This window comes from Lissotriton vulgaris, chromosome 1_2 (assembly GCF_964263255.1).
Source record: "Lissotriton vulgaris chromosome 1_2, aLisVul1.2, whole genome shotgun sequence".
Lineage (NCBI taxonomy): Eukaryota > Metazoa > Chordata > Amphibia > Caudata > Salamandridae > Lissotriton > Lissotriton vulgaris.
The window spans coordinates 344357323-344429411 of NC_141686.1; the positions used below are offsets into that span (position 1 = coordinate 344357323).

The 72089-nt window shown below is 47.9% G+C and overlaps 1 protein-coding gene across 1 annotated transcript; it reads right to left on the reverse strand.

Annotated features, from left to right (window-relative positions):
* Nucleotides 1-17708: 17708 nt before the first annotated feature.
* On the reverse strand, nucleotides 17709-32321 carry LOC147736735 (uncharacterized). The gene is made up of 2 exons (XM_086953449.1): nucleotides 32224-32321; nucleotides 17709-21809 (listed from the first exon to the last, which is right to left on the reverse strand). Exon 2 carries the CDS (start codon nucleotides 21181-21183, stop codon nucleotides 18520-18522), a length of 2664 nt encoding a protein of 887 aa, XP_086809575.1. The 5' UTR covers nucleotides 21184-21809; nucleotides 32224-32321; the 3' UTR covers nucleotides 17709-18519.
* Between the last annotated feature and the right edge of the window lie 39768 nt (nucleotides 32322-72089).

A 72089-nucleotide genomic window follows, 5' to 3' on the forward strand; every position in this document is an offset into this window, starting at 1 on the left:
TGTAAGATTGGGAAGAGGGAAATGGGGCAAGAAATATAGCAAGCGACATGAAAGGTTAGTCTCGTGGCAGAGTTTCCTTTAAGAAAGGTATAGGGAGGGAATTTGGTGTATTCCCGTTGGACAAGGGCAGATTTGTATGTTTTTACAAATAATTTTCAGAAATTGAGAGAAGATTCAGCAAAGTGCTATGGTGAAATCCATAAACTGCCATACCATTCTCCGATTTTGCGGACTGATTTAAACACATTATTTGAGACTGATGTTCCCGGAGATTTGTGGTTGGAGTATAAGGTGTGTGTTGGATGGCCAGTACAGGAACCAGTTAAACTTAGTCCTAATAGTACACCATGTACAGATGTGGCAAAAAATACAAAGCAGTGATTGAGCATTTGAAAAAATGTATTCCAGAGAGGAATATAAATTGGGAAAGGTTTATGAGAACACCACAAGAACTTAAAGAGTTAGAGCATTCTAAAGTGTTTGAGAACCATATTGGAGTCAAAAATCCAGACAAAAATGCTGTTCGGGGTTTCATGTCTGCTTTTGTGAATGGACCAAAGTCAGAAATAAGTAATCATAATCAACAGAATAAGTTGCATTAGTCGACAAAGGGTAATTATGAGATTTTGAGTTAGCAAAAATACAGTAGTTATTAGCCTGAGAAAAGAATACAAAAGTAATTGAAGGAAAAACTGATGGTTGCTCAAGCTAAACCATTTGAAAGGGAATTAATTAATCAAATGGTATGAATCCATCATCGAGAGACATAAAATGAATGAAAATGTTGAGATGTTAAAGAAGAGCATGGCATGCCATATTTGACAATTCAGAGAGAAATCATGTGGTAAAGGGGAATATGATGTTGAATATGCAGAGTAAGAAAACATTTCAATGCCAAGCGATCCAGTTATGCAACAAAAATAAGCTGCAAAATACCATATAATGCAGGCTTGAATGTTATGATTCTTACTGATGAAATAGCAGGAAGCAGTTCACAATGACGGTGCCTGAGGGGGAGGTCTATTTACTTAGAGCAGTTCTGGTGGTAGATCAAAGGGGCCCATGTATTGATAGAGAAATCAATGGCCATCCCATTTCATTTCTGATTGATATGGGGCCTACCCGTTCTACAGTTTGTTCTGTGGAAGTTCCAAACCTACCCCTCTCGGGATGAGAAGTCCAAGTTGTAGGGATCAGTAATAGGAAATTGTTAATCACTTTAGGTTTCAGCAAATTTCCAGTTAAAATGGGGCCAATGGAAAATTTTTAAAAAACTGTTTACTTTGTTTGATACAAGCCCAGTGAACTTGCCTGAAAGGGATCCTTTTTACAAGGTGACTGTTTTTATTGCACACCAGATAATGTTGCATTAGAAACACAGGATGAGGATTCAGTTTTTAAATTAGACTCTGAGGACACCAGAGTAGAAATTAACCAAGTTTTGACGAGAGAAAACTTACCTCCAGATTTCATACATTCAGTTGTAATGGTGTCCTGTAAAGCGCATGTATCACCCCGCCATGGGGTATCTCAGCGCTGTAGACCGCTGGGGAACCCGTCCTGGCTTTCCCTGTGAGATGGTCCCTGCTGGGTATCTCCAAGGTGAAACCAGGCATCCCCGGCGTATGTGGGGGGCCGTTGTGGAGATAAGGCAAGCTAATGCCCAGAGTTGCCGAGTGTGTTCCCTGGTTAGAGTAGGCACCGAGGCGAGAATTATCGAGTCCGCTGACCCTGGTCCACGACCCTGCCGCTTCGGGAATTGAACCCTGGTCCCAGGCCGTCCTCTGCTTCCTGGTCTGCCGCCTCTAACCAGTGAGCCACACCACTCCACTCCAGTTAGAGTTGAGGTATGGGATTTCACTGGAAAATAAATTGGGTTGATCAAAACAGCAGAGCCAGTCAAAATTAAAGTTAAAGCAGATGCCATTTTCCCCGGCACTAGACAATTCAGACTAACAAAAGAGGCTGAAGAGGGAATTAAAATTGTATTTGAGAAAATTACTGAACAGGGAATCCTTCTAGGAGTGCTTGGTAGTCCTTGGAATTCTCCGGAGAGGAAAATTAAAATGCTGAAGGGCAAATGGAGGATCGTACAAGACCTCTGGAAAAGAAGTAAAATTGTGGTACCAAATCCAGCAGTAATATTGTTCCAGATTTCAACAGAGGCAGAATGGGACACAGTCAATGACTTGTGCCAAGCATTCTTTTCAATACCATTACCTGAGGATTCTCAGCTCCTTTTTGTATCTACATTTTTTAATACAGTTCTTGTGTGGTGCAGGATCCCACAAGGGTATCCAGAAAGTCCATTGATTTTCTCACAAATACTCAAAAAGGAAATGGAAAATTCTAAATTGGCATGTAACTCAACTCTAATGCAGTATATCAACAATCTCTTAATAGTTTCTAAGACAAAATAATATTGTAAGCTTGATACCATTGCATTGTTTGAATCATTTGGACGAGAATGGAAATTAAGTCTCCCCAGCAAAAATGTAATTTTGTGAAATAGAGGTTATTTATCTCAGACATAATATTGAAGAAGGTGTGCGAAAGGTTTCCAAAGAACATGATTGTGTAGAGTATATATCTATCCGAAGATGCAATGGTTTGAATCTGGCAACACTGCTTCTGATTTCAGACAAATGCGAGTATAGGGATAGCGGATTTGATAATGAAATGGAGCTCAATTGTAGCGATGTGACCAAATTATGCACAAAACCAAGACCAGACATAAAAGAAGTCCCATAAGAGTTGTCAAATTTGACATGCTTTTTGATGGTTCTTGTTTGAGAGACCAATATGTAGGATTGGCAGCTGCTTATGCAGTATGATGTATTACAGAGACAATAGAAGAATCCTCTTTACCGGATGGGACCTCAGCTAAGGAGCAGAGTTGATTTCTTTAACTAGAGCTTGCTGCTTGTCAGAAAATGTGGATGTAACGATCTATACAGATAGCCCATATGGTTTTGGTGTTGTGAGAGGATTCAGGATGTCCTTGGGTGCTTAAGAACAGTGTGAATATTGGTTCTGTTAAATGCAATTCAAAAACCAAAGGCAGTTGTAAAGTGTCAGGCCCATAAGGCTGGCAACGATTTGGTCACCTAAGGAAACACACATACTGACCGAATGGTGAGGTATTGTGCGCTGCTGGAAGAGTGAGTTGCTCAAGAAAGTGGAAATGTAAAACTTTCAAGTGTAAAAGGCTCTAGTAAAGTAAACTGTTTCTAACTGGATTGAAATCAGACTTCTTTGAGTGAGTTAAGAAATTTACAGGAAGATGCTTGTGAAAAAGAAATGGGAAAGATTTGGTTATAAAAAGAATTATCAAGATCTGTATGTAAATGTGAAGCACAATATATATTTGCCACACTTGGTGTTGTACCCTGGGAGTCAATCATTTATGAGACTGCAGGCAGACTCTCTTGAGATGCCACAATGCAGGAGCTTGAAGTACATCATGGCAGTGGTCTACTGATTCTTAAAATGGGTTTAGGCATTTCTGACTGGGAGAGCAAATAACCTTACAGTTGCCAAATTGTTGTTAATGGAATTAATACCAAGATTTGATCTCCCAGCTTCTATTGAGATGGAGCGTGGTACTCGCTTCGGAAAGGAAGTGCAATAATTTGTACAGTTTTTAAGATCAAGTGGGGGTGGTGGAGTGAACCAATGGCACTCTCAAGAATAAACTGGCAAACGTATGTGTTTCAACAGGTTTAAAATGGACAGATGCATTCCCCCTTGTGCTAATGAATATGAGAAGTACTCCGAGAAAGACAGGACTGTTGCCTCATAAAGCAGAGTAATGAGACTTGCACAGCTGCATTTGTTTTAATAACTCATTACATTTTACAGTATTATTGTAATGGTTGGCTGATGTGGTGAAACCTGTCTCTTATCGGGTGAATGCAGTTACAGAAGACTACAAAAACGCACCCTGCCATGGTCTAAACGGCAGTGGTTGGGTGTTCATTCGCACGCATGTCAGAAGTTGTCTCGGTGAACGTTGGACCTTTCCAGGTGATCCTGACCATCAGTTAAATATGCGGGGTGCCTCAGTGGATCAATGCTGGTCACACAAAGAGAGTGATAGTAGCTGAAACAGTGGATGAGGCAAGATCAGATGATGAAAATGCACAGTCTGCTAAACAAAAACACAGTCACACTTTAATTAGCAGCGAGTATCCACAGGGAAGGGGGTGAAGATTTGTCTGTAACTGTAAGATCAAACAAAAGTCATGAAGATCAAGCAGAAAGTCAAAGAAAACAGTTTCAGGCGAAAGTTGAAATGAAGACCCTGAAACTTCTGAAGTCCAGTTACAGAGTGGTCAGAGTGAAGGGCTGATGTGATGCAAATGCATGAGTGGCAGCAAGAAGAGAAAGTCACTGACCAAAGCAGAATCAAGTTGGAATTGGGAATCAGAGTTGAAAAAACCTCTTCCCAGAAAAGAAAGTTTACTGTGAGTAAAAAACGAGAGAAGCCGAGTCAAGTTCAAATTTTATCAATGTCTTGAGGAAGAAAGAGACCGAAAGACTACTGCTGCAGAATTACCCAGAAAAAAGCTTGTAAAAGAAAACATTGTGAATCAGAAAAAGATCTAAAGAAACATTTGAGCTGGGAAAACGAGGGGTGAATAGCCTGCCGCCAAACAACCACTTAGAGAGTTCCTAATCCGAACTATTCTTCAGCTGAATGGGTGTACCTAGTAACAGTGTAGGAGGAAGATGACTTTTCAAAGGAATAAGTGCCACCATGTTTTAGAAAAAGGTTTAACTCTAGAGCATGGCGGTGAAGAAGAGTCACCATAAGCAATAACGTAGCTTGACCATTTGCCACTCGGGGCGGTCCCTGTGTTTCTCGGCCATTGACGGCCGGAGGAAGTAAGAGCAGAGGGGGGTTTGCTGGTGACAGATTATGACAAGCAGGGGATGAGGGAGTGCTGGTGACAGATGACAATGAGCAGTGGAGTGCTGAGGACAGGCAATGAGGGAGAATAATACATATAACAGTTTTAAAAACAGGAAATCTTACCTTGTGCCCATCGCCCTTAAAACCAGTGACACCACTGACCAAGAGGGGGAAATAGACACTTTTGAAACACTGAATTTTGTTGAAAATCAAGATTTTGAGACAGGAGAATGGTACCTAAAGACTGAAATAACTAGAGAAAGAAAAAACACAGATAATGATAATACAGAGACTGATGAGGTTGATTTTTAATCTTTATGTGTCCTCTTTACAAGGACTGGGAAGTGAAAACTAATTTTTATTATAGTCTGAAAGACGGAATTAATAAAGAAATTAATTGTAGGAATGATGTTATTGATAAAGATATTATTCGTAGTAGTTGGCCTGTGGGAATGCTTACCGATACCTGTGGATAATTTTTCAGATCAAATAACAAGTGAAATTGAAAGTAGTCAAGTCATAAAGAGATTAAGCAAGTAGTATCTTTAAATGAAAAACATTTAGATATTTCTTTTTTAAAAATGTATTAGTTTATACACAGTTGAAATAAAACAACCTAGGCAGTTAAATATAACGCTTGTCAAAAACAATAATATCCACAAAGAGGTTATAAAAGGTCCATATTCAATATTTATTAACACTGTTATTAAAATCACATATATCAGAATTCATTTAAAAAGAAAATTACAATTCATATTCCAAATACCAAAGACACAATAGTTGGAAATACAATAAAAGAAAAGAAAATAGTTCTTAAACACAATTAATAATTGAAAAAAACAGTAAAAATTGGCAAAGGGAAATAAATTATAATCAATAATATCCCTATAATGGCATAGGAATCATATCCATATTCAGTTGTAGCCCATGCAGTCACATTAAGCAAGGCTACTTCCCCGGACTCCTAGAAAGCACAACGAGTTCTCTAAACAAACCAAACCTCCAGCAACCTGGGAAATCCCCATTTGCTTTTGTTTTGATTTCGTCCTAGAACTCCTGTGAAACACTGTAAGAACGGCCAGTTCTTAGTGACATCTTTATTGACGTCTTATGTCCAACCTTACGTCAAACCCAGCACCTTTCAGGTATAAATGTACCAACGTTGCCTTAAGCAAACACACAGTGGTAGTTTTGGAGCAGAGCAGCTATCTACTTGCCCAAGAGCCCAGCTGATGCGAGAGCCCACGGACGCTGCCCCTCCTCTTTGACGCGCTGAGAAAGACGCTGTCTTTTTCTCCAGCCGAGAAAATCCAGCTCCGGCGTTTCCAGCCTACCCTTGCGGGTTGCTGGAATATAGAGTCCTGAGGAAAGAGATACCAGACCTCCCACATTCTATTACCAAGGTACGGAGCTGACTAAACCCTTAAAGAGAATTCTTGAGTCAGATTCTTGGCAAAACCAACTTAACTTAAACTGCTACTTACTTACTCCTTCCCACGTATTAGGCTTAGGTCAGGTACACCGGGGTAGGCGTATTTAGAAGCACCAGTTGAGTACGCTAGTCAATGTATATATGTATGTATATATTTTATCCATTTTAAAGTATCTTATGGCTAAGAAACCATATCAATGCTTTTACAGTATTATTTCATAATACTCCTTTTACTGTACGCACTTTACTTTACATTAAGTATTGCAATTATGGCAATTCATTTCTCTTGCATGAGAAAGAAGACTGCTCAATAAATTACACCTTTTATTGAAAACGCCCGTCTCTCTTTCCTCTGCACTCTGGTGAAACTAAGTACGCACGATTGACTGAGTGAAATAGCTGTCTATTGTTTTCACACAACTCTAGAGATACACTCTTATTCAGAGGGAGCAAAGTTGTCATGGTTGTCAGAAGCTAATCCCTTCTTGCCTATCCAGGGAGGTTAAGCTCCTCCTCGTTTATTCGAGAAAGTTTCTAGTGACCTCTGAGCTAGCTGGCAAACCTTAAGTCTAATATAGTCAGTAGAGACCTAGTCGACCTCAGTCCTACGTCTACACTGCTGAATATATTATTCCAATGCGCAGAGCCTATTGGGAATATAGGAACTACCCTACATGGCCCCCAACGTTTGGTAAGGCGATAAAACTCACGCAAAACGTTAGAGTAACTCAGTCGTGCTTTTTCACACAGACCCTTTTTCCCGTAAATACTCCAAAAGATGTCTGGAGTGGGTAAAAGGTTAAAATCCGCCGGAACTTAGTAGGAAGAGATTCCTATGTATAGTTGTTGGTTTCGTCAACGTTGAAGGATACAGTGTTCCAAAATATTGTGCACCTAATCTTTGTTTCCTTGAAACTTGATCTGCAACAAAAACCTTTCTGCCAGTACAATGGGGGAAAGTGAAGACAAAAGAGAGCGAGCTAGAATAGCAGCTCAGCTAATAAAGGATGACACAAGCCTCCTACAAAATGACCCGAATGTTATACTCATTCCGGCAAATATGAGAAGAACTATAACTATAAAACTTATAGAAAACGGACTGACATCACGAGGTGGTACAGTCATATTCGTGGTAGAGGCCCATGAATATCGGCAGACAGAGGTATTCTACTCATGGATAAACTTTCCAGCAAACGCTGGAAACACACGAGTTCCACTATTACAAAATAAAGGAACCTCCGGAGGAATACACTCCTTTCGAGGAGGTTGAAATTCCATTAAAATACCAAGAGCATCTGCTCTGGTTTAAAGGCGCCCTAAAACATAATAATCACATCACCAGGCTCGGTCCACTAGGTAGACCAGGAGCAACGTGGCCGGTTCTAGCCAGCTACACACCACATCCAGACATCGAAAAAATGTCAGTTCCTGAACTTTTAGCCCAGCTAAAAGTACTAATTAAAATACATAGACAATTAGTCCAATATGTAATGCGGACTTCAACAGTACAACCAGCTATTAACATTCCACAGCTGACCCCTCACCAGGGGAACACAAACAAAATTACACCACAGAACATACAATCATGTCTTGGTAAAACACCAGCAAAACGGAAACTAATTCCATTCTTGCTAGCACAAAAAATAACTCAAATAGAGGCAGTGTTTCCGGATACTACTCCTACTGAGAAACACAGAATTCTGACTATCTGTCTCCCAATGGGGATCGCACCACATGTGGAAGACTGTGACAATTGGGGCACAGTCTTTGCTTCCATTTACACAAAAACATATGGTGTTCCGTCCATGGCGGTAATACCAGATGTACTAAGACAGATTCAAAATGAATACAGTCCAGAACCTACTTTAACTCTGGGTATGAAATTACTGAAAGACTTCAAGCAGGTCTCGGCTATATTATTAGCCAACATAAAAGGAGAAGCAGCATCTGTGGCGATCCGCCAGAAATTGAAAGAAACAGATATAGCAGACCAAACAATTGAACTTGCCAGAATCATAGAAAAATCCTATGAAGAACTAGGTAGAGATAGTTTGGGTGGGAAACCGGTAAAACCCCAACTAACTGAAAATCCTGAAAAGATATTTATTAAAAATATTCTAAACACTCCAAAAAAGAGCTGGGATGGAAATAAACAATCCATTCCCAAAGAAAAAAGATTCCAGTCCAGAGGAAGGTCTCCTTGGCGGAGAGAAAGATCTCCGGACCAAGGACACAAGTCTCCCCGGAGGGAGCCCTCTGAGAAAAGATACAACCTTAGAAATAGTGATAATGTGAAAAAACCTGATAGACATCAAGATATTGATACACGTCCTTCTCAATCTTTTCAGACTTCCTCGGAGAAATCGGAAAGAAGAGGACGGTCCGAACACAGGGAAGAGCACGTCAAGTCCAAAGACAAGGAACCTGCTCAAAGTAAGAAATTACAATTTCCAAGAAAGAAGGTAGCCAGTATTAAAATAATCAAACATGCCGAGGATACTGAGGACACAGCTGAAAAACGGAGAGTGGGCCCAGACAATGCTAGACAGCGCAGCAGAAGTGACAATAGCTCGCAAGATCCTGATGAATCATCTGGAGGCATTGGACACGAATGAATACATTCAGGTGGAAACTGCAGATACCAGAGTTAGCAAACCTCATAAAATATACGAAATAACATTGCGTATAGAGGGAGATAAGACTAGGAAAGTAAGGGGTCTGTTTTGGGATAACCTTTCAAAAGGCTATGACATCCTTCTAGCTGAGAAAGACTGGCCACCAGAGTTTGTCAGGGAGTGCCCTCATGGCGAAGAAATGATTATGCCGGCCTTCTCAAATCATATTCCAATTCATAGAAAATACACATATGCAAGAAAATGGGCAGTAGCTCAAGCTCCTGCGTTATATAAGAATCATGTAGGATGGGATGAGGACTCTCCTCCTCACAAAATCCAGTTAAAATGTCAACCCACTGCACAAAGGCAGTACCCAATTAAGCAAGAAGCTAAAAAACAAGTCAGGGAGATCTTAGATCAACTTGAATACCAAGGGGTGATTGAAACATGCACATCTCAAATGAACAATCCTTTGTTTCCTGTCTCCAAGCCAGACGATTCATATCGTCTAGTCTTGGACTACAGACACCTTAACTCATGTTGCAAGACATTTGCAGTACAAAACTCAAACAGTGCGGCACTAATGAATAACATTGTGCGCAAAAAATACAAAACAACATTAGACATCTCTAATGGATTCTTTTGTCAAAAGATTGCACCTGAAAGCAGGTATTTAACCGCTTTATCAAAAATGGGGTCGCAGAAAAATTTCTGTCGACTCCCACAGGGATTCAAGAATAGCCCAGGATTATTCTCAGCAAGGGTAACAGAGTTACTACAAATATATGATGATGAAGCATTATCTTATGTCGATGACATCTATCTCACAGATGATGACCTGGATACTCACTTGAAAAGAGTGAACACCATAATACTTGGGTTCGCAGCAGAGGGTTACAAATTCAACTTTAAAAAGTCACGAATTGCCCACCTAACTGTCCTGTTTTTAGGATATGAATTATCAAGTGAAGGCAAAAGCCTAGCAGACAACTTCTTAGAGAAGTGCGCTGTACTCCAAGCACCAAAAACGATGAAGAACTTACAATCAATACTAGGTTTCCTGAATTTCAGAAGAACTTACATTCTAAATTATGCAGGGAGGGTTAAACCTCTCTATGAATTAATAAAACCTGATTTTAAACCAATCAATTGGACTCAGAAACACACAGAAATTTTGAGATCATTGCAAACAGACATGTTAGCTAAAACAAAATTAGATACTCGCGACAATACACGAAACCTTGTAATCCGAGTCATCCCAGGAAGATGCGGATTCACGTACCTGACCTCTAATGAGGGAGAAACGGTACCAATAGCTTACAAACCACATTTGTACACACAAGCTGAAAAAACATTCAGTCTTACAGAAAATATTGTAAATGCGGTTCAAACTTCTGTAGCAAAAGAAAGAGCCCAAGGCAAGAGAATAACTGTTTACACAGCAGAATCAGCCTTTGAGGCGTTAACAAGCCCAGTAAATCTAAAAACGGTGGCATTAGATCCAAAATGGATACAGTGAGAAAATTATCTTGCTGCAGAAGACGTGAAATACTATTTTGACCCGAACATGAAAAAACTGAAAGATCTAAAATATGAAGAAGAATATCCTCTGCCAATCGAAATTCTGCCTCTCCAACAGTACTCTTGTGTAATCTATATGAACAGATTTGCACAACACTACGATGTGGATAATAAATCCTACAATGCAGCATGCGCGATTGTTAAAGGTCGCTGGCGCTGTGGTAAATTCAGACCAAAAATAACAAAAACTTAATCAGTGAAATATTGTTCGGCTCAGCGAGCGGAAATCAGATCTTTAAAGATGGCGCTTGAAAATGCCGATCGTGAATTCCCGACACTAATAGTGTGCGATTCACATTTCTGCGTCAAATCTTACAATAATGACTTGCAGAACTGGGTTCAAAACGATTACAAAGATGACACAGGTGCCACAATAAAGCATAAGAACTTTGGGAGCAGGTAGTTCTTTTGCAGAAAGAACTACGAAAGACTCACGTGATACATACACGGAGTCATCAACGTGATGGCGTTCACGTTGCAGGGAATTCATTGGCTAATACAGCCACAGCGGAAGCAGCTCAACCGGCTTCCGTAGCCAGAAAAAAGCGTTCAGAAAAATACATAGACGGAGAAACCATGCTGGCGGTAAAAGCGTCTTCAAAAGGCGACTACGCAGCATTACCTCTGAACTATCCACTCAAAATCCTGTGTCTCATTAATTTCTTTTTAAGACTGGATTCACTTAAAAATAGAGACCCCAGCGCTCGGCTGACGCCAGAACTGTTATAAAAGATTTGCGAGTCTTTATCGGCACATACGCAATTGGCATGCTACATTCTGACCAGGGTCCTGCTTTTAGCTCTCGAGCTTATAAGGAGGCCATGACCAGCATGGGCATTGCATTGCGGTACTCTTGTCCCTTCCATCCTGAGGGAAATGGGATTGTGGAAAGAAAAAACTGGGACATAAAGCAATCTATAACAGCGAGGGTATTAGGTTTGGGTGATGGGTGGGTCCAACATTTAACAAGTGTCTAACGTAGTCTTAATAACCTGCCAAGAAATTCTCTAAAAGGTTTCAGCACGTACAAGCTATTGTTCGGTACTAGAATGCATATTCAGTACTTAGATAGTCAAACTTCAGTGGTAAAAGAAAAATGCTTTGATATCAAAGACCGTTTGGCTGTTTTACAGGACTTAAATGAAACAAGAAGAGCCCTAAGCAACATAAAGTTAAAGCAACAGCCAGAAGCCACTGAAGATAAACCACCTGTCCCAGCAAGGCCTGTCTGGATTCCAAAGATTAGGGATCTGGTCAGAGAGAAGATCGCGGTGAAGAAGGAATTCGGGCCTTCTTACAGAAAAGCAGTACCTGTCTTAGCTATCAGCGGAACAAGATCAGTTGTACTACCGCCCCTTGCTGGTAAAAAGGAGAACCGAGTTGCATCCATCGACCTGGTAAAACCACAATCATGTGGCCAATAATAAGTAGTAGGCCCAGTGGACTCCCAAGAAATAGCGGAATACCAAAATTTGCTACTATCCAAGAGGTTCAAACTGAGAGATTAATCACATTTGATAAACCTGCAGTGAATAAAAAAAGGACTATGCAACAATGCCATGGAACTTGTGCCTCTTGAAACCCAAATTGCAACAGTTCGTCAAGAAACACCTGTCTACAACGATGTAGCCTCAGACTATGCTAATGAAAGAAAAGATGAAAAAGCATAGGAAAATTCGAAAGCAATTCCAACAATTGACAGAACTGCATCTGGCTACTTCATCAATTTTGATAACTTTTCTGAAGATACAAGCGAACCTGAAGAAACGCCAGCAACAAAAACTTTTAAAGACAAAGTAACTGAACTCTTTCATCAACTCAAAGAATCATATCTGAATGCACCATTGATTGAATTGTCTAATCTTAGTTCTAATTTTGGGAAAATTTATTACAGTACAATGGACACAGCAAGCCAGAACATCAACTTGGTCCTAAAGCCACACAAGTCACCTCACATCGACAAAAGAGAACTACCATCAGTGAATGCCACAGCCATTCCGGATTACGAAATCTATGGCCCGGTTGAACTCTTGAAATATCCACATCAGTTCAAGGTTTCATTAAGTGACTTTGTAAAACCAAGTACATTCGTTGATGATTGGGACTTTGAAAGCATAAATGATATGATGTCAAATTTAGTAATGTCAGCAAAATTTACAGAACATGATTACTTACAGGGTTCGTTGAATTATGAACAAATGTATTGTTACAATCACTATGCACATCACTATTTACATAAATCTGCTCAACCTAGAAATGTTGTTAATTATAATCAATGGGAACATTGTGCAACTCCACCTAAAAGCAGCTCGAAAACATTTTATGAGAAATTCCCATACTTCTCAGGGTTTGACACAAGTGATGCAGAAACGTTTTATTTTAAACTGTTAGTTAAGACAGGGATAAAAACAATGTTGACAAATACTAAATTGATTTATTCTGAAACATTTTATGAAAAAATGATTACATTTGGTTTTGGATTCTGGAAAACAACAACATTGAAACGAAAACCATCTGGGTACAAAAGAATGGCAGGTCCAAGGTCTAGAAGCATTATTTAGAGCCTGCATGATCCCAGAACAAATTATATTCTTGAATGACACCATTCAACAGACAACCTGTCTTGGCCTAGCCAAAATTAAGGACTTAAACAAACCGTCTATTCCAAAGCCAATACCTGACAGTAATAGCACTACAGATGTTGAGATAGACGTATCCCATATTTTACACCAAAACAGAACACATCCTGATTGGAAAAAATGGTTGATCTGGCCAATTGACACAAATAACTGTCAAGATAGATTCCTGAACAAAATACAGGGGTTCAAAATGACCAGACCAGATCCTAGATACTCCCAGAGACAACATCCAGGGATAGTAACAACATACAGTGTAGGGAAACTATGCCTTGAGTGGCTAGAGAAATCCACACTGGCTGAAATTAAGCAACACTTGACTTTACTTAAAGACGGTGCTGACTTGAGTGATTTCTTAATGGGACCAGGCAAACAGCGTCAGAAACGTTTCATAGCGGCCGGTATATACGCTGCATACAACGAAGCTTGGAAAGTAATGCAAATTGAAACAGCGGAAAAAATACGAGAAATTGATCGTATTCATTTGGAAAAATCACTTTCTGTTGTGGACAATGGGTTAATGACTGTCCTCCAGAATATACTCACTGGACAGTATTGTATCATCTGCTATCGATATATAATAGATCAGGACTTACTAATGTTACAACACGGTCAGTCCCAATTACGTTCTATTGTACAGCTTGGCTGGACGTTGCAAAATCTGCGTTCAGGCTACGTGCCATGGCGTTTGATAAACACAACGTCATTATTTCCTATCTTTAACCTTACTGATAAACAAATCAGTTTGGCACAAAAAGGAGCAGACTATAAGATTCTGAGCATTGAAAAACTTGAGAGATTACCATTGACAATGTCAGAAAGACCTGTCATTGAATGGATAATACACGGAATAATTACAATTCCGATAACAACTTTCCAATTTAAAAATTGCCAAGAGTATATACAGCAGGCCAGTATGAAAGGTTGGGTAAAGGGTACATTAAGTCATCATGGAAATTACCTTACACACACACATGTTATAGTGACAAGAAACAGAATCTATTTCTTAGTGGTAACAATTGTAAACGATCACTAAGCGGTATATTTCTGTACCAAGGTATTAATTTGCATGGGGCCTGTGAGGGGACTTCAAATAACCTTTCATGCCACCAGCACGGCACACCTGCAACACAAATAGAGCCATTCTTTAGACAACTTTCTAACGGGAGTTACATTCTTATAACGGACCACAGCTGTTGTGGCATGGTGCCAGGGAAAGCCTATCTCGTAAGCGTTAGTTCCATGGTCACTTGCTGTATGCAAGTATTGTATCCAAACGGCTTTCCAGATATGGAGGCGACGATTTGGCCTTCTTTGAATATCTCTTCTATTCGAATTGATACTTTAAGCAGAATGAAGTCTGTTCTTTTACAGACAACCGTGCCTTTAACGTCATCAAAAGAAACGTATGATCTGCAAGTTGCAAGGACAACGGCAGAGATACATACCCTTTTATCAACAAATTGCCCCGTGCATTTCGTAGAAATGCTAAGCCAAATCCTAAATATGTCTGATACCAGTGGCATCGCACATGTATTTAAGACAATTTTTTCGGGACTGTTAACACCCTTCGAAGCAGTTCTGGGCATCTTTCCCAATTTTGTCCATTCTGTCTTTGGTGGCCTACCACTACTTTTGGGACTCGTAGCAGGAATTTTATTTCTGATCCTTCTGCTCCAATATGGCAAGCCAAGTCGCAGACAAGACTCAAGCAACGATGGAAGAAACGATCCTAGCTATACGCTATCGGGACTGCATAACTAAAGTCCTTGGATTAGCCCGGCTAAGAGATCTGAATATGACCTGGTTTCTTTCATTCAGACCAATTTGGCAAAATTGCATCCTACCTGTGCTTCGATGTATGCTATGCGGAGAAGAATGCGTGTTGGACACCTGTCTTACACTACAATCAGCAGTACCAATGGATATAGATACTTTGCTAAGTCCTGTAACGGCTCATGCATCGTGTTGTCCCCAGCGGTTACCAATTCTGATGACGGCATTCGTTGAGACTTCACCACTACAATTAGGTGGCAGTGAAGTACGAGATGAGAGCAACATCACACAGGTACGACCCTCTGTGAGCATTGCTGATCCTGACATCGATGATAGCAATCATTCTCACGACTGCACTGTTGCAGCATTTTCAAACTTAGTCGAACTTTCACCTGAAGCTGTAGACTGCTTTTTTGCACATCTGTCTGAAATGATGTTCTCCCCTGAACAGAAAGAATAACTTTTTAAGCAACGAGCACACAGCGTTCCCCTGAACTCTGAATTCGGCCTTCAGCTTTGATAAACAAAAGCTACTGAAAACATTTGGAACTATTTTCTCCCCTGAAAGCAAAATTTTTTTTTTTCAACTTCCAAAATATTTACCTTTTTCTGGCACATGTACTCTGCTTAAAGTAGAACTATTCTTAAAGAACAGAGCTTCTATTTTTAGGAACTCTAGAGACAATTTATTACCTCAGCCTCTAGCACATTTACAGCAACTGTATTTATATGTGATGGAATGGTCTCGACCTTCTTTTCTGTATTAAGAGCCATTTCATGTGTAATTTTCGCAAATCGTTCAACTAATATATATATATGCATCCTTTTTACCTGAATGATTACACTGCTTGATAAGCGTACAGTACGCAGCCGGCCCAATTTGGGTTGCAGGCGACATGCTGTGTATTAACATGCCCACTTTGCGATTACTACTTTGCTGTATTTGTCTCTTCTCCTCGGTATGCATCTGAACTTCGTGGCTGGCCTGTAATGGGTTGTAGGCGGCTTGCTGTGTATGTGATTTGCCTAATTGTCTGCCAATAAAAAGATTTTATCCTAAATACCATGAACAAATGAGAGATGCAAGTTTCGCTTGACTGACAAACATCTCTTGCGTCACTTCGTGCCCAATTTAAATGTTGGTGGAGAGCGATCTCCGTCGCAATGGTGACGGAATTCTCTTCTCACCAAAAAATTTGGCCGGCCCGCCTGATTTAGATTCAGGCTGATTTGACGACAGGTGGTCAAGCCTCTCCAATGGCCCTTTGCACGGTGGAGGTCTAGCCGTATGTCCGCCCTCCTAATTTAGATGGATGGACATACAGCCACTTTTCAATACCCCTACCGCCAGGGAAAACATATTGGTAAGCCGGATTGAAATGTGCGAAAGAGAGAGTTTTTGCATTGCAGATAACAAACACGGTTTAAACAAGAGTTGCATTTCATGGCTACATTTCATGGCAGCATTTTGTGGCTTCAGAGCATCCTGTTCTTAGAAGATTACACTTTGCAATGACCACTAGCCCATTCTCAAGTGCTAACTCCCCATGTCTCATCACCGGCACATACACAGTTGTTACTGCTAGTCATCGCTGCACCCACGGTGTTATAGATTGGAGTACACACCATCACTGCTGGTTGCTACATGCTAACTGCCCACTGTTGGATAATTAGCCGGATTAATTTCAGTTTCCCCAAGAAACCCTGTGGGACTTCAAGCTATTCTTGAAATCCATTTGCACCCAGCCTAATATACATTTATTCCTCATGCTGTCCACCTCAGTCTTGTAGACATGGGAGTCAAGTGCAAGCCTCAAAAGAATCCAGCAAAAAAAGATTACATGGATTTGAAGTGCATGACAGAAACAGAATCCGTTATCTGGGTGTGATGTACATAACTGAACAGAATCCAACAAAAACATATTACACTTTTGCCTAAATGAGAAGCAACACTATAAAAGAAATGTGGTCCTCAGCATGAACCTTGCAGGCATCTGGTCCGTGTGTTCCTAGTTCTACATTGTCACCTACAGCTCATTCAAACACATATTCCAAAAAATGTAGCTGTGTGGTCCAAATACCAGTTCTACAAAAAACCTTACAAGCATCAAGCCTAAGTCCTACCCCACTAAGATTGGAGCCCACATTTTTCCTCCAGTGCTACCCTCGATGTGGAACAAAACGAGGCTGCATCACCCAGCACTAAGCATGCCCCATTGCAAGCACACATCCTGCCTCAACCCATCAACAAAGCAGAGAGCGCCTATTCCAACACAAGTTTTTCACTTTCCCAGAAGTTGTAACACTAAAATAAAAATGAAACCAGCAAATGAGACACCTGGCTATGCCTGAAAGCTTGTGGTATCTTAGCATATGAAGGTGTCACTTCGTCCCTTGTGCAAGTCCATAAAGAAGTAATTATACCACAACATTACTGACTTACCACTACGAAGGCCACCTACATTTTCTGGTAAAAGGCTCTTTCAGATCCCCCGGTTTTGGACCACCAGGAAAAGGCAGCCCCAAATAACTTTTTTACTCCTTCCACAATTTTTCCATGGTTAGCTACTGTTCTCCCCCACTCGTTCTTTGTTGCCCTGCTCTAACTACATAGATTGTAGTTTTGTCACAACTGAACTTTTCTCAGACTGCTAAAGAGAGGCCAAAAATAGGGCCTATAATGGACTGGCAGCCCAGCATGGTTTTATAATTTTAGAAAGTGGAGTACAGCATATATACAGAAAATAACTTCATTTCTTATAGCGCTCAACACCACAGTTTTATTCTTTAAGTACTGTAAATAGCAGGTATAATACTTTTCACTTTCTGGGCATCTTGCTCATCACCTATATCTACAGGAAATGCTGCTTGGGGTTAGGTCCAGTTATCTGAGCTCCTAAACTCGCACAGTGCCTTGTTTTCCAAACCAGGGTTGTGTTGAGTGGTGACCATGCTGGTCAGGGCCGGACTGAGAACAAACACGGCCCCTGGCTATGTGCTCGGCCGTCCCCCCCCCCGGAGGTTTGGGAGTGCGACCGAGCTCTTTGCCAGGGCCCCTTTTCAGCCGATTTTGTTACAGGGCCGGCCCCCAGGGGCTCAAAACCACCCCCCACCCTTGCGGCCCACCGGGTGGTTGCCCGGTGCCCGCAACGGCCAGTCCGGGCCTGGTGCTGGTGCGAGCTGTCATTTTCGGCAGTATTCTTTCATTTGTGCACTCGTTTTGAGACTGGTGTTGTTCTCATGTTCCATGAAGGTTAGTGAGTACAAGATGAACACATGCACCCCCTAGTGGTGACTCAAACTTAATGACAGATTAAACTCTTCCTACATTTACTATATGAAGATTGCTTCTCGCGGATATGTATTTGCTGGTGAATGAATAACGTTTTTACCCTGGGAAATTTCTCCCCACCCTCAGGACTTTTATCTGCTTCTTTTTATCCCCCTGGATGTATTCTTTCATGCGCATGCATGGATGAGGAGTCAGTAGATCTCTTTCTACGGTCACTACTTGTGCTGAGTTTCTCACTGGAGTTATTGTCTCCTGTTTGGTGTATTTATTTTTTATTCAGTTAAATTTAAGTTACTGCTGACATCAGTCCCGTGCCCAGTGCTCGGATGTGGCATATTTACTGTGTGTACCTTTTGGTGCATCTTTAAAATAGAGATTCTGCTATACGATTTCCCACAATCTGTGCATGCGTATCGTTTACCTATGTGTGTGTCAAGATGCCTCTTTAGTGTTGATGAGGCAGTGAAGATCTTTTCACACTCTGTACATGGGTATCGCTTCCCGCTGGGTTTTTCAGGTCGTCTCTTGATGGAGGATAAGCCACTGATGCTTTTATCACTTTCAGCAGGTTCGGAGTTTGTGTCCTGGTGTGGGACGAGGAGTGGAGATCTAGTGACATTTGTGCCATTATTGCTAGTTGGGGGTAGCGTCTCTTCTTCAACTGTCTTTTCCTGCTGATGTATTTGCAATGATTGTGGGATATTTAAAATATTTTCTTTTTCAATAGCGGGAGATAATTTCTCTTTTATTTCTATTTTCTGATCTGTGGCTGGAAATCTTTTAAAATATTTCCCCAATTCATTAAGCTTTGCTGAATTATCTCCAATATATGTCCGTTGGTATTTGTGTACCTTTTGGTGCATCTTTAAATTATAGACTCTGCTATATGATTTCCCACAATCTGTGCATGCGTATCGTTTCCCTATGTGTTGGTCAAGATGCCTCTTTAGTTTTGATGAGGCAGTGAAGCTCTTCTCACACTCCGTACATGGGTATCGTGTCTCGCTGGGTTTTTCAGGTCGTCTCTGGATGGAGGATAAGCCACTGATGCTTTTATCACTTTCAGCAGGTTCGGTGTTTGTGTCCTGGTGTGGGACGAGGAGTGGAGATCTAGTGACATTTGTGTCATTATTGCTAGTTGGGGGTGGCTTCTCTTCTTCAACTGCCTTTTCCTGCTGATGTATTTGCAATGATTGTGGGATATTTAAAATATTTTCTTTTTCAATAGCGGGAGATAATTTCTCTTTTATTTCTATTTTCTGATCTGTGGCTGGAAATCTTTTAAAATATTTCCCCAATTCATTAAACATTGCTGAATTATCTCCAATATATGTCCGTTGGTATTTGTGTACCTTTTGGTGCATCTTTAAATTACAGATTCTGCCATATGATTTCCCACAATCTGTGCATGCGTATCGTTTTCCTATGTGTTTGTCAAAGTGCCTCTTTAGTGTTGATGAGGCAGTGAAGCTCTTCTCACACTCCGTACATTGGTATCGTTTCCCGCTGGGTTTTTCAGGTCGTCTCTGGATGGAGGATAAGCCACTGATGCTTTTATCACTTTCAGCAGGTTCGGTGTTTGTGTCCTGGTGTGGGACGAGGAGTGGAGATCTAGTGACATTTGTGTCATTATTGCTAGTTGGGGGTGGCTTCTCTTCTTCAACTGTCTTTTCCTGCTGATGTATTTGCAATGACTGTGGGATATTTAAAGTATTTTCTTTTTCAATAGCGCAAGATAATTTCTCTTTTATTTCTATTTTCTGATCTGTGGCTGGAAATCTTTTAAAATATTTCCCCAATTCATTAAACATTGCTGAATTATCTCCAATATTTGTCCGTTGGTATTTGTGTACCTTTTGGTGCATCTTTAAATTACAGATTCTGCCATATGATTTCCCACAATCTGTGCATGCGTATCGTTTTCCTATGTGTTTGTCAAGGTGCCTCTTTAGTGTTGATGCGGCAGTGAAGCTCTTCTCACACTCCGTACATGGGTATCGTTTCCCGCTGGGTTTTTCAGGTCGTCTCTGGATGGAGGATAAGCCACTGATGCTTTTATCACTTTCAGCAGGTTCGGAGTTTGTGTCCTGGTGTGGGACAAGGAGTGGAGATCTAGTGACATTTGTGTCATTATTGCTAGTTGGGGGTGGCTTCTCTTCTTCAACTGTCTTTTCCTGCTGATGTATTTGCAATGATTGTGGAATATTTAAATTATTTTCTTTTTCAATAGCGGGAGATAATTTCTCTGTTATTTCTATTTTCTGATCTGTGGCTGGAAATCTTTTAAAATATTTCCCCAATTCATTAAACATTGCTGAATTATCTCCAATATATGTCCGTTGGTATTTGAGTAGCTCTGTTGGTCTGCAAAAACTTTTCCCATATTTAGCACAAATATATTCCATGGACTTCTTTTTATCTCTTGCTTTCTTCAGCTTTGGCCTGGTGTTGGCACACTGTCCACTTTCAGTTGATTTATCTTGTGTGTTTGCAGCAGATATTGGCTCGTTTTGCCTTTTGTCAAATTGTTCTGGGTCAAGAGATGGCACAGTTGTATTTTCATTGTTTTCTGAGAAAGGCACTTCTGTTTCGAGTCCTTCAGGGGAGTCGCTGGGCTTCTTTGGTTTCTGTTCAGTATATTCCTCCTGTGAGTTGTGAGTTTCACCCTCTAAGCTCATCCAGGTACAGTGCCTATCCTTCTGATGTTCTTGTAAACGGACTGGTGTCTCAACATTACCATCGGCTTTAACTGTTCCCTCTTCGTGCTTTAGAAAGTTTGGTGGAAGATCATCTTTCTTAATCTTGACACACTGTGTGGTTGCATCAGAACACTCTTCAGTGGCAGGTACAGCGCTGATGCTGCTGCAGGTACAGGGGTTCCAAACAACCCCACTCTCACCTCTACGAATACGAGCTGCTAACCAGAGTCGTTTCATCCTTTTCGATCCACAGGATATGCACACATGAAGATCAAGTGTATAAAAACTGCTTCTACAGGACTCTCAGTCGAAGGACGAGAAAGCAGAGGACAGCCAGGTCCTCGCACAAAAGTCCCTCAAACACGGGGGAGTAGTGCTTTTACCTGCACAGGCTGACCACCAGAATGCTCCGCCTGTCCCTGATCATAAAGAGGATGCAAATATTTTTAATGCTGGTAACGCTCAAAGGCCAAGAGACTCAATTATTTGTCAATTCACTGTAATCTCAGGACGTATCCTTCTCAATCTTCATAATCGAAGACATGGAAGAGAGTCTGTTATTGATAACCGCATTATACAAGTACCAAGTAACAGGTTGATGTTGGCCACCAGATTGTAACATTAGCGTTCTGGCTGTGAGTTTATTTTGTGTAGGCCAGCGACTAAAGAGCAGTCTTTCGCTCAAATTTTCACTTACAGTGGATCACACTTGTCGGCTTGTTGTGATCTTTTTTCTCCTTCTAGACTCATCTGTTTCTGAAAATGAAATGCTTTTCTCTCTTCTCATGGAAATATGAAGGTTCCAGTTTTTCAAATTCTTCTCTGCTTTTTATCATCTTGTTGTATTTGCATGGGTCTGCGCTCTGTTGGGTATAACGACATTTACAATTCACCATTAGTTAAGGTTTAATGCAGAACACTTTGCTAAAACAACTTCTCACATAATTCAATTTTATCATTCCACTTTTAAGCCCTTGAAAATTAGCAGACAAATATTTTATGCAAAACGTCTACTCGTTGTAGTGACAATTAAAAATAAACTAACAGTTCAAAGTAATCAAAAAATTAAATATTCCATGACACGTGAAGCATCACAATCATGTCAAACTTGCATTACGGACATCTCAAATATGTGGCCAACTGATCTTTCCTGCCACCAAAGTAATGCCCTGTATCTTATAACATGGGGATCCCCAGCCCTAGCCCTGTGTGGATAATATAATGTGCCCTGACTCATCAGGTATAACCCACACGTGTGATGTAATATACTACAGTTCTTCGATTTAAAGCCCACACTGGGTGGTATAATCTACCTTGGCTCCTCGGGTAAAGCCGACGCTGGGTCGTGCAATGCAACCCGACTCCTTGGGTAAAGCCCATGCTGAGTGGTGCAATGCAACCCGACTCCTCAGGTAAAGCCCACGCTGGGTGGTGCAATCCAACCCGACTCCACTGGTGAAGCCCAAGCTGGGTGGTGCCATGCACCCCGACTCATTGGGTAAAGCCCACGCTGGGTGGTGCCATGCACCCCGACTCATTGGGTAAAGCCCACGCTGGGTGGTGCCATGCACCCCGACTCATCGGGTAAAGCCCACGCTGGGTGGTGCCATGCAGCCCGACTCATCGGGTAAAGCCCACGCTGGGTGGTGCCATGCTGTGGTATAATGCGCCCGACACCACTGGTAAAGACCACGCGGGGTGGTGTAATGCACCCTGACTCCTCAGGTAAAACCCACGCAGGGTGGTGTAATGCACCCCGACTCCTCAGGTAAAGCCCATGCGGGGTGGTATAATGCACCGACTCCTCAGGTAAAGCCCATGCGGGGTGGTATAATCACCCCGACTCCTCAGGTAAAGCCCATGCGGGGTGGTATAATACACCCGACTCCTCAGGTAAAGCCCATGCGGGTTGGTATAAAGCACCCCAACTCCTCAGGTGAAGCCCATGCGGGGTGGTATAATGCACCCCGACTCCTCAGGTAAAGCCCATGCGGGGTGGTATAATGCACCCCGACTCCTCAGGTAAAGCCCATGCGGGGTGGTATAATGCACCCCGACTCCTCAGGTAAAGCCCATGCGGGGTGGTATAATCCACCCCGACTCCTCAGGTAAAACCCATGCTGGGTAGTGTAATGCACCCTGACTCCTCAGGCAAAGCCCATGCGGGGTGGTATAATGCATCCAGACTCCTCAGGTAAAACCCACGCGGGGTGGTATAATGCACCCCGACACCACTGGTAAAGACCATGCGCGGTGGTGTAATGCACCCTGACTCCTCAGGTAAAACCCACGCAGGGTGGAGCAATGCAACCCGACTCCTCCGGTAAAGCCCACAATGGGTGGTGCAATCCAACCCGACTCCACTGGTAAAGCCCACGCTGGGAGGTGCCATGCACCCCGACTCATTGGGTGAAGCCCACGCTGGGTGGTGCCATGCACCCTGACTCATCGGGTAAAGCCCACGCTGGGTGGTGCCATGCACCCTGACTCATCGGGTAAAGCCCACCATGGGTGGTGCCATGCACCCCGACTCATCGGGTAAAGCCCATGCTGGGTGGTGCAATGCAGCCCGACTCCTAGGGTAAAGCCCACGCTGGGTGGTGCCGTGCAGCCCAACTCCTCGGGTAAAGCCCATGCAGGGTGGTGCAATGCAGCCTGACTCCTCGGGTAAAGCCCATGCTGGGTGGTATAATGTGCCCTGACACCACTGGTAAAGACCACGCGGGGTGGTGTAATGCACCCTGACTCCTCAGGTAAAACCCACGCAGGGTGGTGTAATGCACCCTGACTCCTCAGGTAAAACCCATGCGGGGTGGTATAATGCACCCCGACTCCTCAGGTAAAATCCACGCGGGGTGGTATAATTAAACACTGGGCATAATACTAAGCTACTCTAACGGAGCATGCAAAGCTTGTGCTAATTCGCACTTCGCAAATTGCACGTAGTACAGTACAAAAACTGTGTTTAATCACGAAGCGTAGCAACTAAATCAACAACATCCTCAGATGCTTTGAAAAAGCAATTTTACATGCTTAAAAGCATATAACCAATTCACAAAAGTGAACTTCAACAATGAAAACATTAGGCAATGAGAGAGCTGATGATTTTGCCCCCCCCCCCAACCTAGGGGGAGGACCAAGCAGATGCCTTGAACTCAAAGAGCATTAACAAAAAGCACATTTTGTTGAACTTCAGTTGTGATCCAATCCTCTTAGGACCACCCCAAGGACAGTTATTGTCAAAAAAAACAATCCCAACCAAAGGCCCTGCAAAGCATTATGGGACGAGATTAGCAGTGGGCAGTGAATATTATAGCATCCAATATCAAAATAATTCTACAAAGAGCTGCAGTTCACCTAGTCGTTACTAGATGCCCCTCACGAGTCAAATGCAAAGTATTGAAATTATTCTTACATCAAGCTGCAGTTCCACTAGTCGTTACTAGATGTCAGTCACGAGCCAAATGCAAAACCATTGAAACCCTTTCATCAGGCATTTGCATTTGACTCGTGAGGGACATCTAGTAACCACCAGTTGAACTGCAGCTCTTTACCTGGTTGAAGCCATGTCATTTGTATAGCGCATCATGCCACCGTAAGGCCGGAACGTAGGGTGCAGTACTGTTAAAGCAGCGGCCGCTCATGGCTGTGGTTCACTGTGAGAGCTGTAACGCCTCTCCTGTGGGGCCAAGACAGCCTCCCCCTGAAGCAGCTAACCAGCAACATTGACTGAGGTCAATAAATATGTGAACAACCGGACTGATGCCTGACTTGCGGCTGGTCGACTTGTAGCTGCCCAGTCTGTGCCCCAATTTACTGAGAAATAGCCTCTGCCGGTGCCCCTACCTGCGTCATGACAGATGCCAGCACCATTTAATGGAAAGAACAAGCAGTGCTGAGACCCCTCTGACACCTCCAGCATGCCCCACTCGTAAGTAGGGTTGCTGCAATTTCAAAAGAAATGCCTGTCATTTGTTTATATAGTTTTAAGGCTCAAGCGTGCAATGGAAAGTTATAAAAAGTAGTTGTTATAGGGTTTATTCATTTTTACGATGACCTTTCTGTCTTTCTTTACTCTAATTAGCCACTTATCATTAACTTGCTAACTCCAAACCATACTACTATCTGCTTGTTGCTTTTAAAGTATGTACTGATTAGGAGGAAAAATACTGGCTTTATGTGCTTTTTACAATTTTTGTATTGACCAGATCAAGTAAAATATTGGTGACATCAGTAAAATAACAGCCAGGCAACAGTCAAGGTAAGTGGCCAGCGCGAGAGGAAATATCTGGGAACTGATGCAGTAATAACAAAGACAATTATCAAAGTGGGAGAAGTGTGAATTTGCAGACTGAGCAGCATCTGGGTCAGGCCTGGCTGGAGCTTGTGTGTGTGTGTGTGTGTGTGTGTGTGTGTGTGTGGGGGGAGGGGGGGGGTGGAAGTTATAAATGAGATGACATGTGTCTTTCAAAAGGGCCAAGAACATTCGTGATATGGTTGTCCACTCCTATTTGGAACCAGCAAGCCAACCCTCCATTACCACCTTCTGGAACCTACCTACTTTAGTAGGGCACCACAGATGTGGCACATGCATCGCATGTGAGACAACCATCCAAACAAAAAGTTTCCAACACGGACAACGTACATTTCACCTCAAACATTACACCAACTGTAACACATTTACGTTGTCAGATGTCCCTGCAATTTACTATATGTTGGCCAGACCAAACAAAAGATTAAAGCAAGAATCTCTTCACACAGAAGTAGACTAAGATGCAAGGTGACAGGGGCCCCCCTAGTGGACCATTGGCAACGAAGTGGCCGTCAAGTCAGTGACCTGAGGTGGTTAGTTGTCGAAAAAGTAATGCTCAGTAGGCGGGGTGGTAATTTATTGACCATACTAAATACACGAGAAGCTAAATGGATGTCACTTTTGGACACCATTAAAAATGGGCTTAATGAATTAGATAGTAGCTTGTCTCAACTAGCAGCACTTGGCTGACTTTTCTGTAGCATTCACATCTGACTATGAACTGTACTATTGTCGAACTTGTCACTCGGTTTCACTCTCCTGTGTGAGAAGTGCCCGAATATGATCTGTTCACTTTTTATCTTACAGGTTACCATGTTACCAACCAGTTGTTGTCTATTCCAAAGACCGTACATATTTAAATCCGTCTACAATCTCTTGTTTTGAGTATTGCACGGACTGTAATCTTTAATATGCACTTGATGGAATAGTATGGGTATTTGAAATTGACAAGAGTACCGTTTTTCGCGATTTTTGATTTACTCTATACTACACTGTTTTTATTCACCCATATTTCTGACAATAGCAAGTTGCTTCTAATACGGGTTTCAAAACGCTCTATAACACATTGGTTCATATATATAACAATCTTGGTCCCCGGTCGAGTGAAGTATTTCTTCACTTTTCCCGACATGAGGGACACGTGGCCTAACCTCCCAAAACTCCGCGTAGTGACAGCGTCACTCCGCCTCCGTCCCCGCCATCTCGCTGGACGGCGTCTTTCGAGTTAAACCAACTGTGAGTCTCTCCCCCTTTTTTCCACCATGCTCAAAACGGATGAACTGGAAATAGAACTCCATTCATGCGGGATTATGGCTTACAGACCCGTTTTTTCTCTCCCTTTAGCGACTGTTTTCGAGGCATGTCGAACTGTTTGCCGACTTGGGATCTAGTAAGTCCTTTTTCCTTTTCCTTGGCTTCTACAAACACGGCTGAAAACTGAATCCGCTAATGGAATCTGTTTTCCCATTTTTGATTGATATCCCTTACTGCAGTGACCGAGTCAAGACATATTGAGCTGTCCTGCCTCTCTGATCCTGTGCTCCTTGACATTCAGGATCAAGTAAGTGGTTTTGTTGACATCTGTGACCCTTTGGCTGTATACTCACGAGTTAGCCCTTCCCTTGATTCTTCCAATAATTGTCTCCCATAGCACCGCCTGTAACCCTCCACGTACAGCGCTGCTGCGGTGCCTGGCCAATTCGTATCAATTTAGTAAGTTTGTGGCCTCTTCCTGTTTTAATGTCTACTTTTCGAAATCCTTCCTTCTAATTCCAATAGTGTCATTTATCTCTGCCCATAGCGACCTTTCCACACACCGGGCTCCGTTTTCAAGTGATACAAGATATCCGGGTGTACCCCGTGGCTTTGTATTCATTTAAAGCCCCCTTTGGCTCCATATCAAGGTGAGCATCGTATCTATACCTCAGGTGGTAGTCGGTGACCTATCACCAATTTACCTAGTCCTACCACTATTACTGTCAGAATGAATGCTTGTGCACAACGCCCTGAACAGTTGGATTCATAGTCTATAATGGTAAGGTGTCTTGTCCACCTTCCCCCCCCCGCCCCCTTTTTAACTGAAACCAGAGCAATACCTCAGATGGCCATGTCTGACTTTACGAATATAATTTTCTGCCTTTGAATTCCTCTGTAGTTTGCGAGTTGGGTTTCGCGGCGGATATTCCCCTACGATTGAGTGGGATACCCGAGTTCCTACAGCAGAGCACCTTGAGGCCTGCTGTCCATGGTAAATGTGTTCATTGACACCCTTTGACGCCGTTGGTACGACGTCTTTAACTTATCTGTAACAATGTTCTTGTACCCGTTTTTTCGAATATCTAAACTCCTCCCTCCCTCTTTAAATTCCAGATCCTGCCCCTTCCTTCACTTCCCCGTTTTTGTCCTGATGAAGACCCCATCTAAGGACTTTAATTGACCTACAACACAGGGGTCGAAACGTCGACGGCTTTGTGGTTCTCCGACATCCGGTCTTCTGTCCTTGACATTTCTATTGATGTGGTTCACACCGGCGAATGTCTTTTTGATAAATGTATTGATCTTCCTCTCCAATTTTGGATGTCATATTTGAAATATTTGATTGTCATATGTCCACATTGTGATTGGTCTGACTCAAAATGACTATCACTTTTCTGTAATTCCTTTTAAGAGCACCCCCCTTTTCTTTTTCCTTCCTCCCTTCCTCTTGGGGCTTTCTTACGTTTGTTGATTGCATTCTAATATTTGTTCTCATTTGATGTGTCCAGTTTTGCTAAATAAATTGCAACACTGTTAAAAAGTAACTCTTCAAAATGTGGAAGTATTTTCATTTCTAATAAACCTCATACTATAATTCCTTCCTTACGGGGACCCCCTGTTTCTCATGTACCACATGTGTGTTTGAGGGCGGCTCAGAGGGTCACCTCAATGACACCAAGGACTTCAGTGTCCAGACCTCAGCTGCTGCCCCTTGTGAACTGTAACTGGATTTTGCCTTTTGAACTCTAAACACTTTGCATGCTGGGAATAGTAGTTTTCTCTTTTATGCATACAACTCCCTGCATTCAAAGCTCACCCAGGTATAGAAACAAAGCAGCTTTGCGCTCTATGTGGCCTCTCGCTTCAGGGCTCTGCAGCAGCTTCAAGGTGCTTTAAAGCTCCTCGTGATCGCTCCATAGGATGTGACGCCTCACACCTCCGCCCCGTGGACTGGATTGGTTAGTATAATTGGTGAGACGGTGTCACTCTGAGTGTCACTCATTGGGCGTTGAATGTCACTCTGAGTGTCACGCATGAGCCATCCGAGGCCTTGGCGGCTGTGACGCGCTGCGGCCCCTCGGATGTGCACCGTTTGCTCCTCATGTATTTTGTTTGCTCACATTTGTCACTTTTACCTCATGTAACTTATCGTCTGCGTTTGTAATTTGTTCACTTGTAATGTTCTCTTGTATCAGTTCTGTTCAGTAGCGGTGGGTGACATTTGAAAATGGTGGGGCGCAATGTGATTTGCATACCGCACCGTAGCGAGCGTGCGCAGCGCGCGAGCCCGAACCCCAAAATTTTGAAAAAAAAGACAAATCGTGCATTTTCAAGCAAATTTGAGAAAGCAGGAAGGTTAATAAAGCAATTGTGAAAGTGCAGTTATTACATTATTCTCTATGTTCTCGTAGTAAACTCTCCTAATTGGACTACTTAGGCTCTCGCTCTCTCCCCTCTCTATCTACGTCCCTTTTCTATCCCGTCTCCTCCTTCACTCTTCCCTAAGGTCTATTTCCCTCTCTCTCAGCACGTTCTACTTCTCTCCTGCTTGCCCTGCTCTTCCCCTCTCTCTCAGCAAGTCCCTCTTCTCTCGTACCTCTTCCTTCTCTCCCCACACGCTCACCCCTTCTCTCTCTCTCTCCACTTCTCATCCTCACTAGTCCCCTCTTTCACTTTTTTCTTACTCTTTTTGCCTCTCTCTCTCTTTGCACTTCCATCTTCACTATGGCTCGTTCTTCTCACCCCCCTCTGTCTCTGCACGTCTCTTCTCTCCTGTGCCTTCCTTCTTTCTCCCACTCCTCTCTCTATCTGTTGCTGCACTTCTCATTCTTTCCACCCTCTTCCTTCTCTCTCCCCTCTCGCTCTGCACTTCCCTCCTTCATAATCTCAACCCCGTTCTTTATCTCTCCCCTTCTCGCATCCTCTTCAGCTTTATCCTATTGACTCTTGTACTCTAGCCAGCTTAAACATCTCATTATTGTACCACCTTTTTTTTCATTTTATCAGTGTTTGCAGTTCCATTCTTCTCTCTGTCGACCTAAATGCATGCACGCATGCCTGTCTTCCTTCCTTTCTTTCCTTCCTTTCTTTCTTTTCCTTCCTCTCTTTCTTTTTTCCCCAGGTCTGGTTAGGTGCACACACTCTTTATCTAGCTAAATTGTTCCCTCTGCATTCCCATTATCAGGGTTTCCTTGTCCTTTCTTCTTAGCTACGATTACAGTCTAGGTATGCCCCACGGTGTTCTGTGCACTGTAACTTGCTCACGCCGGCAAAAATGTGCACATGGATATGCAGCCTGATGCAAACTGGTATTGATGTGCATAGTCATATGCGCTAAACAAGCGAATTACCTACAAACGACGGGAGGTAGTCAAACCAGCCTTTATCAGTTCAATGTCTTTGTTTTGTTACAAAATATTTTTTACAAAGTGGGTGCACATGAACGAGGGACCAGCCACCATAGACCCTCTGTCAGTCAAACATATTGGTCAAAGAAATTATAAAATATTTCTCAGCACTCCAAATCAAGCGACCACTGCAATATTACTTCACGCATAATGTGAATCAATCTCCATAATAAACGCAAAGACAGCGTAGACAACCCAAACTAGTTAGGCGCCTGCAGCTCAGAGATCTGCGCTGCCCTCCAGCTGTGTCTAATAAACCTCCCAGAGGACACGTTAGGTCTTTCCACAAACGGGATCACAGAAAGCCAAAGCTGTCCTAACAGGTGCACATAAATACAAAACTGCTCTCTAGTTTGCCACGGTGACGGTTTCTATGAACAAATCAGGGAGGGAGAAAATGGAGTAAGTAAAAAACAGACCGAAAACTGCACATTCGACGGCGGTATGTGGCATGACGTCGCCTTAAGCACATGGGTGGCTCCAATTAGGCCAGGCTGCAGTGAGTTTCTGACTGTTGGTATGTTTGGTGTTCGGAGTGTCCCTCAGGTCCCGTCCAACATGGCTAACAGAAGTCCGCTAATTAAAATGAAACGCTGAAAAGAAACAGTCGAGCGGGTTATGAAATGCGAACCCTCAAATGCAAGGGAGACAAACAAAAAAGCAGCACATCTTGGAAGAACCTGGCAAACGAAGCACTAGCGTGAACACAGCATTTTATCGAAGTCAGAATGTATTACATTGACATGTGAAGCGCGGCATCAGCGGTTGTTTTACGGCGGTAAATGATTTGTCTAACAACATTTCTTTGATATATGCATGAAATGTAAAATAGGGGAGATCGAGTGAGTGACATGATTTACATTTCGTCACTGAGTAATTCACCTTGCCACCAACTTCCTCACACACATTTCCTGTAGAAAGTTGGCCGTGTAGTCTCTGAGTAAAATACTGGGCTGATAATAATGAGTTTCCATGGCTGAGTTTGGCGCATAGGGGAGACTTGCCCTACGGTGTTGTTGGCTGTGCTCGAGCAGCTAGCTCTGTGGTTGGGTGCCAGGCGGGGAACTTTCACGTGGCGTTACCATACTGGGTCTGTATTGATTCAACCAATCGGTTATTATTGTGACCCCATATAACGCGAACCTTACCTAATGGTGTCAGGTGCTGTGATAACTGGAAAGCGTGGTCACGACGTATGGGACCGGTCTATCTATCCCCAAGTCCCGACACCTCTCGTCCTCCCTGAGATTCACTCTCTTTCGCCTCGAGGGCCGCGGCTTCCTGTTCAGAGAGAGTGAGAGTGCGCGGCATCCAATGATGGATGCCGCGAGGCTGACCAGCCAATCCTGGAGCTGTATGCAGCGCCAGGATTGGCTAGGGGGTCACTTTGCTGCTCGCCCTGTCGCCCTTTGGAAACCCGGGCTGTGGCAGGCGAGCAAGCACCCCTGGGTCCTGCTGGGAACTTACAGTGCGCATGTGGAGAAGTGTGGCTCAGGGGTTAGAGGCGGCAGACCCGGAAGCTGAGATCGGCCCTGGACCAGGGTTCAATTCCCCGCCTCGGCGGGTCTTGGGCTCAAAAATTCCACGGACTCGATAATTCTCGCTCCGGTGCCTTCTCAACTCACGGGTTCACACTCTGCGACTCTGGGCAATAGCTTGCTTAATCTCCACAACGGCCCCTCGCGGCGGGATGCCTGGCTTTCACCTTGTGGATACCCTGCCGGGGTTATCTCAAAGGGGAATACCAGGACGGGTTCCCTAAGCAAGCGCCGGGAAACCCTTTGTGGGTAGCTGTGCGCTATATAAGCTCAAATACATTTACAAATACATTTACATGCTTGAGAAAGTTGAAAACTTTCCCAAGCATGCGCACTGTAAGTTACCCAGCGGCGGCCTGCTGCGGCCTGAGTGTGTGGACTGTCACTCAGGCTGATTCCTGATGGTAGTTTACTTGTCTTTACACAATTATTGTTAGATCCGGCGGCCGCGATGCGGGGCCATTGTGGCTGGTGGGGCTACGCCCCTACGCCCCAATGGACGCACCGCTGCTGGAGCCTCTGACGGCTTCGGGTAAAGTCCGCGCGAGAGAAAAACGCATCAATAAAATAAATTTACAAAAATAAACGAGGAGGATGAGTGTCCCCTCAGTTACACCCCCCCCCCTTTCCTCCCTCCCTCCCTCCCTCGTATAAAGCACTCAAACGCCGGGGGGCGGGGCCGCGTCAGTGGGGAGGGGGCGGGGCCGCGTCAGTGGGGAGGGGGGGGCGGGGGCAGCACCGGCGGGAATGGGGAATAACTCACAGTGCGGAGGCGCGGCTCCTTTGTCCCGTCCGTGCCGGACGCTGCCGAGACCGGAAGCAGCACAGACGTCACGCGAGGTGCCATAAACCGGAAGCTGTAGCGGGTCACGTGTGCAGAGCCGGGAACCGGAAATGGTGAGTGCGTCACTCATAGGATCCTTCCCCTCCGTCACGGCTCCAGGCCCCGCAGTGTCCCCCTCAGGCGCGTCACATCCGGTTCTCACCTGACGGGCCCCGAGGCCCTCGTCTGTGCGCTAAATGAAACCGAAACCAAGAGTGGGAGCCGCGTGAGGCCCTCCACGGGGGGGAGGGGGGATGGGGCAGAGCTGTATCCGGTGTACTATCGATAGCCTCGCCCCATCTGTTTGTACACCCCCCCTTACGTCACGGCTCCTCCGCACATGCGCAGACTGCCCCTGTCACCGAAGTATTTTCACATTAATGAGCCTGAAACACTCAAAAGGTCAAAAATACTTTCACTCTCGGAATTTTGTTATACACCAGAAATCCACCTCCTGCACGTCATGTGAGAGAGGCACGATGTGGCGTACAGGCCCGAGCTGCCGTCTCGGCGTCGGGTCACAGACCCCGTGATTCTGTCTACACAAGTGAAGGGGTCCTTGTGTAAAGTAAGTGGGACTCATACAAAGCGCTCCGATACAGTCTGCTCGAGTTCGATTACATAAAACTGCAACAACCAGTGCCCCCCCCCAGGAAATGAGGCAGAGCAGGGATCCCAACCGAAAGAAACAAAGCAAAAACATCCAGTTGAACACATCTCTTATTTATACAAAATAGAGAATCTGGAGGAGAGGCTTCGGGTCCAGAATCCAAGGAGAGAGAACAATCCGGGAGGAAACCAGGGCCCTGCCTACTGCACGGCGACTCACCCACTCCCTGCACTGTCACTCCCTGTGCTTTCACTCACTCCCTGCGCTGTCACTCACTCCCTGCGCTGTCACTCGCTCCCTGCGCTGTCACCCACTATCTGCACTGACACCCACTCCCTGCACTGTCACCCACTCCCTGCACAGACACTCACTCCCTGCACTGTCACTCACTCCCTGCACTGTCACTCACTCCCTGCACTGACACCCACTCCCTGCACTGACACCCACTCCCTGCACTGTCACTCACTCCCTGCACTGTCACTCACTCCCTGCGCTTTCACTCACTCCCTGCGCTTTCACTCACTCCCTGCGCTGCCACTCACTCCCTGCACAGAAACTCACTCCCTGCACTGTCACTCACTCCCTGCACTGTCACTCACTCCCTGCGCTGTCACTCACTCCATGCGCTGTCACTCCCTGTGCTTTCACTCACTCCCTGCGCTGTCACTCACTCCCTGCGCTGTCACTCGCTCCTTGCGCTGTCACCCACTATCTGCACTGTCACTCACTCCCTGCACTGACACTCACTCCCTGCACTGACACCCACTCCCTGCACTGACACCCACTCCCTGCACTGTCACTCACTCCCTGCACTGCCACTCACTCCCTGCGCTTTCACTCACTATCTGTACTGACACTCACTCCCTGCACTGACACTCACTCCCTGCACTGACACCCACTCCCTGCACTGACACCCACTCCCTGCACTGTCACCCACTCCCTGCACTGTCACTCCCTGTGCTTTCACTCACTCCCTGCACTGACACTCACTCCCTGCGCTGACACCCACTCCCTGCACTGACACCCACTCTCTGCACTGTCACTCACTCCCTGCACTGACACTCACTCCCTGCATTGTCACTCACTCCCTGCACTGTCACTCACTCCCTGCACTGTCACTCACTCCCTGCGCTGTCACTCACTCCCTGCACTGTCATCCACTCCCTGTGCTTTCACTCACTCCCTGCGCTTTCACTCACTCCCTGCACTGTCACTCACTCCCTGCACTGTCACTCACTCCCTGCACTGTCACTCACTCCCTGCACTGACACTCACTCCCTGCAGTGTCACTCACTCCCTGCACTGCCACTCACTCCCTGCGCTGTCACGCACTGTCATCCACTCCCTGTGCTTTCACTCACTCCCTGCGCTTTCACTCACTCCCTGCGCTTTCACTCACTCCCTGCACTGTCACTCACTCCCTGCACTGTCACCCACTCTCTGCACTGTCACCCTCTCTCTGCACTGTCACCCACTCTCTACACTGACACTCACTCTCTGCACTGACACTCACTCCCTGCACTGACACCCACTCCCTGCACTGACACTCACTCCCTGCACTGTCACTCTCTCCCTGCACTGACACCCACTCCCTGCACTGACACCCACTCCCTGCACTGACACCCACTCCCTGCACTGACACCCACTCTTTGCACTGACACTCACTCCCTGCACTGACACCCACTCCCTGCACTGTCACTCACTCCCTGCACTGATGCCCACTCCCTGCACTGTCACTCACTCCCTGCACTGTCACTCACTCCCTGCACTGTCACCCACTCTCTGCACTGTCACTCACTCCCTGCACTGTCACCCACTCTCTGCACTGACACCCACTCTCTGCACTGACACCCACTCCCTGCACTGTCACTCACTCCCTGCACTGACACCCACTCCCTGCACTGACACCCACTCCCTGCACTGACACCCACTCCCTGCACTGACACCCACTCCCTGCACTGACACCCACTCTCTGCACTGACACCCACTCTCTGCACTGACACCCACTCCCTGCACTGTCACTCACTCCCTGCACTGTCACCCACTCTCTGCACTGACACCCACTCCCTGCACTGACACCCACTCCCTGCACTGACACCCACTCCCTGCACTGACACCCACTCCCTGCACTGTCACCCACTCCCTGCACTGTCACCCACTCCCTGCACTGTCACCCACTCCCTGCACTGTCACCCACTCCCTGCACTGACACCTACTCCCTGCACTGTCACCCACTCTCTGCACTGTCATCCACTCCCTGCACTGTCACCCACTCCCTGCACTGTCACCCACTCCCTGCACTGTCACCCACTCCCTGCACTGTCACCCACTCCCTGCACTGTCACCCACTCCCTGCACTGTCACCCACTCCCTGTGCTTTCACTCACTCCCTGTGCTTTCACTCACTCCCTGCGCTGTCACTCACTCCCTGCACTGTCACTCACTCCCTGCACTGTCACCCACTCCCTGCACTGTCACCCACTCCCTGCACTGTCACCCACTCCCTGTGCTTTCACTCACTCCCTGTGCTTTCACTCACTCCCTGCACTGACACCCACTCCCTGCACTGACACCCACTCCCTGCACTGTCACCCACTCCCTGCACAGACACTCACTCTCTGCACTGTCATTCACTCCCTGCACTGACACTCACTCCCTGCACTGACACCCACTCTCTGCACTGTCACCCACTCCCTGCACTGTCACCCACTCCCTGCACTGTCATCCACCCCCTGCACTGTCATCCACTCCCTGCACTGTCATCCACTCCCTGCACTGTCACCCACTCCCTGCACTGTCACCCACTCCCTGCACTGTCACTCACTCCCTGCACTGACGCCCACTCCCTGCACTGTCACTCACTCCCTGCACTGTCACTCACTCCCTGCACTGTCACCCACTCTCTGCACTGTCACCCACTCTCTGCACTGTCACCCACTCTCTGCACTGACACTCACTCCCTGCACTGACACCCACTCCCCGCACAGTCACCCACTCCCTGCACTGACACCAACTCCCTGCACTGACACCCACTCTCTGCCCTGCCACCCACTCTCTGCACTGTCACCCACTCCCTGCACTGACACCCACTCCCTGCACTGACACCCACTCTCTGCACTGTCACCCACTCCCTGCACTGACACCTACTCCCTGCACTGTCACCCACTCTCTGCACTGTCACTCACTCCCTGCACTGTCACTCACTCCCTGCACTGTCACCCACTCCCTGCACTGTCACCCACTCCCTGCACTGTCACCCACTCCCTGCACTGTCACCCACTCCCTGCACTGTCACCCACTCCCTGCGCTGTCACTCACTCCCTGCACTGTCACTCACTCCCTGCACTGACACCCACTCCCTGCACTGTCACCCACTCCCTGCACAGACACTCACTCTCTGCACTGTCATTCACTCCCTGCACTGACACTCACTCCCTGCACTGACACCCACTCTCTGCACTGTCACACACTCTCTGCACTGTCACCCACTCCCTGCACTGTCATCCACTCCCTGCACTGTCATCCACTCCCTGCACTGTCATCCACTCCCTGCACTGTCACCCACTCCCTGCACTGTCACTCACTCCCTGCACTGACGCCCACTCCCTGCACTGTCACTCACTCCCTGCACTGTCACTCACTCCCTGCACTGTCACCCACTCTCTGCACTGTCACCCACTCTCTGCACTGTCACCCACTCTCTGCACTGACACTCACTCCCTGCACTGACACCCACTGCCTGCACAGTCACTCACTCCCTGCACTGACGCCCACTCCCTGCACTGTCACTCACTCCCTGCACTGTCACTCACTCCCTGCACTGTCACCCACTCCCTGCCCTGCCATTCACTTCCTGCACTGTCACTCACTCTCTGCACTGTCACCCACTCTCTGCACTGTCACCCACTCTCTGCACTGACACTCAGTCCCTGCACTGACACCCACTCCCTGCACTGTCGCTCACTCCCTGCACTGACGCCCACTCCCTGCACTGTCACTCACTCCCTGCACTGTCACCCACTCTGTGCACTGTCACCCACTCCCTGTGCTTTCACTCACTCTCTGCACTGACACCCACTCTCCGCACTGACACTGACTCCCTGCACTGACACCCACTCCCTGTGCTTTCACTCACTCCCTGCGCTGTCACTCACTCCCTACGCTGTCACTCACTCCTTACGCTGTCACTCACTCCCTGCACTGACACTCACTCCCTGCATTGTCACTCACTCCCTGCACTGACACTCCCTGCCTGCACTGTCATCCGCCCCCTGTGCTTTCACTCACTCCCTGCGCTGTCACCCACTCTCTGCACTGTCACCCACTCCCTGCACTGACACCTACTCCCTGCACTGTCACCCACTCTCTGCACTGTCACTCACTCCCTGCACTGTCACCCACTCCCTGCACTGTCACCCACTCCCTGCACTGTCACCCACTCCCTGCACTGTCACCCACTCCCTGCACTGTCACCCACTCCCTGTGCTTTCACTCACTCCCTGCGCTGTCACTCACTCCCTTCACTGACACCCACTCCCTGCACTGACACCCACTCCCTGCACTGTCACCCACTCCCTGCACAGACACTCACTCTCTGCACTGTCATTCACTCCCTGCACTGACACTCACTCCCTGCACTGACACCCACTCTCTGCACTGACACTCACTCTCTGCACTGTCACCCACTCCCTGCACTGTCACCCACTCCCTGCACTGTCATCCACTCCCTGCACTGTCATCCACTCCCTGCACTGTCACCCACTCCCTGCACTGTCACCCACTCCCTGCACTGTCACTCACTCCCTGCACTGTCACCCACTCTCTGCACTGTCACCCACTCTCTGCACTGACACCCACTCTCTGCACTGACACTCACTCCCTGCACAGTCACTCACTCCCTGCACTGACGCCCACTCCCTGCACTGTCACTCACTCCCTGCACTGTCACTCACTCCCTGCACTGACGCCCACTCCCTGCACTGTCACTCACTCCCTGCACTGTCACTCACTCCCTGCACTGTCACCCACTCTCTGCACTGTCACCCACTCTCTGCACTGACACCCACTCTCTGCACTGACACTCACTCCCTGCACAGTCACTCACTCCCTGCACTGACGCCCACTCCCTGCACTGTCACTCACTCCCTGCACTGTCACTCACTCCCTGCACTGTCACTCACTCCCTGCACTGTCACCCACTCCCTGCACTGTCACTCACTCCCTGCACTGTCACCCACTCCCTGCCCTGCCATTCACTCCCTGCACTGTCACTCACTCTCTGCACTGTCACCCACTCTCTGCACTGACACTCAGTCCCTGCACTGACACTCAGTCCCTGCACTGACACCCACTCCCTGCACTGACACCCACTCCCTGCACTGTCGCTCACTCCCTGCACTGACGCCCACTCCCTGCACTGTCACTCACCCCCTGCACTGTCACCCACTCTGTGCACTGTCACCCACTCCCTGTGCTTTCACTCACTCTCTGCACTGACACCCACTCTCCGCACTGACACTCACTCCCTGCACTGACACCCACTCCCTGTGCTTTCACTCACTCCCTGCGCTGTCACTCACTCCCTACGCTGTCACTCACTCCCTACGCTGTCACTCACTCCCTGCACTGACACTCACTCCCTGCATTGTCACTCACTCCCTGCACTGTCACCCACTCCCTGCACTGTCACTCACTCACTCCCTGCACTGACACTCACTCCCTGCATTGTCACTCACTCCCTGCACTGTCACTCACTCCCTGCGCTGTCACTCACTCCCTGCACTGTCATCCACTCCCTGTGCTTTCACTCACTCCACTCCCTGCGCTGTCACTCCCTGCACTGTCACTCACTCCCTGCACTGTCACTCACTCCCTGCACTGTCACCCACTCTCTGCACTGTCACCCTCTCTCTGCACTGTCACCCACTCTCTGCACTGACACTCACTCTCTGCACTGACACTCACTCCCTGCACTGACACCCACTCCCTGCACTGACGCTCACTCCCTGCACTGTCACTCTCTCCCTGCACTACCACCCACTCCCTGCACTGACACTCACTCCCTGCATTGTCACTCACTCCCTGCACTGCCACTCACTCCCTGCGCTGTCACTCACTCCCTGCACTGTCATCCACTCCCTGTGCTTTCACTCACTCCCTGCGCTTTCACTCACTCCCTGCGCTGTCACTCACTCCCTGCACTGTCACTCACTCCCTGCACTGTCACCCACTCTCTGCACTGTCACCCACTCTCTACACTGACACCCACTCTCTGCACTGACACTCACTCCCTGCACTGACACCCACTCCATGCACTGACACTCACTCCCTGCACTGTCACTCTCTCCCTGCACTGACACCCACTCCCTGCACTGACACCCACTCCCTGCACTGACACCCACTCTCTGCACTGACACTCACTCCCTGCACTGACACCCACTCCCTGCACTGTCACTCACTCCCTGCACTGACACCCACTCTCTGCACTGTCACCCACTCCCTGCGCTGTCATCCACTCCCTGCACTGTCACTCACTCCCTGCGCTGTCACTCACTCCCTGCACTGACACCCACTCCCTGCACTGTCACCCACTCCCTGCACAGACACTCACTCTCTGCACTGTCATTCACTCCCTGCACTGACACTCACTCTCTGCACTGTCATTCACTCCCTGCACTGACACTCACTCCCTGCACTGACACTCACTCCCTGCACTGATACTCACTCCCTGCACTGACACCCACTCTCTGCACTGTCACCCACTCCCTGCACTGTCATCCACTCCCTGCACTGTCACTCACTCCCTGCGCTGTCACTCACTCCCTGCACTGACACCCACTCCCTGCACTGTCACCCACTCCCTGCACAGACACTCACTCTCTGCACTGTCATTCACTCCCTGCACTGACACTCACTCCCTGCACTGACACTCACTCCCTGCACTGACACTCACTCCCTGCACTGACACCCACTCTCTGCACTGTCACCCACTCCCTGCACTGTCATCCACTCCCTGCACTGTCACTCACTCCCTGCACTGTCACTCACTCCCTGCACTGACACCCACTCCCTGCACTGTCATCCACTCCCTGCACTGTCACCCACTCCCTGCACTGTCACCCACTCCCTGCACTGTCACTCACTCCCTGCACTGTCACCCACTCTCTGCACTGTCACCCACTCTCTGCACTGACACCCACTCTCTGCACTGACACTCACTCCCTGCACAGTCACTCACTCCCTGCACTGACGCCCACTCCCTGCACTGTCACTCACTCCCTGCACTGTCACTCACTCCCTGCACTGACGCCCACTCCCTGCACTGTCACTCACTCCCTGCACTGTCACTCACTCCCTGCACTGTCACCCACTCTCTGCACTGTCACCCACTCTCTGCACTGACACCCACTCTCTGCACTGACACTCACTCCCTGCACAGTCACTCACTCCCTGCACTGACGCCCACTCCCTGCACTGTCACTCACTCCCTGCACTGTCACTCACTCCCTGCACTGTCACTCACTCCCTGCACTGTCACCCACTCCCTGCACTGTCACTCACTCCCTGCACTGTCACCCACTCCCTGCCCTGCCATTCACTCCCTGCACTGTCACTCACTCTCTGCACTGTCACCCACTCTCTGCACTGACACTCAGTCCCTGCACTGACACTCAGTCCCTGCACTGACACCCACTCCCTGCACTGACACCCACTCCCTGCACTGTCGCTCACTCCCTGCACTGACGCCCACTCCCTGCACTGTCACTCACTCCCTGCACTGTCACCCACTCTGTGCACTGTCACCCACTCCCTGTGCTTTCACTCACTCTCTGCACTGACACCCACTCTCCGCACTGACACTCACTCCCTGCACTGACACCCACTCCCTGTGCTTTCACTCACTCCCTGCGCTGTCACTCACTCCCTACGCTGTCACTCACTCCCTACGCTGTCACTCACTCCCTGCACTGACACTCACTCCCTGCATTGTCACTCACTCCCTGCACTGTCACCCACTCCCTGCACTGTCACTCACTCACTCCCTGCACTGACACTCACTCCCTGCATTGTCACTCACTCCCTGCACTGTCACTCACTCCCTGCGCTGTCACTCACTCCCTGCACTGTCATCCACTCCCTGTGCTTTCACTCACTCCACTCCCTGCGCTGTCACTCCCTGCACTGTCACTCACTCCCTGCACTGTCACTCACTCCCTGCACTGTCACCCACTCTCTGCACTGTCACCCTCTCTCTGCACTGTCACCCACTCTCTGCACTGACACTCACTCTCTGCACTGACACTCACTCCCTGCACTGACACCCACTCCCTGCACTGACGCTCACTCCCTGCACTGTCACTCTCTCCCTGCACTACCACCCACTCCCTGCACTGACACTCACTCCCTGCATTGTCACTCACTCCCTGCACTGCCACTCACTCCCTGCGCTGTCACTCACTCCCTGCACTGTCATCCACTCCCTGTGCTTTCACTCACTCCCTGCGCTTTCACTCACTCCCTGCGCTGTCACTCACTCCCTGCACTGTCACTCACTCCCTGCACTGTCACCCACTCTCTGCACTGTCACCCACTCTCTACACTGACACCCACTCTCTGCACTGACACTCACTCCCTGCACTGACACCCACTCCATGCACTGACACTCACTCCCTGCACTGTCACTCTCTCCCTGCACTGACACCCACTCCCTGCACTGACACCCACTCCCTGCACTGACACCCACTCTCTGCACTGACACTCACTCCCTGCACTGACACCCACTCCCTGCACTGTCACTCACTCCCTGCACTGACACCCACTCTCTGCACTGTCACCCACTCCCTGCGCTGTCATCCACTCCCTGCACTGTCACTCACTCCCTGCGCTGTCACTCACTCCCTGCACTGACACCCACTCCCTGCACTGTCACCCACTCCCTGCACAGACACTCACTCTCTGCACTGTCATTCACTCCCTGCACTGACACTCACTCTCTGCACTGTCATTCACTCCCTGCACTGACACTCACTCCCTGCACTGACACTCACTCCCTGCACTGATACTCACTCCCTGCACTGACACCCACTCTCTGCACTGTCACCCACTCCCTGCACTGTCATCCACTCCCTGCACTGTCACTCACTCCCTGCGCTGTCACTCACTCCCTGCACTGACACCCACTCCCTGCACTGTCACCCACTCCCTGCACAGACACTCACTCTCTGCACTGTCATTCACTCCCTGCACTGACACTCACTCCCTGCACTGACACTCACTCCCTGCACTGACACTCACTCCCTGCACTGACACCCACTCTCTGCACTGTCACCCACTCCCTGCACTGTCATCCACTCCCTGCACTGTCACTCACTCCCTGCACTGTCACTCACTCCCTGCACTGACACCCACTCCCTGCACAGTCACTCACTCCCTGCACTGACGCCCACTCCCTGCACTGTCACTCACTCCCTGCACTGTCACTCCCAAAACAAAACATACTGGTAGGGCAGTAGCAGCCCGATGGGCAGGTGCGCGTTACATGTGCTCCTATTCGTCATATGCCAGAGGGGTCATGATACTGGTAGGGCAGTAGCAGCCCGATGGGCAGGTGCGCGTTACATGTGCTCCTATTCGTCATATGCCAGAGGGGTCATGATACTGATAGGGCAGTAGCAGCCCGATGGGCAGGTGCGCGTTACATGTGCTCCTATTCGTCATATGCCAGAGGGGTCATGATACTGATAGGGCAGTAGCAGCCCGATGGGCAGGTGCGCGTTACATGTGCTCCTATTCGTCATATGCCAGAGGGGTCATGATACTGGGTAAAAAGACAGAATGTTTTGAGCCAGTGCATGTTGAGAGTGATGAGAATGGTAGGTGTGTAATAGTACAGGGCAGATTAAAAGTCACATTAGTAACCATAGTTAATGCCTTAAACCAAAGAGAGGGGCTCAATCTAACCCGTAGGGAAATAGAGCTCCAAAGTACTGTGTAGTAAAAAAAATATTTATTCCCTTCGGGAGGTAAATAAACACAAGTTCAAACACTCACTTCACTCAGTCAGGATCTCACACTCAAAAGTATATATATCATACTGTTTGGGAAATACTCAACAATGGAAAAACCAATTATCATAAAAATGTACAATTTTATTCAGCATACAATATAAATATAAATCAATATACAATGACATTAAAACCTAACACAATACATTTATGTTAAAAAACACCTAATGTGCATAAGGAGAAATATAGACCCAAGCAATAAACTTTGTCTTGGTATTGTTAATTTGGACACTTTGTGGTCAACATTGGGAAGTTTTTCATATCTTATACCCAAAAACTAGCTGACAACTCCAAATGTAACCATTCTTTAGTGCGTTGACGCGTTTCGGAAGCCCTTGATGATATTGGCCTCCTTCTTCAGGACAATGTTTATAAATTTCTCCACATTCAGTCTTTCACCTATGCTAATGCATCTGGGTGAATAGAAAATATATTCGGATTGTATCTTATTTGGGATCGTGTTCTTCGTGACTTTTGATTTCCCAAACTGAGAAAGGCTGTTATGGGCTTAGAACGCGGTATTTCATAACACTATTATTTGTGTCTGTAATAGGATGCCCTCGTTCTGCTCCTTGTTGCTCTTTTCTGTCTTGTATGTATTCGGGTCCCTTTTGTTGTATTTACGTTGCAATTTTCACCTTATTGTTCTGTTGTAGGGGACTCTTATTCCATGATAAAACTGTTACATCCGGGTATTTAAATGCTCACGGCTCATATCGTCGCCTGGCAGATTTTCCCGGGATGTTTCTCTGACGTCTGTTCGATCGCCTTTCAGATTTGAATAAACAACCCCATGAAACACTGTGGGGTAAGTCCTATAATTTACCACAGGCGATAATAATCTGTGATGGAGATTTTAACGTCAAATTAGACCCCGATATGGATCGTAAGTCACCTGCTGAATATGTCGGTAAAGAGGCAAAATACATTATATGGGAAGGTATGTAAGGATTGACACTAATAGATACCCGGAGGATGAGACACCTGAGTAGGCGGGAGGGCGCGTGCCACTCAGCATTGCATAAGTCGTGGTTTCTTATAGACTACTGGCTTTTAACGGATGAGGTGAATACTTGGGTCACGGATATACTACAATTACCACGAACACTTTCGGACCATTCTTCAACAAATAACGCACTTTGCTTATTACGTTGGTTTGGGGTAAAATGGGAGGTTCTCACTTTACCATATGCAATGGGTGGCTTCAGGGTCCTGATCTCTCCCTTTATTATCTGTGTGCACAGGCTCACTACGCCCACTACTGGCAGCACAGTTTATCCCACACGTGGCAGTGGGGGATGGGGCGGTACACCCAATTCCCTTGTCAGCCATGATTGTAGACAGCACTACAGTTTTAAAAAAAGATGAGGTAGACACGGCGCGAGTTACAGCTAATACATGGGCAGCACCAGGTCAAGGAGCTGGGAAACCACCATGATATGCCCCAGCAACGCCTCTCCTCTACCACGCATCCATGTCGGTAACATGCGAGGTGGAATCCCTCAAACTGTTACAGGATGCAGGGTTCACTGGAATGCAAGATGTGTCTGTGAATGGTACGTTTATTGAAGCCGCTCAAGTGATAATGCTAAGGCAACTATGATGATGTTCTCGTATATCCGGCTGAGGGCGGCTATACCTGATTTATACCCTTATTTTCCGAATGCACCTCAGAGCCTAGAGGCCTTAAACCACATTTATACAACACAAACCAAGTATAAATTAGTTGCACGTCTCTAGAGGTTGTCCCAGACAGAGAGAGTAGAGTGTGGCCAGATTGCAAATCATAAATGCAATGCTGTCTTGCCACGCCCACTAACAGAGGGCCAATGGGATCCATGTTGTATCCTGACGGGGCACTTGACTGCAAATGGGAATCGTCGCGTCATTCATTTCCGATACATACATCAAATGTACTAAACCACCGCACAATTATATAAATATGGCCTTAGAGGATCGCATTGTTATGTGCGTTGTGGAAATGAACACGTGGATTTCATTCATTGGGCGTGGTATTGCCCCAGGGTCTTTGCCTTCTGGGAAGCAGCTATGCTAACATTAACAACAAGCATTTGCAATGCAATAGGTCTCGCATTAGGAAAGTTTGAGCTATTGGTATTGTAAATGACAATTTATTTATTTATGTGTTGGTTTTGGAAAAAGTGAAATGAATAGCTTTGTCATTTACAATGCCAATAGTATTAACTTTCGCAAATGGGACACCGATAGCATTTGTAATTTAATATGTGTTGAACTGACCCTAGGCAGCGGCCATGGCGTAGATTGACTGCCAATAATACCACAGCTGGAAACTGACACCTAGGCACGAGGCAGAGGCCACGGCATGGATTATTGATTGGTAATATTAGCATAGGAGTCACCAGGCCCATGCCATGAGGGCAGTTCGCTGGCAAGATGAGAGACCACTGCATTTGATAACTAACTGCTGATAACATGGACTCTTGTTTTAATGGTGGCCTCGTGTCAAAAGCAGCGGCCACCACGTGGACAATTGTCTGTTAACAAAGCTGTCAACTGGCTCCGTATCACGAGACTGGTTTCAGCTTGTCGTGGATCATCAGCCAATAGCAAAGGGCATGCTGGGACTTGTAGGTCCAAATTTACAACGGACAATGTAAATGGCTAGTCTAATCAACATGCACAGCGCTCTTTTGGAAAAAAAAACACAACCATCGAGGCAGACAGAAAGACACCTAAAAAGTGGTATGCTCCGTGAAACACGTAAAAGCTGCACTGCCATTTAGTGTTATCTTTACTTAAGTCATTTGGGGGAATTTAACAACGTTTAAAGTGTAAGGAGTTGACCAGACCAGCAGTGATCAGACCCTTCGACCTTGCGGTGAGAGGTTTCTACAGTGCGTTTGCGAAGTTAACCTATTGAACCACCAAGCTAACATGAGTCTGTTGTGGTTTGCGGGCCTCAAGAGATCTACTTTATGAGGCATTGTTAACTACAGAGGGTGGTGAACACACTGCCTGTGGCCTCGGTGCCGCAACAAAATGTGTAACTTGCTCCACAAAACTGCTTTCCTTTGTGTGGCGAATTTGAGCTCAGTGAAATAAAGCACCAATGACTACAGATTGAACGTGTAGGCGCTATGCTGTGTCCCATACCTCGACAGTTTACGTCTAACCTAACAGCAAATCTTAGAACAATGGTTGTTTTCATGTATTCCGACAGCTCTGTATAACTTCAAGGTGCTGTTGCTCCTCTGTGAAATGGATCCAAAATAAAAGACCAGCCTGCTTCGCCTTGCTTCACTGCCAGCTCCCCTCCCTCCCCGCAGCACCGCCAGGCAGCCCTCGGTGTGAGCAACGGGGGCAAGGAGCGAAAGCTCAGAGAATGAGAGACTGCAAACGAAAGAATAAGGATAGTCTCAAGTAGACAGCAAAAGGAGGGTCAATAACCAGACAAAAGGGTTATGGACAGACAGCATAATTACTACTAGAAAACTGGTGATTTTATAAAACCTACTGTTCTGAACTAGAAAATAGAGGTAATCCTGAGATTTCACATATAAAACCAAAACAGTTGCTGAGTTTCTGTTAGAATCCATTGGTCTATATAGATTCTGGGTTGATCAACTTTTTGGGTTTAGAGACCCAACAAAAGAGAACCCAAAAGTTATTTTATTCTGCCTTGTGAGTATAAAAAGATGCAATATTCCGTAAACAGCCAATCCGTAACAAAAGACAATGACATGGGTAGGGAGCAAACAGCAGGAAATCTGATCATCGGGTCATTTCTATAAATGAAACAAATTCAGCCAAATCATGTTTGTGGTACAGGAGTTTTCGCACAACACAAGTAAATAGAAATGTGCACTCAAAAAAGGGAAAATAATTTGTTATTTCCATACGGTCTTTAAAGAAATATGGACACAACCCCCAATCCATACTTAATTTTTCAAAATATTGAAACATGCACTTCAGGGCTGCCATCCCAAGGACGCAACGCAACTTTACTTTCTCTAACATGCTGTTGATCAGGCATGGTCAGAGGTACATGCTTTTTAGAATTGCAATAATTTTAACATTCATCCTTACAATTTGGACATGACAATGGTAATGATTATTAAACGAAAAAGATGAGGACTGCTCGCATCTAAAATGAAACATATCAGTGATGCCCACCCAGAAGAAAGAAACTTTAGCTTCAATAAGAAGCCCTAACCATAATGTTGAAGGATTGCATAACAATATGCTGATACAAAAGGCTTGCGCGAAATTACCGAATTGATGCACAAAAATCCATACACTGATGTGATGTGTAATCTTTGGAATAAACGGGAGTCAAAATGGGCATCTATTTACAAGATTTTTTGTTTAAAACTAAATTTGGCGTACTCTGTTTTTTTCATTATCAAATTGGTGTGTGATTAAAGCATCAAGATCAACCTAACTGTTGGTGGTAAAATTTCCACGCAAACACATATGAAGGTGTACCAATGGAACAAATTTCCAAGCATTCCGGTAACTAGCCTTTCAAACAAATGCCAAAACGCAGCATGGAAGGTGGCTTTCTACTTAAAGGGCGGGCTAAAAACATAAAATTGTAACAATCAACAGACATGTAATTTGCCATCGAATTCTCGGTGTAACATTTGACAGCGCACAAAGGCACATCAGACCATACATATCAAAGCAGTTTACAAGAATACTGGTGATGGGTAAAGCGATAATCATATTTAGTTGTAAATGTTGTCATTGCAATTTGTTCTTATGGACTTAGTCGCATGATACAATAAGCAAAAAGTGCATCGATAAATAGGAAGAATGATTAAGAGAAGTCAACACAAATAGTGATAATTACCCGTCTATTAAATGTGTGTTTGCTTTTCAGAGCCCTTTAAGTTCTAAAACAAAAAACATAATCCAAACATTTTTGATTATGGGTTTGAACACCTGTTCTGAAACAGAAGTTTAATTAGGCCGTCACCAGGAAAACGATTACTTTTCTCACCCTCTAGTACCGCTGGACATGCATCAAACTGTGCTTCTCTGCCTGCCCTAGAAGAGTGGAGCAGCCTCCTACCCTTAGAAAAGTACCCAGATTCCCAAAGACGTTGCCCACCAGTCAGATTTCCCATGCAGGTTTCAAGGGATATACTTGGGGTGCCGTCCCTTCAAACACCATGCACTCTCTCTCACGTTTGTTTGCCGAGTATAGGACGGGCATGGTAGTACAATATAATGTCACTGTGAATACATAAAAGGTAAAAAAGAGCAAGGGACAAAACCGGACCCCAAACACCACCTCTAAAGAAAAGAGACAAGCACCTTTGTGTGACCAGCGACAGGCTTTGGAAGGAAATTACATTTAAAAAACAAGGCGGAAGAGACGCGAGACCCGCGGCGACCCGGAAGCTCTTCGCCGGCCGGCCAATCCGCTCGCGGCCGACCGGATGTCCCGCCTCCTGAGGTCCGTGAGACGCCGGCGCATGGAGCGCCCTGCCGGTCCTAAGAGAAGGAGGAGTGTGGCGCCTGTTGCGGGGCTCCTCTGACCTGAGGGAGCCCCGATTAAGAAGAGGAGACGAGACGCGCCGCGCCGTGAGGAGCCCCGCCGGAAGAGCGCAGTCGGTGAGTGGGGCCCAGGGCTAATGTGAAGTCCGTGCGTGCCTGTGTGTATGCCTGTGGGGTGGGGGTGGGGGTGGGGGTGGGGGCAGGAGCGGGAGTGTGTGCGCGCGTGTGTGCGTGCGTGTGTGTGCATGTGTGTGCGCATGCGTGACTGTGTGTGATTGAGAGAATGCGAGGCAGGGGATAGTGTGCCTGCGTGTGCATGCGCGCGCCTGTGTGTGTGTGCGTGCGTGCATGCAGAGGGGTGGGGGCTGCCTGTGTCTGTGTGTGAGCGAGGGCTTGCGCCTGTGTGTGTGCGTGCGTGCATGCAGAGGGGTGGGGGCTGCCTGTGTCTGTGTGAGAGCCAGGGCTTGCACCGCGCATGCGCAGCTATCAGACGAGCGCTCCCGAGGTGAAATCTGACAATGGGAAAGCGCGCGTCTGATTGCTGTCCACTCTCCTAAATACGGGCAGCATAAGTTGTCGAGCTGATGCATTCATGCTTCGCATGAATGCCACATCAGCTCGACCTAAAAATGATAGGTGAACCCGTTGAATGTGCCATCTTGACTTGCTATAGGGGAACGTGCCTAAGCTGAGTGGGATATCCAAGAAACGTGTGACAGTTGCATTGTTATTGGCTAAAAGAAGGGTCTCCATACATTGGGGAGGACAGCAGGCTCCAAAGCGCGAGCAGTGGATCAACGATATCACATATTGTCGAGACCAGTTTACCTGCTTTGCAGAAGAACTGCCAAGCCCCTGTAGACCAAATGACATTTGGGGAATGTTTACTCATTATATGTTCACCAAAGAAGGGTCTGGTTGAGATTATCTTTTGAATGTAAGAATGTGATTGTGTCACACTGTACGTACAATGTATCATCGTTACTGTGAAACTATTCTGTAATTGCGACAGAGCCCCTGTGGAGCACATGTAAATGACATGTCTTGTTGATGTTCTTTTAACATTTGAAATGCAAATCGATTTTTTTTTCTTTTTAAAGTATATTTAATGCAAACCATTTCTAAATAACCTTTCGTACCTTATTATTTAACCACATATTATCAATAATTATTTTACCCAAAATCATACTAATACATTATTTATTCATATCAAAACAAAAAAAACAAAAAAAGTAGAGCAGAACGTCGTCCGCATATAACGCGATCTTGTCGACCTCTAATGCAGGCCACTCCCATCCCTTAATGGCATTATGGGAACGGACCAGGGCTGCCAGGGGCTCTATTGCCAAAGCGAAGAGGGCAAAGGGGACATCCCTGCCATGTCCCACGTCGGATGGCGAAGGGCTCCAACAAAGCATGAGGGCACAGCAGACACAGGCCTCTGAACACTCCAGCCTCCACCCAGAGACACACCCAGACGCCACAGTCACAATAGCTATAACTCTCACCACATACCAACATGCCCATATGACACAGCTACTGAAAAAAACTTTTCAAAGACAGATAGCTACACTCACTCCTACACATGTTGTACAAAAAGCGGCATGCTCCCGCAATGAAAATGCGCCTCACGCCCCAGACAAAACTGTAGCGTTTCAAACGTATCTTGTGGTGATTGCACCTTGAAAAATGCAAAAAAAATGAATTTTGCAAGGAAATCGCGTGCAGTGGTCAAGGTGCTCAAAATGCGTGATAATATATTTTAATGCAGTGATGCACACCACCACATCACTCTGGGACACCACCACATCACTCTGGGACACCACCACATCACTCTGGGACACCACCACATCACTCAGGGACACCACCACATCACTCTGGGACACCACCACATCACTCAGCGACACCACCACATCACTCTGGGACCCCACCACATCACTCAGGGACACCACCACATCACTCAGGGACACCACCACTTCACTCTGGGACACCACCATATCACTCAGGGACACCACCACATCACTCTGGGACACCACCACATCACTCAGTGACACCACCACATCACTCAGGGACACCACCACATCACTGTAGGACACCACCACATCACTCTGGGACACCACCACATTACTCTGGGACCCCACCACATCACTCAGGGACACCACCACATCACTCAGGGACACCACCACATGACTCTGGGACACCACCACATCACTCAGGGACACCACCACATCACTCAGGGACACCACCACATCACTCAGGGACACCACCACATCACTCTGGGACACCACCACATCACTCAGGGAACACCACCACATCACTCTGGGACCCCACCACATCACTCAGGGACACCACCACATCACTCTGGGACCCCACCACATCACTCAGGGACACCACCACATCACTGTAGGACACCACCACTTCACTCTGGGACACCACCATATCACTCAGGGACACCACCACATCACTCTGGGACACCACCACATCACTCAGGGACACCACCACATCACTCAGGGACACCACCACATCACTGTAGGACACCACCACATCACTCTGGGACACCACCACATTACTCTGGGACCCCACCACATCACCCAGGGACACCACCACATCACTGTAGGACACCACCACATCACTCTGGGACACCACCACATTACTCTGGGACCCCACCACATCACTCAGGGACACCACCACATCACTCTGGAACCCCACCACATCACTCCGGGACACCACCACATCACTCAGGGACACCACCACATCACTCAGGGACACCACCACATCACTCTGGGACACCACCACATCACTCTGAGACCCCACCACATCACTCAGCGACACCACCACATCACTCTGGGACCCCACTACATCACTCAGGGACACCACCACATCACTGTAGGACACCACCACTTCACTCTGGGACACCACCACTTCACTCTGGGACACCACCACATCACTCAGGGACACCACCACATCACTCTGGGACACCACCACATCACTCTGGGACACCACCACATCACTCTGGGACACCACCACATTACTATGGGACCCCACCACATCACTCAGGGACACCACCACATCACTCTGGAACCCCACCACATCACTCTGGAACCCCACCACATCACTCAGGGACATCACCACATCACTGTAGGACACCACCACATCACTCTGGGACACCACCACATCACTCTGGGACACCACCACATCACTCTGGGACCCCACCACATCACTCAGGGACACCACCACATCACTCTGGAACCCCACCACATCACTCAGAGACATCACCACATCACTGTAGGACACCACCACATCACTCTGGGACACCACCACATCACTCTGGGACACCACCACATCACTCTGGGACCCCACCACATCACTCAGGGACACCACCACATCACTCTGGAACCCCACCACATCACTCAGGGACATCACCACTTCACTGTAGGACACCACCACATCACTCTGGGACACCCCCGCATCACTCTGGGACACCACCACATCACTCAGGCACACCACCACATCAGTGTAGCACACCACATCATCACTCTGGGACACCACCACATCACTCAGGGACACCCCCACATCACTCAGGGACACCATCACATCACTCAGGGACACCACCACATCACTCTGGGACACCACCACATCACTCTGGGACACCACCACATGACTCAGGGACACCGCCATATCATTCAGGGATGCCACCACATCAATCAATCAATCAATCAATCAATGACACTTATAGAGCGCGCTACATACCCGTAGGGTCTCAAGGCGCTGGGGGGGGGGGGGGGGGTGCCGCTACTGCTCGAACAGCCAGGTCTTCAGCTTCTTCCTGAAGGAGAGGTGGTCTTGGGTCAGGCGCAGGTCGGGAGGGAGGGAGTTCCAGGTCTTGGCGGCCAGGTAGGAGAAGGACCTTCCTCCTGTAGTCGCTCTTCGGATGCGGGGGACGGCGGCGAGGGCGTGGTTGGCTGATCGGAGGTGGCGTTTGGGAGCGTAGAAGTTGATCCGGCTGTTGAGGTAGCTCGGGCCTTGGTCGTGTAGGGCTTTGTGTGCGTGGGTGAGGAGGCGGAAGGTGATTCTTTTGTTGATGGGGAGCCAGTGAAGGTCTCTCAGATGTCCGGTGATGTGGCTGGTTCGTGGGATGTCGAGGATGAGTCTGGCTGAGGCGTTCTGGATCCGCTGGAGTCTCCTCTGGAGCTTGGCGGTGGTACCGGCGTAGAGGGCGTTGCCGTAGTCCAGTCGGCTGGTGACGAGGGCCTGGGTGACGGTCTTCCTGGTCTCGGTGGGGATCCACCGGAAGATCTTCCGTAGCATGCGTAGGATGTTGAAGCACGCCGAGGAGACGTTGTTGACTTGCCTGGTCATGGAGAGGGAGGAGTCCAGGATGAAGCCCAGGTTGCGTGCATGGTCTGTCGGTTTGGGTGCGGTGCCCAGGGCGGGTGGCCACCAGGAGTCGTCCCAGGCGGAGGGGGAAGAGCCCAGGATGAGGACCTCCGTCTTGTCAGAGTTCAGTTTCAGGCGGCTGGTCGTCATCCACTCGGCTACCTCTTTCATCCCTTCGTGCAGGTTGGCTCTGGCGGAGGCGGGGTCGTTGGTCAGGGAGAGGATCAGCTGGGTGTCGTCGGCGTAGGAGATAATGCTGAGGTTGTGTTTGCGTACGATGACCGCGAGGGGGCTCATGTAGACGTTGAAGAGGGTGGGGCTCAGAGATGATCCTTGAGGGACGCCGCAGATGACTTCGGAGGCTTCTGACTTGTACGGTGGTAGGCGGACTCTCTGTGTTCTTCCGTCGAGGAAGGAGATGATCCATTCCAGCGCCTTGTCCTGGATTCTGATGTTGCTGAGGCGCTGTACTAGGGTGCGGTGGCAGACCGTGTCGAATGCCGCGGAGAGGTCTAGGAGGATGAGGGCCGCTGTTTCTCCATTGTCCATCAGGGCTCGGATGTCATCGGTGGCGGCGATGAGGGCGGTCTCGGTGCTGTGATTGGCTCGGAAGCCGGACTGTGAGGGGTCGAGGGATCCGTTCGTCTCAAGGAAGGCGGCCATCTGCTTGTTGACGGTCTTCTCGATGACTTTGGCTGGAAACGGGAGGAGCGAGATGGGGCGGTAGTTCTTGAGTTCGGTGGGGTCCGCTGTTGGTTTCTTGAGTAGGGCGCTGAGTTCGGCGTGTTTCCAGCTCTCAGGGAAGGTGGCGGTGTCGAATGATGTGTTGATGATGTCTCGCAGGTGGGGTGCGATGACAGCGTCGGCCTTGTTGAAGACGTGGTGAGGGCAGGGGTCGGTCGGTGATCCGGAGTGGATGGAGTTCATCGTGCGGATGGTGTCTTCGGTGCTGATCGGGGTCCAGGCGTGGAGGGTGGTGGTGGGGGGTGATTGGTCGGTCATGGTGTGCGTTGGTTGGTTGTTGAAGCTGTTGTGTATGTCCGCGATCTTGTTGTGGAAGTATGAAGCGAGGGAGTTGCAGAGGTCTTGCGATGGGGTGATGTCGTTGTTTCCTGCGCTGGGGTTGGAAAGCTCTTTCACGATGTTGAAGAGTTCCTTGCAGTTGTGTGCGTTGTTGTCCAACCGTTCCTTGAATGCTGTTTTCTTGGCGGCGCGGATCAGCTGGTGGTGCTTCCGGGTGGCAAGCTTGAAGGAGGTCCTGTTGTCCGGTGTAGGTTCCCTTCTCCAGACTTTCTCGAGGGCTCGGCAGTTCTTCTTGGAGCTCTTGAGTTCGTCGGTGAACCACGGGGCTTTCTTGCTTCCGGGTCTGCTGGGCGGGGTCCTCAGCGGGGCGAGCTCGTCCGCGCAGATGCTGATCCACTTCGTGAGGTTGTCGGCGGCCTGGCTGGGGTTCGCTGAGCTGGCAGGAGGGTGCTGGCTCAGGGAGGTGGCGAGCTGGTCTGCTGTGATCTTGTTCCAGCTTCTGCGGGCGGCCTGTTGCTGGAGGTGGTGGGTCGTCGTTCTCTTGAAGGTGAAGTGGACGCAGCTGTGGTCCGTCCATTGGAGCTCTGTGGCGTGGCTGAAGTCGATGTCTGTGCTGGAAGAGAAGACTGCGTCGAGTGTGTGTCCGGCGAGGTGGGTGGGGGTGGACACCAGTTGCTTGAGTCCCAGGTTGGCGAGGTTGTCCAGCAGGGTGGTGGTGTTGCGGTCGTTGTTGTTCTCCAGGTGGAAGTTGAGGTCCCCCAGTAGGATGTAGTCAGCGGAGGGGAGGGCATGCGGGCTGACGAAGTCGGCGATGTCCTCGCTGAATTGTGTGCATGGTCCAGGGGGTCGGTAGATCAGGGTGCCTCTGAGGGTGGTGTTCGGGTTGGTGTGGATCTGGAAATGCAGGTGTTCGACGGTGGTCAGGGTGTTGTCGGTGCTGGTTGTGAGACGGATGGTGTTCTTGTGGATGATGGCGATGCCTCCTCCCATCTGGTTGGCGTTGCGGTCCCTCCGGACGATCTTGTAGCCCTCTGGGATAGCGACGGCGATGTCGGGAGCTGAAGAGGCGTTCATCCAGGTCTCCGTGAGGAAGGCAACGTCAGGGGCTGTGGCGTCTAGGAGGTTCCAGAGTTCGATGGCGTGTCTGTGGACGGAGCGGGTGTTGAGCAGGATGCACTTGAGGTGGGTGCTGCTGGTGTTCGACTTGGCGGGTGCTGGTGTGAGGCAGGTCCGGATGCAGGTGAATTTGCAGGCGTGTCAGCTGAAAGGTCCGTGGGTGCGTCGTGGTGTGGCTTGATGGCATTCTGGGAGTCGGCCGGAGTTGAGAGCGATGAGGGTGGCGGCGGAGTACGTCAGGCGGATCGGTCGGGGTCTTCGGGGGCCAGGGGTCCTGGCGCTGGTCGCGATCCGGTCGCGGACGGGCGCAGACGGGCTTACCTTTGGCGCGCCTTCGGCGCACAATCGGCGCGCCCGCGACCGCTGCACGTTCGCACGGTCGCCATATAAAGGCGAAGTGCGCGGGTGGGCGGAGCAGCTGGGAGGCGGGAGCGGGGAGGGAACAGAAGGTAAAAAGGGGCGGGGTCTGCGGTGGTGGCGGGAAGCGGGGAGCGGGGAGGGAAGACGGAGGGCGGCGAGGTAGGCGGGCAAACAGGAAGGACACAAGCTGGAAAAAAAAACAGGCACTAATGGAAAACACAAGCGCTAACACGGGCAAGAAATACAATATTAACAAGCACAAATGACGATCAAAATAAAAACAAAACAAACGACAACATCACTCTGGGACACCACCACATCACTCTGGGACACCACCACATCGCTCAGGGACACCACCACATCACTCTAGGACACCACTACATCACTCAGGGACACCACCACACCACTCAGGGACACCACCACATCACTCAGGGCATCACTCAGGGGCACCACCACATCACTCAGGGACACCACCACATTACTCTAGGACACCACCACATCACTCTGGGACACCACCACATCACTCTGGGACCCCACCATATCACTCGGGACACCACCACATCACTTAGCCCAACCACATCATCACTCAGCACCACAACAGCACTGTCCTTGCTTGCTACCAACAAGCATTGCCATAGCCAATAGGACTCACATTAAGAAAGCGTAAGCTATTGGCTTTGTGAATAATAATGCTATTAATTTATATATTTTCTAAGCCAACACATATTTAAAGAAAATTGTCATTTACAATACAAATAGCTCACACTTTCCTAATGTGAGTCCTATTGCATTGCAAATGCTTGTTCCTCCTGAATTGTACCGATTGCTACCTCTTGTATTTTGGTTGCTCAACATTGTCACTTTTGTCTCATGTAACTTATCTTTGTTTTTGTATTTTTTTCACTTGTCATTTTCTCCTCATGTATCTTTACTGTTCCTATTGTGAAGCGCTCTGACGCCTTCGGCTAAAGTCTGCGCTAAAATAAATCCCATAAATATATAAAATAAATAAATAAATAACAGCCTAACAGGAGCACCGTACTAGGTATCTAGACTGAAGCACTGGAGGGGAAGGGGAAGAGCAGTCTGCCCGGGGCTCTCTGAATTTACCCGAAAGACGACAGCCTTGCCTCACGTCCCCTATGCCTGCATGCAGTGAAAAGCCCCAGCCCCCCTTCCCCCGATGGCATAGTTCACGCCGCCCCTTGCCTGTGTGCCATGTGCAGGGATTTATATAGCGCAAATCACCAACCGGTTTCTAAGCGCTTGCTTAGGGAACCCGTCCTGGTATTCCCCTGTGAGATAGCCCCGCAAGGTGAAAGCCAGGCATCCCGCCGCGAGGGGTCGTTGTGGAGATTAAGCAAGCTATTGCCCAGAGTCGCAGAGTGGGAACCCGTGAGTCAAGTAGGCACCGGAGCGAGAATTGTCAAGTCCATGGACATTTTAGGACTCAAGACCCCGCCGAGCCGGGAATTGAACCCTGGTCCCGGGCTGACCACTGCTTCCAGGTCTGCCTCCTCTAACCAGTGAGCCACACTTCTCCCCGGACCATCAGCACCCCCTGCAAGCTGTCCACGTCTCTCCCACCCTTTCACCCTGCTCCTCGCCCCTTCATCCCACCCCACCCCCTCCTCACCTCAGAGTATGCAGAAACAACCCCTCTCTTCTCTGGGACACTTTCCAGGAGAAAGAGGGCCCTGTGACCGACGTCTGTGCTGAAATGACCCCCCGCACCTCCCTGCCGAAGTCCTGAGATGAAATGTATGACTCAGCAGACCCCCACACTGGGGTCTGCTGGCCCAGCTCCTTCCCTGCCCCCATTCCCTATCACTGCCCCCCTCCTCTAAGGAATGGGGGGGGGGCATCCATCTTGGGGGAGGAGTGAATAAACGAGGGATGCGAAGATATGTCGGCATCGTAACAAAGGACTCATCTGACAACCCCTCTCTGCTTCTCCCCGTCTCTCCGTGTGTATGCGCCAAGCGTCGCTATTCCATGCATATAGCATCAAATCCAAAGTAGCAGCACTATTGCAGCAGTAGGAAATATTTTAAATAAAACACGTTTTACCACCACACATAGGGCAAATCCCTGTTTTATTTCATCAAATAGGCAAAAGGATCTTAGACGCGGAATATTAGAATTGGGAGCGATAAATATGAATCAGTCTAAGTTCAGCCAACATACACCGAAACACGCATGCGCAGAGTGAGCGACACGCGTAGGGTGTGCACAGCCAGACCGGGGAGCACGAATAGACAGGCAGAACCTGCATGTATCGGCACCCCTCTGACGTAGGGGGTGCACAAAACGACGGGGGTGAGAATTTAGTTACGACACCGGTACCGACCTGAGAGCAGCGTCCGCCCCCCACTCCTTCTCGGGCCCGCGAGCCCCCAGGGAGGGGTGGATGGGTGTTAATTTCGGCCCAGGCAGGCTGTAAAAAGTAGCCCTCATTTGCATATTGCTTTTCCGTAAAACACTGCTGAGGAAATACCTGCAAACAAGTGAGGCCAGCCCCCGCCCAGTCTGCGCACATGAATGGATAGCCAGGAGCGGAAGGAGCCACACCTCTGCGTTGACAAAAGGAATCCATGGACACCCATCGGCCTCCCACGCAACGCCCCACTGGGCCGTGGCGGCATCGAACAACACAGACATTACCAAAAAAAACAACCCACAGCTGGAACTCGGATACTGGCCCTTCAGCCATTGCCCGCCTTACCCTGCCCCCAGGGACCCCGATCCGAAGGATGCCCATCGTCCTCCCACGCAACGCCCACTGGGCCGCTGGCGGCATCGAACAACACAGACATGCCCAAAAAACAACCCATGGCTGGAACTCGGATACTGGCCCCTCAGCCATTGCCCGCCTTACCCTGCCCCCAGGGCCCCCGATCCGAAGGACGCCCATCGGCCTCCCACGCAACTCCCCACTGGGCCGCTGGCGGCATCGAACAACACAGACATGCCCAAAAAACAACCCACAGCTGGAACTCGGATACTGGTCCCTCATCCAATGCCCGCCTTACCCTGCCCCCAGGGCCCCCGATCCAAAGAACTGCAGCGGAACACGTCACTTTATGCAGTTTATTCCCATGTTATAGGTGATAGGGATCGATACCTACAAATAAATCTTACAGAATGGCCCATACACATTCACCCAGCTCTAAATCCCTGTTTCACTGGAGGTCTGGCGCGGCAATGCCATTTTTTCAGACGGCTTCCAGGAAAGGAGTCCACTTCCGGTGAGGTCAGCGCACTAGCTCTTGCGCTCCCCACCACTACTTAGCTGGACCTTGATGCGCACGTGCAGCAGCCATGCCAAAGGCAAGCCCGTCGACGCCTGTCCGCGCTTGGCCCGGACCTAGCGTCCTCCCCCCTAGTCCTTTCTCCCCAGACCCAAAGAAAAGATGCTACTCAGGATTGGAACTCTTAAAATTACATCCACCACTTAAAAAGTACTGTTCCCGCCTGATAGTAGTTGTTACATCTAATACACCCCTTACAGTTTGTCCTCACTGTAAGTTTAAACCTCTTAATTTTCTAAATACGGAACCCCGCGACACACAATGCATTCACAAGGAAATTGTTACAGCAGCTCTTATAAACGCTCGCTCACTAGGCAAACACAAATATGAGAGAGCAGACCTACTAATTGACCACAATCTTGACATTCTTTTTATAACCGAAACATGGACAGATCTCGCATCAGGACCTGATGTCACGGCGGTTACGCCTGAGGGCTACACGGAAGACAGATTAAACAAAAAAGGCGGTGGGCTGGCGATAGTTTATCGCAATAAACTTACCACTGAACTAGATCTAATACCATCACTGACCGGTGAAATAATCTACTTCTCCGTTCAGCTCACTCGCGCCCCAACTTTTAATTGCATTTTACTCTATCGCCCACCAGGATCCAGAACTGAGGTCCTCTCCAACCTTAGCAATTTGGTAGAACCTATAGCAGCGGAACATACATTTACCATTCTTGGTGATTTTAACTTTCACTTGGAAAACCAGCTAGACAAGGACACAAATGCACTACTCTTACATCTGGAAGCGATGGGCTTATCACAGCGAATTCCCAAAGCAACACACATAGCTGGTCACACTCTAGACGGCCTCTTCTCTAACTCTCAAAAAATTCATTTAAAAAACATCCTCCCGTTAGTATGGACCGACCATCATGCATCATAGTCAACGTTCTTACTAACTACAATTCTCTCCCCAACCCCACTATAAAAACACCTCTGGAATTCAAAGCCTGGAAACGTATAGACAATCATCTCCTTGAGAGTCAATGATCTGTTACCCAACCAGAGGTTTCCTCAGATCCCAACAGAGCATCAGCAATCAACGCAAACTGGCTGCATTATGCATTCAACCAGCTGGTGCCAAATAAAACCTTCTCTAAAAACCGGCGCTCCCCGTTGGCCCCATGGTTCTCCGAACTACTTAGGGAACACAAGAAGCTCTGTAAGAATCAGGGAAGACAATGGCGTTAATCATACACCAGTCAGGAAAAACTCCTCTATAGAGACGCACTCACCAAATATAAACTTCTGATTGCACAGGAAAAAGTAACTCCTATGTGGCATAGATTTCTGCAAAAAACTCTAACAGGCAGCTCTTCCAAGTAGCCACCATTTTATCAGGTTATACATCCCCTGCTGTCTCAGTCGTTGTGCGACTCCCTAGTGAATTACTTTTATGAAAAAGTAAATAACATCTACCAAAAATTCGCCTCTCAGACTAAGCATGCTGACCAGTCTCAGATAAATGGCACCGCAGAACATGCTTTAGTACAATTTGGAAATATAACACCGGACCAGATTATCAATCTAATGTCCCCTGTCAAACCAGGCTCAGCTAACGACCCCTGCTCGCTGGCGGTTTCAATACATGTGGTGGAACAGGTGGCACCTGTTCTAGCTAGCATCTGTAATGCTATGTTTTCATCAGGTATTTATCCCACTTCTTGGAAGAAAATTATTCTAAAGCCTCTACTAAAAAAACCTAATTTGGACCCGGCCGATACTAAAAACTACAGGCCCAGAGCCAGTAAAACAGAATCAGAAAAGAACCCTGCCAGAGCCTATATCAAGGTCCTACAAGAGGATCCTTCAGCTCAAGGTGGGGTGACAGGAAGGGATATCAGAGCCAGATACTCATCAAGCCGCTTTCATTTTTCTTTTTAGTTTATTTATTGTTTCAATAAAAAGTTTTTTTCAACAGAGTTTTTAATGAAATATTCATAGTTCAATGGATAAGCACAGTGTTCCATATCATAAAAATATACATATATAAACTTCACATAATCGTCCCACATTCACCCACACGTCACTACTCAGCTCACACTCTCTTCCAGTCCATTAAATATTTCTCAACCATACTCATTCACACTCATTCAGCACACATACAATGGTACAACAATGCCTGCAGTCAAGGTGGAATAAAGCTGCATAGACATAGGTAACACTGAGGGGGCAGAAGAAGGATGGAATGGTTATCTAAAACAGATAAACTTCTGCCGCCAACAGGAACCACGCCGACGCGCGTTTCGGTGTAAGGCCCGTTCAGGACACACGTTTGTCAGGGCGATGATGTACCGTGGGGTGGGGAACAGACACTCAACTTCGTTTAGTAGTCAATAGCGGTGATGAACATTGAGGAATAAGGGGTTTCTATTTCCCGCTTTTCTTCTCTAGAGATGGAGACTGCTGTATCCGCACTATTTGTAGATGTGGTCACAATCCCTGAGGCGATATCACAACCAGGCCGACCGCTATGGAGGATTTTCAAGATGATGTGCGGTGCACCAGCAGGTGCTTCCGCTGCTGGGGTGGAATATCGCTGCGGCGACCATGCATGTAGGGCACGTCTGTTCCAGGCAACAGTTCCAAATATAGGGCTCTGAGGTGAGACTCCGACCAGGTGTGCATTCAAGAGAACGTCTAGTGTCCGTGAAATCCGGTCAGTGATGGGAGCAGACCCGGAACGGGGGAATATCCCGACTGGTGGGCACTTGGGAGGATATATTACTCCAGTGTACGTGTACGTGACCCAAGATGCAAGGGATCCGGTCAAACCACAGCGCGACGGCAGGTCTTTACAGCTCCCAGCCTGCCTTTTCCAGCTAAAATCGTAGAAAAGGTAATGAACATCGAACTTTCTAAATACATAGAAGATCATCACCTGCTAGATGACATGCAATTCGGTTTCCGTAGAGGGCATGGAACTGAAACCGCGCTTATCAAAGCATCGGAGGACATCAGGATTATTCTGGATCAGGATGGAATGGCAGTTCTCAATCTGCTGGACCTCTCGGCAGCTTTTGACACGGTCGATCACACTGTTAGACCTGACATCATCATTGGCCTGAGTCTCTCCTCCATTTTTTCTGTTTGCCTCCTCTGTTTACGATGTCTTTGTTGGTGTATTGCTTTGAGCACTGGTTGAAACGTTTCATCATGTTGATAGCTTGCCCCTTGTATTTGTCTGGGTCTGATACTATCCGTTTAACTTTAAGCAGTTGAGTAAACGGGAGATGATTCTTTAAAGGCTTTTGATGAAATGACATGTAATGGAGTATGTTGTTTTTGTCTGTCTTTTTCCTGTATAAATTGGTTTAAATGGTTGTCGACTCTTGTGACATCCAAAAAGGTGATGGTTTGATGACTCCATTCAAAAGTAAACTGAATTCGATCATTGAAGTGATTAAGCTGTGTGAGGGCTGTTTCTAGAGATGTTTGATCACCTTGCCATAGGACAAAAATGTCGTCTATATATCTCAAGAAAATCCTGGCATGTGTGTCCCAAGGATGACAGTTCAAGATATTGTTCTCCTCAAAATATTTAATAAATGCATTCGCATAGACCGGTGCCGCACAATTGCCCATGGAAGTTCCAGACAACTGTGAATAGCACTGGTCCTCCCATGAACAATAACTTTGATATAGGGTGAAGTGCATGAGTTGCATGATGAAAATTTGGAAATCATTCCCTAAGTCTGAATGTAGCAAAATGTTCTCGATAGCTTCCATGCCAAGATCATGTGGTATACTGGTATAAAGTGCCTTCACATCTATAGAGCATAACAAGATAGATTCATTGTCCTCAAAAGTGATATCATGTATCTGATGTAAGAAATCTGTTGTATCTTTCACATAAGTACGAGAAAGTTTATTTATTTATTTATTTGCAAACTTGTACCACTCTAGGAATCAACTCCCTGAGGAGTATCTTCGCGCCTTTGGCAGCATCTGAGAACAAAAAGGCCCTGTCTTGTATTTTAATTGTCCAACCAGAAACTAGTAGTTAAACAGGAAAGTTTTAAATTTTTTCCTGAAGGGAAAATATTCCTTACATAATCCAATTTCATTAGGGAGTTCATTCCATAGCTTCGGGCCTGCTACTGATAGAGCCCATCCCCCTTGTCTTGTCTTCCAGAACCTGGGGACACATAACAATTCACGATCTCCAGATCTCAGAGATCTTAAGGGGGTGCATGGAATGAATGTTTTGGTTAGGTAATCAGGACCTTTACCAGTGAGGCACTTATGGATGATGCAGCAAGTTTTAAACATCACCCTCTGTTTCACTGAGAGCCAGTGAAGTTTTTTAAGTAGAGGTTTTGAGGGAGTGGGGGCCGGGACATTGAGAACGAGGCGTGCAGCCGGGTTCTGCACAACTTGTAATCTAGCAATAATCCCCTCATTGGCGGCTAGCAGTAGACCATTACAGTAATCCAGTCTGCTCAGCACGAGCAACTGTACTAGTGTTTTCCTGGTGGTGTCAGGTAACAGGGGGAATACCTTTCGTAGAAGCCCAATGACATGGAAACAGGAGCTGACCACTTGATTGGAATGTTGTTTGAGGGCGAGCTCCTGATCCAATTTAACTCCTAGATCTTTTACTACCACTTTGGGCTCAGGGACTGGGCCTAGGTCTTGAGGCCACCAGTCAGGAGTCCACAGGCGTTTGGCTTCCCCAAAGAGCATCACCTCAGTCTTGGAGACGTTACACTGAAGGAAGTTTGCTGCCATCCAATGGCAGTTGAATCAAAGGTTGCAAGTATTTGTCTGTGAGTTTTCCAGTACCTTCATGGATGCTGCCACGAGTAGAGACAATTGTTCTGAACGGCGGATTTGTTAGGTTTTTATGAATTTTTAGTAGCATGTACATGCTGGGAGTTCTTGGATTACTGGGGGTCAAAAATTGTTTGGTTTTTTGATTGATGATACCATTGTCATAAGCTGTAGATAAAATGTTGATTAGTACATCCATATACTGTCGGTTGGATTGTGTTGTATGGGACTGTACGTGTTGGTATCTGAAAGGTGTTCTTGCACTTTTTCTCGATAAAAAGCTGTATCCATGAGGACTAGGGCTCCTCCTTTGTCTGCAGATTGATACGTAATTTCCTCTCTTTTGGCTAGGTTATTGAGTATGGAATATTCCTTATTGGTCATGTTGGTGTGTTTTTTCTTTCTTGTGTAGCTGAAGCTCGAGATGCAATTTTTGACAAAATTTTCGAAAATATCCAAGGATTTGTGGCTCACTGGAGCCATGAACGTGCTTTTGGCCCATAAACCTTTTAGTTGATCAACTTGATTGCTGTCTGATGTTGGTACAATGTTCTCAAAGAAATGTCTTAAACGCAGGGTGCGCATAAATTTGAATAAGCTAATTTCAATCTCCAATTCGTTGGTGTGGCTTGTGGGGACGAAAGAAGTACCCTTTTGTAATACTCTCTTTTCTTGGTCAGAAAGAGTGTATGATGAAATGTTTACCACTAAGTTGGTTTCTTCTTCGGTTTCTCCACTCTCTTGCTGAGTGTCGTGTTCCTGAGATCTCTTGTTTATTTTGATTGCACTCATAAGTCAATGGTCATTCACCTAACCCCCCCCCTTTTTGGTTTAACACACTTCTTCAAACATTTCACATTTTCGGGTTCACACCACTACAAGATGGCCACCGCTCCTGATGTCCTCTTTCTATGTCTTCACTCTCGGGCGACCTCACTTCCGTATATACGGCACGGTTAAACACAGTCAGGTAGCGAAGGGCGTACGAGGTAGACGCGCGAGTCTACATCAATTTGCTTGTAAGTTTCAACCATGTTGCATGCGAGTATTTCTATCGTTTCGGTTACGTTGTTACTGCACTAGTGGGTCTTTCATAACGGCGCTCAAACACTTAATCGTTAATCTTAATATGTTTAGTCACTAGAATCTTTCACCCTATTCTGAGGTGGTTGAAACTCACTTTTTGATCGTTTTCATATTCACTCTTCTTCTACAATCGTGCACGATAAGACAACACATGGCGTTCCATCTTTTGTATTTCCACGTTCAAGAGATTCAAGCACTAATTTGGGTTCACCTATCGATTTCACCGTATGTATGATTTCAATCAATGTTACTAGATATTTTTTCGGAGGATCATATACTTAGTATGTTTATCTTGCTTACAGAACACCCCTGATGAAGGACAGACCGTCCGAAATGCATTGAGTGACGATGTACCTATATGTGTTGTACTAACTATGAAACGTGGATTTTATGGATTACAACCATTTGAAATAACAATCAACATTCATGTGAAAATAACATGAAATAAATGAAGAAAGAATTCAACGCATTTTTTGGTTGAAAATTTATTGAACGTCAATTTTGGAATAAAACGGGAATCGTTTACATAGAGGTTGTGCTCAGGGAGCTGGCACTTACATTAGGTGTCACAGGCTGAACACGTATTTCTTACTTTCTCATCAGGGACACTGCCAAATTACAATTGATAAGTGCTAGCTTTTGAGGTCGAAATGTCATGTTTGGAATCAAATGACTTGTTATTACAATTTTTAAAATGCCACCTTTAGAAAGGTGGCATTTTCCTGCCCTATTTAGGACCTTCCGAGAGTTTCTAGCTGCCTGGGCCTGTTAATTCCTTCCTCATCAGGAATGAGCATTTAACCCAGACCATGAACAATAGGACCTGGGTGTAGTTGGGATAGGGCCATCCTGCCAGGATGGGAGGGACAGAGCAGTTCCCTGCCTCACTTACATTTTAAAGGGTTGCCCCAAACACACTCGAAAAGGAACTTGACACCAGCATTTTGTTACCACAGACCTCTTGATGCCTGGGCAGGGGAAGAAAGGGGAAGGAAATAACATCCTAGACCAGATGTGGGTATGAACTAGATGTTTCCCCTACCTCAAAAAGTAGCACCAGGTATGCTTTGTGGGTCTCTTGAGCCGCACACCAGTACACTCCTGGACCTGTGGACATTACAGAAGAAGGACTGCCTTGTTCCCCAGAGGACTGCCCTGCTGCTGAGGCCTGCCTTGTTCCCCAGAGGACTGCCCTGCTGCTTGAGGCCTGCCTTGTTCCCCAGAGGACTGCCCTGCTGCTTGAGGCCTGCCTTGTTCCCCAGAGGACTGCCCTGCTGCTGAGGCCTGCCTTGTTCCCCAGAGGACTGCCCTGCTGCTGAGGCCTGCCTTGTTCCCCAGAGGACTGCCCTGCTGCTTCAGGCCTGCCGTGTTCCCCGGATGACTGCCCTGCTGCTTCAGGCCTGCCTTGTTCTCTAGAGGACTGCCCTGATGCTTGAGGCCTGCCTTGTTCCCCAGAGGACTGCCCTGCTGCTTGAGGCCTGCCTTGTTCCCCAGAGGACTGCCCTGCTGCTGAGGCCTGCCTTGTTCCCCAGAGGACTGCCCTGCTGCTTCAGGCCTGCCGTGTTCCCCGGATGACTGCCCTGCTGCTTGAGGCCTGCCTTGTTCCCCAGAGGACTGCCATGCTGCTTGAGGCCTGCCTTGTTCCCCAGAGGACTGCCCTGCTGCTTGAGGCCTGCCTTGTTCCCCAGAGGACTGCCCTGCTGCTTGAGGCCTGCCTTGTTCCCCAGAGGACTGCCCTGCTGCTTCAGGCCTGCCTTGTTCCCCAGAGGACTGCCCTGCTGCTTCAGGCCTGCCGTGTTCCCCGGATGACTGCCCTGCTGCTTGAGGCCTGCTTTGTTCCCCAGAGGACTGCCCTGCTGCTTGAGGCCTGCCTTGTTCCCCAGAGGACTGCCCTGCTGCTTGAGGCCTGCCTTGTTCCCCAGAGGACTGCCCTGCTGCTGAGGCCTGCCTTGTTCCCCAGAGGACTGCCCTGCTGCTTGAGGCCTGTCTTGTTCCCCAGAGGACTGCCCTGCTGCTTCAGGCCTGCCGTGTTCCCCAGAGGACTGCTCTGCTGCTGAGGCCTGCCTTGTTCCCCAGAGGACTGCCCTGCTGCTTCAGGCCTGCCGTGTTCCCCGGATGACTGCCCTGCTGCTTGAGGCCTGCATTGTTCCCCAGAGGACTGCCATGCTGCTTGAGGCCTGCCTTGTTCCCCAGAGGACTGCCCTGCTGCTTGAGGCCTGCCTTGTTCCCCAGAGGACTGCCCTGCTGCTTGAGGCCTGCCTTGTTCCCCAGAGGACTGCCATGCTGCTTGAGGCCTGCCTTGTTCCCCAGAGGACTGCCCTGCTGCTTGAGGCCTGCCTTGTTCCCCAGAGGACTGCCCTGCTGCTTGAGGCCTGCCTTGTTCTTCAGAGGACTGTCCTGCTGCTTGAGGCCTGCCTTGTTCCCCAGAGGACTGCCCTGCTGCTTCAGGCCTGCCGTGTTCCCCAGAGGACTGCTCTGCTGCTGAGGCCTGCCTTGTTCTTCAGAGGACTGTCCTGCTGCTTGAGGCCTGCCTTGTTCCCCAGAGGACTGCCCTGCTGCTGAGGCCTGCCTTGTTCCCCAGAGGACTGCCCTGCTGCTTCAGGCCTGCCGTGTTCCCCAGAGGACTGCTCTGCTGCTGAGGCCTGCCTTGTTCTTCAGAGGACTGTCCTGCTGCTTGAGGCCTGCCTTGTACTCCAGAGCACTCCCCTGCTGCTTCAGGCCTGCCTTGTTCCCCAGAGGACTGCCCTGCTGCTTGAGGCCTGCCTTGCCTTCCAGAGGACTATCCTTCGACACCGTCAATCATAAAATCTTAATCACCAGACTGTCCGACTTGGGCGTTCAAGATTCTGTCACAACTCTACAAACATCAAATCTCACAGAGAGATCCTTTCGAGTCGAATTAGGCGAATCCAGCTCCCAAACTTTCAATCTGCAATGCGGAGTACTGCAGGGCTTGTCTCTGAGCCCTACGTTGTTTAATGCTAACCTGACCCTTCTGGCCGCTCTGATTAGACAGTTTGGGTTCTCTGTAAAATCTTATGCAGACGACACACAGGTAGTCGTATCAATAACTAATAATAAGGAGGAGGTTGCCAAACCCATTAACAACTGCATGTCTCATGTCAACTCTTGGATGCAATCCAACTGTCTTAAACTCAACAGCAGTAAGACCGAAGTATTACTATTGGGTGCCGATCCTCTGGCTTGGTCTTTGAACTGGGGGAGGGCCCAACACCCGTCTCAAAGGCATTGCACTGGCTACCAGTTAAGAAGAGAATTATCTTTAAGTAATTGTGCATTACATTCAAAGCACTCCATGGAAAGGGCCCCTCGTACCTGATGTTGCGCATAAAATATTATGTGCCGTCCAGGAACCTTAGATTTGGACAACAAAAACTGTTGCAAATGCCTAGGTTCAAGCAGGCACGATGGGAGGAAGGAGCTTCCTGCTGGGATCCGCCAAGTCCTGGAATCTTCTTCGGCTATTACAAGTAGTCCAAATTTGAAAGCATTTAGGAAAGCAGTAAAAACATGGCTATTTCAATCCGACCTCTAATTCTAATTGCATACTATCCTTACATGCTCCCTGAGTCCTCAGTGCCAAGACGCCTCCGGGCATTCGTTGCGCTTTACAAATCTAATCATCAAATCAAATCAAATCCTGCTGCATGAGGCCTTCCTTGCCTTCCAAAGGACTGCCCTGCTGCCACAAGAGGACTGCCCTGCTGCTACAAGAGGACTGCCCTGCTGCTACAAGAGGCCTGCCCTGCTGCCACAAGAGGACTGCCCTGCTGCTACAAGAGGACTGCCCTGCTGCTACAAGAGGCCTGCCCTGCTGCTACAAGAGGCCTGCCCTGCTGCTACAAGAGGCCTGCCCTGCTGCTACAAGAGGACTGCCCTGCTGCTACAAGAGGCCTGCCCTGCTGCTACAAGAGGACTGCCCTGCTGCTACAAGAGGACTGCCCTGCTGCCACAAGAGGCCTGCCCTGCTGCCACAAGAGGACTGCCCTGCTGCTACAAGAGGACTGCCCTGCTGCTACAAGAGGCCTGCCCTGCTGCCACAAGAGGACTGCCCTGCTGCTACAAGAGGACTGCCCTGCTGCTACAAGAGGCCTGCCCTGCTGCTACAAGAGGCCTGCCCTGCTGCTACAAGAGGCCTGCCCTGCTGCTACAAGAGGCCTGCCCTGCTGCTACAAGAGGCCTGCCCTGCTGCTACAAGAGGCCTGCCCTGCTGCTACAAGAGGCCTGCCCTGCTGCTACAAGAGGCCTGCCCTGCTGCTACAAGAGGCCTGCCCTGCTGCTACAAGAGGACTGCCCTGCTGCTACAAGAGGACTGCCCTGCTGCCACAAGAGGCCTGCCCTGCTGCCACAAGAGGACTGCCCTGCTGCTACAAGAGGACTGCCCTGCTGCTACAAGAGGCCTGCCCTGCTGCCACAAGAGGACTGCCCTGCTGCTACAAGAGGACTGCCCTGCTGCTACAAGAGGCCTGCCCTGCTGCTACAAGAGGCCTGCCCTGCTGCTACAAGAGGCCTGCCCTGCTGCTACAAGAGGACTGCCCTGCTGCCACAAGAGGCCTGCCCTGCTGCCACAAGAGGACTGCCCTGCTGCTACAAGAGGACTGCCCTGCTGCTACAAGAGGCCTGCCCTGCTGCCACAAGAGGACTGCCCTGCTGCTACAAGAGGACTGCCCTGCTGCTACAAGAGGCCTGCCCTGCTGCTACAAGAGGCCTGCCCTGCTGCTACAAGAGGCCTGCCTTGCTGCTACAAGAGGACTGCCCTGCTGCCACAAGAGGCCTGCCCTGCTGCTACAAGAGGCCTGCCCTGCTGCTACAAGAGGACTGCCCTGCTGCCACAAGAGGCCTGCCCTGCTGCCACAAGAGGACTGCCCTGCTGCTACAAGAGGACTGCCCAGCTGCTTGAGGTCTGTTTTGTTTCCCAGAGGTCTTATCTGCTGCTGGAGGCCTGCCCTGCTCTCTGAGAAGGGAGACTGGACCTGCTTTCTTCTTCCCAGGCCTCCAAGGGTCAGTTGGCTGACCTCCAGTTCTGAGCTTTAGGAACATAACAAGCTCCAGAAGCCTCCCTGCAACTGCCCAGTTGACTTGTTCCAACTGGCCCTGCCTGGACCTGCAAGTGTATCTTCCTGGACCCGCCTGGGCTCTGCTGGCCTCTGTGAATTCCTGATCCCCAGGAGGTGCCTACCCTCGACTCTTGGCTGGCATAAGTTGATCTCCGGTGCTACTGATTGGATTTCTGTAGTTTTGGTTCCAATAATTTTCTCTATTTTTTTCAAAATTGGTTTGAGATTTGTCTTGTGTTATGCTTTTATTTTATTACTTTTGGTGCTGCTAAAATAGTTACACATTCCCTCTATGTTAAGCCTGACTGCTTTTGTTCCAAACTACCAAAGTGTTAAGCACAGGTTAATTTCTCATGCCATGTTTATATTGCCAATGTAGTGTATGATACGTATAGGGTCCAGCAAAATGTGAAAAATCTGGGGTGATCACGCAGATTTCCTACACAGGCCGCCTCCCGCCAAGAGCTAGGGTAGACTAATCAATCCCTCTAAGGGCCTCCCAGCTCAAGCGATAGAATGCGGACACTTCACCACAACTATAGTCACCCTTGTCTGTTCTATGCCCCTCTGAACCGGTCTGTAGCCCTCTGTTACCATCTTCCTTAGCCAAAACCCCTCCTTGGGATCTCTCTCACCTATAGACCCCACTGGTGAGACCACTAACCCTAGCTTGCTCAATGGTGCATCCCAGTAGGTGGACAGAACCATCATGGCCAACAAGGTGATGTGGTCCATTCTGCCCTCAGGGTCATACTTCTGTCTCCAGGTAAGGACCGCTCTGCCGATGAAGCAAACAACAAAGGCCACTGACAGCTGTCAATGCCAGGAGCCAGGCCCCAGGCCACCCTATGCCATCTGGAGGCTTCTATTTCGGGGTCTAGGGGAAGCATCACCCCTTGCGACCTCACATGTTAAATCACTCATGACATGTTAAAAAACAACACGGATGACATCACTGATGACATCTCATTTAACCTCATTGGTGAAATCCTCCTGTGACGGTGAGAGTGTGCTACAGGCTTTGGACTAGAGATTCACCAAGCTGCACCTGTGTACAATGCTCTATTACCGATCAAGTAATCATGGACATGAACTTGGGCACATAAAAGACACATAACAGAGCGGGCAGGGTACCCACATGTGGCAGATGTTACCATTCTTTCACTGATAGTCACTCACCTATCAAACTAATACTTCCAGAGAATTTAAAGAGGTCACTCCCCCCTAAAACCTTGAACACCATGAAGAAAAGAGTTTTTTCTCTGCTCACAGTAACAGAATCACCCTCTTGAAGACGTGACCTGGCCTGTAGGTTTAAGTGAAGAAGTTGAGAGGTCTGCCTTTGCTACATACAAGTCACCTTCTGCCAGGCCTTCAGGACAACCCTTCGTAGTTTGCCAACATACGCTTCACTCATTCCAGAGATGCCACAATGGCATAAACCCCCTGAGCTGTGCTTATAACCCCAGTGTGAGTAAAATCACTTCTATGTGGGGCACTCCTACTTTCTACATTATTCATATGCAATATCTCAAAATCTTTAGCAGAGTTTTGGAAATAAATATACTGAACGCACTGTATTACAACTCTTACACAGGGCAAATAACCAGATAACCAACCACTCATGGATAATCTGTTGTCAGCAGAGGCTTTGGCTTTTCTCACAGATGTTTTACAGCAGGCTTTGGCTCGAAGCTTCCACCTTCTTTGATCCATTCCTCTGTAACTCACATCCGACGGGGAGTAAGTACCACTCGCACTCCAGACTTTACTGGTTTGTAAAAGTGCACCAGAGAACTTTAAGCTGCATCACCACACTTGCCTCCAGGGGGCGCTCTGTTTCCATTCTCCACTGTAAGTGACGGTAGGACCTTTACTAGCACCTTTCTGTTTAAAATGATGTGAGCATTTGTGGAGTAATAGATGGGGTCATTTGACGTCATCACTGATGTCACCAATGTGTCATTTGAAACATCATCAGTGACGTCAAATCAAAACAAGCTTTATTCAGTATATAAGAATATATCCATAAAAGCATTCTACAAATAAAAACAGTTTGTCATAAATTTTACAATTTTTCCATAATTAAAATTCCCAATGAACGTTTCTAACATAGGCATTTACACCCTAATTAGTTTTCATAAAGCGCATCGCCACATAAATATAAATAAAGCTTACTGATAATATTTACATGTCATCACAGGAAGCAATAAAGAATACAATTCATACAATAATTCATATAAAAAGAGATAAAACCTCAAGTTGCCACTTATTATCATTAAAAACGTTATATCAGGTAATGTAATGGGTAAGTATGGACTGAAAATGAATATTTTAAATGTACAGTCTATTCGATTTCATAATTCAGCATTTCCAAGTATGAAAGATCCTTTCTTCGTTTAATAGCCATTTGAATAAAAAGGATGACCGCATTACACGTCGATACATTTTCCAAATTTCCCTATTCCAGCGCGAGCGCTATTCATGCAGCGCTTGTTTTGTGGCAGCTCCTGAT

Bases quoted from the DNA above. Each gene is read 5' to 3' on its own strand.
- LOC147736735 (XM_086953449.1), bottom strand. From the start codon at position 21,183: ATGAAACGACTCTGGTTAGCAGCTCGTATTCGTAGAGGTGAGAGTGGG.